The sequence below is a fragment of the Ziziphus jujuba genome, chromosome 1 (genome assembly GCF_031755915.1).
Source record: "Ziziphus jujuba cultivar Dongzao chromosome 1, ASM3175591v1".
Lineage (NCBI taxonomy): Eukaryota > Viridiplantae > Streptophyta > Magnoliopsida > Rosales > Rhamnaceae > Ziziphus > Ziziphus jujuba.
Genome location: NC_083379.1, coordinates 11,061,891 through 11,133,979, shown reverse-complemented (window position 1 = coordinate 11,133,979; position 72,089 = coordinate 11,061,891). Strand labels below are relative to the sequence as shown.

The window sequence follows — 72,089 nt, the reverse complement described above, 5'->3', positions numbered from 1 at the left end:
TTCATATGCATACTTCTTCCTAAAGAACTCCATGTCATCTTGTGTGAATGTCATTGGTAATCTAGCATGTAAAAACTCGATGGTCTTGAGTGTAAACATGCCACAGTCACCACTACAAAAAAAACAATTATTATAACATATATTAGTATTATTAGAACCATATTCAATAGTTAATATTTATTCAACAAACATGTACGTATTAAGGGGTTTTACCCGTTACTTTGCTGAGGGGTATTTTGTGCAAATTCACACGTAAACTCATCAACGGAGTTTACAAGATCCGGCCGTTGCTCATAAAAGGATGCAGACTGCAGTAAATATGGTAACATTATGCATAATTTATGGAAATAAATTTCTCCCCTGTTTCGGTTACCAGCCTTATCTGAGTCATATACAGTCATACGATGCTCTTTTAAGTCCACGTGCCCTACCAGCCAATGTATGTTGCGCTTGTTTAGTGGAATCAACAACTGTCAATACATTACAGGATTTCAGTAAGCACAACAAATAAATGAAGGCACATGAATAAATGAATAGTTAACATTACACAATATGGACATGTATGTTTTACATGATTTACGCATTTCCAAGGCTTCGACTCCTTCATTCGAATCCCCAGCACATATTCTTGCATTGCGTATGAGAATTGGAACTTAGATGGATTGGCGAGGAACTTTCCATAACACTGCTCAATGTATACCTATAATAAAATAAATTATTAGTTACCCAAAATCACAATAGCCACATATAGGACATCTGACCTTTACTTACCCAAAATCCTCCATCTATCACCTCAAAACTAGGATAAAAAACATCAGGAAATCGATTGGCACGTACACAAAATAAGTAAGGTAGGACTTTTGTATGCTGCACTGAAAGATGAGTTAATTTTAAATTACATCCATGCAGTTGAACAACTGTCAATGGAATTTATCAAATTATAAAATAAAAATCTTGATCGAAAATACTTACATCGTGATTCAGCCACTTCTCACTGGTTATAAGCAACTAGAAAAAGTCTTTACCCGCAGTCAAAATGTCCATATCAACCATTGCTGCCCAACCGAACTTCAAAAATTGGTCAAAAATTTTTACAAGTTGCGTGGGTACTGGTTTGTACGGGTCGAACTTCAAAGTAGAAGATGCACTGGGTAAAGTGCGTTGTAGTTTTTTCCGCAAGCCGCCAACACTATAAGGAGTTGTAATAGCTGCTGCCGCCTTCCTATCCCGCCTCCCAATATCTATACTTTGCTTTGCAGTTGCTACTTTTCTTGCACATCTCCCGGCAGGAAACTTTGATGGAGACACTTTCTCGATAATCGTAACACTTGGTCCTGCATCGTTTACAACAGATGGACGTGACTGTCTATCAACGGGGGTCGCATCGGGACCAAACTCTTCTTTATTTTCATCCTCTTCAACGTCCACTTCCATCCCATCTCCCAACCTGTCAGCACCAACTCCCACTCCTTGGTGCTTCATTAACTTATCAAGCTTGGTCTCCAAACATGCAAACTCTCTGAGCATGGCGATTCTTAAATCCTTAATGTCTTACCGTACATTAGCCACTTCCCCTTCAAGGATAGTTAATCTCTCTCTCAAAGGTACCTAAAAGAAACTATAATGATTAGTACTTGCAATAATAAAAAAGATAAACGTTTATACAATTTATTCAAACCTCATCATGGGATGGAGTCGTTGGAGGTTGGGATGGAGTCGATGGTTTAATACGAACATGAGCAGCATTTCCTGCAGTCGATGATGAGGGCTGGTCTATCGGCTTATGTCCCATTCACTGCCTCCCTCCTTTACCCATAATTTCCACAGACGCCACTTTTCGTTTCTTACTTCTTCCACTTCTTGTAAGTGGAAAACCTTCATCTTTTTCATCATGACTTGCCTGTGGTGGCTTGTCTCGGACAGCAGGTGCAACATTGTATGGGTACTGTCATGATGTACATCCCATGCCAATTTGTTGATATATGCATGCTCAAATTCAGTTACATTCATTAAGCCATGAACAGGATACTGCAAAATACAAAAGGGATTATCATTAAGTGATTAGTAAGTAATACTAATATTCCTACAAATATTGCAAAAGTGTATAAATAATATTACTATGTTGGAATGTATATTTATATATATATATATATATATATTTGTACATATAAATGGAAGAACTCATATACTTACATCACGATGATCGAAGAGTTCAGTGGCCTTCTCAAATCTTGGCACTTGTGAAATATGCCAATTAAGAATTCGAGGGAATGCCATGTCCGGCAACTTCTTTCCGAATGCTTGACCTAACGAAGGAATTGTCTCAAAACCCCAAATCTGTCAAAGAATTAATTAATAATGAATAAGTAAAGAAATACACATCATAAATACAAGTGTAACAAACTTTAAATAATAGTGTACCAAGCTTACCATGAAAGCCAAAGGAAACCCACGAAGACTATAACTCTTTGACTTGTTTAAAGCCATGGAATCTCAATGCTCAAAAGCACTCTTCAATGATCTAATGGTGGTAGTATATGATAAAGTACCCCATGGATAGTTATTGAAGTACTCTAAATCATCCACCATCTCCAAGTGATTATGAGGTACGGTGGCCATGCTTTCTTTGCCTAGAAGAATCGTCTCTAGGAAATATAATAAAGCCAACTTCAATCTATCATCGTCGGCTTCATCATCGTCTTGACACTGTGCGGTCATGAAAGCTTCGGTTATCTCTGAGTTAGTGACCTTTCGCTTTCTGCCAAAATACGTGTCACTAATACGAGTAGAGATGTTAACTCGCCTATTGGGTTCGTAACCAAACCGTAGATCTGTAATTATGGTGAAGTCTCTTTGTGTAAATCTAGCACCACGCCCTCCAAAATTGAATACCATAGAATCCTAGTCGTCGCAAACACACTACCTATACAGTATGCTGTTGACGATGTGGCCACTAAATTGTATCTCGTTGGCCTTCAAAAGGTGACCAAAACAGCTATCCTCAAACTTCTTTATTTGGGCTGGAGTCAGCTTGAACTTAATATCCGACACGGCTTTCCAGAAGTTTGATCTACAATTAATCTTTGCCCTCGATATCTCTGAATCCCAAATCCTTCGTTTGTAATCTGAATCCATTTATCTGCAAATCAAATACAACAAAGCATAACAGATGGAGGAAATGTTTTTTCCAACACGAGGAAAGCCTGGAGGAAAATGTTTTCCGCCGAGAGGAAAAATTTTCCCCCTGGAGGAAAACATTTTCCGCCTGGAGTAAATAATTTTCCGCCTCAAGGAAAAAATTTCCTCCAGGAGGAAAAAAAGAGGAAATATTTTCCTCCGGGTGGAAAATTTTCCAGAACCTAAATGACATACACCTAACGGGATTTGTGCAACAATATAATGAAAATGGCTAAAGAATCTTTTTGAACCAGCGCATATGTGGATTGAAAAGCTACAATATCTTCTATATAGTATTGTACATTATACATTAGTAGTGTACATTATACATTGCTTCCTAAGGATAACCTACAGATATATTATGGTTTCACATTCAAACCTCCCATTAAATTCAAACAAAAACACAACTTCACAATAGTTTTAATTTCACATTTCACATTCTAACCATGCAACACAAACATTTCCTTCACACCAAATAACACAATATTATAAGCATAGCGCATAATTACAAAGGTTCAAAATTGAGCAATTTATAAAGAGATGACTTATCATCTCTAAAATAATCCATCATGGAAATTATTAACAATTCTGAATAACCATTCAATACAGCACAAATAAAGGTTCTCAAATTAGTTCATTACATTCAAGCGAAATTAGTTTACAACATTTTTTTATTTTGTTCAGAGAAGCAACTTACATTAATGGGGGACAAATTGCCACCAATGCTTCTCTATCTATTTATATATCTCTCTTTCATTCTCTTTCTCTATCTTAGTAAGTGTGTGTGTAATTTTCTCAGCATACACTTGTAACTCTAACGATGGCAACTTTTGTGCTTCAATTTTCTGCTTATTCCATCACCTGCTCCTCCAATGCTGAAAAATATAGAAAATCAATATTAGTAAGGATCCCAGCAAATCTTTCCTTTGACAACTACTAAATATGAAAGGGAAATTCCAGCACCTGAAGACCAATTACAACAACCTCTATATAAGATCAACAGGGGTAGAAAAATAAATGTAGTACACAATTCATACATATTTCCAGTTGAAAAAATGCATATGTGAAAAGGAAATTTTATGGTCACTTTTTCAGTGTAATGAGAATAATCGGCTCAACTTTTACCACTAAAGAGACAACATCGAAGAGCAACTTATTCCTTTCATTGTTTATCATTACATATCTATCCTTAGTTAATAGGAGCGTGGAGTAGAGACTCCATCATGAGAGTGGTTATGTTTTTGGAGTGCAACCAAACAATAATAATAACTAGAAGAAAGAGGCAAGATAAGTGCATATCATCTTTGACAAGTCAAGAAAAATATGGAGATCACTAGTTTTCATTGCGGGTTAGGACTGTGGCCTAGTGGGGGACTACTTCTCTTATGGGTTTGGGAAGTTTCCCATTTCAAGAAATTGGACAGAGACCTAAAGAAAAATCTTGTCTGTTTGATCTTAAGGCTTTATGTAAATTTCTCATAAAAAAAGCTCTACTTATTCTTACATAAGTGAATCTAAAATTTCAACTTTTTTTCCTAAGATTAATAAGCTTCAACTTATTTTGTAATTTCACTAACATAGTTACCATTTAATTGAAATTCAAATTTCTTTCTCTGAATTTTCTATCCAAATTCAATCTAAAAAAGATTCAAATTCCACAATCCAGCAATTCCAACATAAATCAATCTACATAAAAACCTTATTCCCAAAATCATTTCTTGCAGCAATTTCAAAACGAGAAACCATGTTGAGTTCAACCTGAAGACAGAGTTTTCTTCTCCAACAATTATATAGCAAATATCAAGTTGTTTCCATTCAATCCCAAAAAAATTTTAGATAAATATATCAAAGAATTACTATATTGACTCTAAAGAATACAAACTTCATATAGAGCTGTGAGGAAACTCATGTTTCAATCAAAGACAATGAAAACACAAAAAATAATGATTCATATGAACCAAAAAAGTAGGAAAAGCATATAGAACAGAATGAAAAAAATAAAAATAATAAAACCTGTACCATTTGCTGTCTCGAGAAGCACAAAAACCATTTAAATAGCTACCAATACAACCGAAAATACCCAGAAAGCAGCATTGAATCACTTAAGCTGATGAAAGAAACTCGACCTAGAACACAACTTGTCGACACAAGTGGGTTATTGATAATTTCCTAACGGTTCCTTAGACTTTCTTTCAATTTTCATTATTATTATTATTTTTCATGGCAAAGAATGGAAATTTTGAAAGTAACATAGAACCCAACAATGATATGCTAGAATATGATAGAAAAAATAAAATAAAATAAATAGAGGCAAGACAGCTTGAATAGATTAAATTAATTCATCACATCCACCATTTGCCTAGTTTCATAACCACAATAACCTACCATAAGACCTCTGCCCTTTGAATTGAATTTAACTCTACTTTAATTGAGAAAGGAAATTTTAGTGCCAAGAAAATCCACAACACAGAGCTGTTCCTAATTTGTATTTATTGATTTTTTTTTTCCCCTAAAGAGGAGTAACAACAATGACTTTTTTCATATTTAAAAAAAAAAAAAAAAGAGTATGACTTTTTTAACCATGCAGTAATCAAACTTAGCATATTACATGTGTAAGATGTGCATAGAAGAGGCCACAAAATATTGCTTACCTAGCTAATGATAAGATGGAGCTTGGAGGCTCAAATAGATAAATGTCTCCTTGTATATTCTTTCTTTGATTTCTATTCAAATGAACCAGAGCATATGCGAAATTTGGAAATTTTGCACCAACAGAAATAAAGCACAAGAACTACTAACAACTAAATAACTACAAAAATATACAAAGAATAAAAAAATAAATTAAGGACAAAATCATTGCATAAAATTCCTGAATTTTCTCACTTTTTATATATTTCAAGAGGCAATATAAAAGACTCTGATAGCTATAAGGAATTTATTTATTCCTTTTAAGGACATATACAGCAAGCTAGCTCAAGTATATCCTGTAAATCTAATCAAACTAATACTACTGCTACATATTTTCTGAGCTCTGCCTAGTCAATGGCCAGTCAAAAGTGCGTGTTCTAAATACATTTCTTTTAACAAGATTAGCAAAAGTCACACATGAACAGAGAGGAAAAACTAAACAACAAGGAAAGCCTATTGAAAAAACATAATTTCATCAAATAGAATCGAAACCCTATTGAAAAGGAAAGCAGAGAGAGAGAGAGAGAGAGAGAGAGAGACAGATGTACGTTTACCTTAAAGACCGACGGTGGCAAGAACACTGATGGTGGCCAAAAATGTTTGGTTGTCCCAAGAGGTATCAAAGCCAGTGAAGGGTGTAAAATGGGGTGGATAAAAAGCCTTGTATGCTGTATGTACGACTTTGGGTCTTCTAACCGTAGCAGATCTGTAGGACAGAGGCAAATTTGAAAGCAATCTATCAAAAACGCCGGTGAGGATGATTTTTCTGATGAATGAGATGGTGTTTTTTGGAAGGAAAGTGGAAGGGAAAGTCCGAGGTTTCTTTCAAATGGGAAAGGGAAAGGGAAAGGGAAAGAAAAGACAAAAAAACAGAAGAAATAAAAAACCTACGTTTTGGTAGTGAAAAAACATAAAAAAGATTTAAAAAATTTAAAAATAAAAAAGGATATTTTGGTATGAATGGGTTAAATGGTGGCTATTTTACTATTTTTCAAAAATGGAGTTGTACGGTGGCTATTTTTCGAAAAAACCCTAAAAAAAACCTTTTGCATAATTTTCAATTTTATTAAGGGTATTTTTGTCCCAAGGTGGCTACTTTTTTTTTTTTTTTTAAATTTGCTATTCTTCAAAAATCATGTTACGGGGTAGCTATTTTCCGAAATAACCCTTTTTTCAACCGCTAATAATTGTATTATTTGGGCTGTTCCTACATGCCAGCTCTCTTTGTAGGACATAAAATAATACATTTATTCAACCATCAAATAAAGTTGATAGTACAATTGATATTGATGCATGCTTCCATTGTTATTCTCTAATTATAACCCAATTAACGATTGATATAGAACATGCTTTGCTTGATAATAAAAACGGTTGGAGGATAGTGATCACAACGCGAAATAAGGAGGTTGGAGATTTCTGCAAAATTTCATCTTTTGTCTATGTCTATGACCTTAAGCCTTTAAATCCAGAAAAAGCTCGGGAACTCTTCTTCAAAAAGGCTTTTCAGTTTGAAAGCAGGGCACTTTGTTCCCCTGAATTAAAGGATTTGTCTCATCAAATTGTTGAAAGATGTGATGGACTACCACTTGCAATTGTTGTCATAGGTGGACTTCTATCCACAAAAGACAAGATAGTTGAGGAATGGAAGAAACTGTGCGATTACCTCAATTCAGAATTGGAGAATAATAAGTATCTAGCAAGCATACCAAAGATCTTTTCCCTCAGTTATTATGATCTGCCTTGCTACCTTAAATGTTGTATCTTGTACTTTGGCATGTACCCTGAGGATTATACTATTAATAATTCAAAGTTAGTTCGACTATGGATTGCTGAAGGTTTTGTGAAGCCAAAGAATGATAAAACATTGGAAGCAATTGCACAAGAATGCTTGACTGAGCTAATAGATAGAAGTCTAGTTCAGGCATCAAACATTAAAAGCTGGACAAGACAAGGTGGAGCTTGTCACGTCCACGATCTTCTATATGATTTTATTCGGAAAAAATAGAAGATTTAAGTTTCTGTCAAGTTTTGTCAAGAAATGAGTCATCTTTTAGAGAAGGAGTGGCTGCTCGGCGCTTATCAATTTTCAATGGTTCATGCAAGATTTTTCACAATATTAACCACAGGTCTCGGGTCCGCAGCATTTTGAACTTCAATATGAATGGTGAAATAATATTGGCCAAGTCTACTTGGAGAACATTCACAAAGAATTTCAGACTTGTAAGAGTGCTAAATTTTGAAAATGGTATGTTGGATTATATACACAAAGATATTGGAGACTTATACCATCTAAGATATTTAAATATTCGTAACACGAACATAAAGATGCTACCAAGGTCCATAGGAAAATTGGTAAATCTTGAGACCTTGGATGCAAGGGGCTCATTTATAGTTGAGATACCAGTTGAGATTAAAAGGCTTTGTAAGCTGTGATATTTGTCAGTATACGATTACAGTGATTACATGTTGGACAACGCACAATTTAATTCATCTCAACTAAAAGGAATAAAAGTGCATGAGGGGATTGGGTGTTTAGAAGCCTTGCAAAAGTTAACATACGTGGATGTGAGTAAAATGGGGGTTGAAGTAATAAAAGAGTTGGGAAAGTTGACACAGCTGAGGTCGTTGGGCATCAACATGCTCAGAAGTGAAGATGGAAGGACTCTATTTTGGGGGTATTGAGAAGATGATCCACCTGAAATCTCTAGGTGTATTTGCAAATAGTGGAGATGACACCTTGGATTCTGAATGCCTCTCATCCTTACCACAATCTCTTCAGCGTCTCTAATTAACCGCTCCTTTAAAGAAGTTGTCAGAATCGATAACAAGACTTCAACATCTAGAACGATTAATACTCGGTTGGTCAAAATTACAAGAGGATCCAGTGAAAACCCTTCAAAATCTGCATAACTTGATAAGTCTGAGGATAGCATATGATGCATATAATGGTGAGGAGATGCACTTTGAGAAGGGAGTGTTTCCAAAATTGAAGTATTTTGGGATCATGCATTTGAGTGGATTGAAATCAATAGTGATAGAGGAAGGAGCATTGTCTAATCTTCAAGACCTTTGGATTGGTTCCTGCCCAAAACTACTGAAGGAGCCCCCTGGCATCCGGCATTTGAAACAACTTGAATCTGTTTCGTTTCACAGTATACCCATCGAATTCCAGCGAAGTCTGAAGCCAGGAGGAGACCACCACCATATTGTTGAACATGTACCTCGTGTCTTAATCCGTTACAAGCGAGATGATGAAGGACAAAGTTTTGTAAGCTCACAATTGTTTTGACTTAATTTGTCACTCCGAATGTCCATGTAATTTATTTAGTACTCTTAATTTCTAATTTTATCAAATTCAATTGTTTTATAGATTGTTTTATACTTATAGTCCATTACTACATGTGCTTTTTGTTTTTGAAAATTTTAAATACTACCAATGATTTGGTGCATAGTTCATTTACAAGTTGTTTATTTTATTATTTTATTTTTATTTTTATTTTTATCTAATAAAAATAAAGGCTTAAACCCTCTCCTTCAATGACTTCCTTTTCTTTATTTATCTTTTTTTGGTGATTTTTTTTTTTTCATTGCTAGAGACTTTATGGCAAAAAGTTGGCAAAATTATTATATATGTGTAATTAATTAGTAATAGCATGAAATTTATTATTATACTTTTTTTTTTCAGTTTTTAAGTCATAGATATATATATATTTTCGATTCCTAGCAATAAATATATATAGTTTCTTACTGATACCGTATGAAATGGTTTTGCGATTAGGTAAAATAATTTAGCACTCAAGCAGTTTTGTATTGCTATCTCGCTGGATGCAAGCGTCGCACTAAAGCTCTCATTTTACTGTTCCACTTAATTTTATTTTTTTTAGTTTTTTATTTTTTAGGTCATTATTTGTTGTGGTTTAATTGTTTGGCTTTGTTTGGCAACACATGAAACAGTTCAAGATTTTTGACTTCTTGTCTATTCAGAATCTGTAATATCCAATAACTTATGAGGTTTCTGAATATTATGTTGTATGCATATTTGAACAGGGATTTGTTTTATTTCATAGGAAAATCCGGAAAATTTTTCATACTTAATTAAACTCTTGAAAGATGCATTCTTCGATTACAAATGGAAATTAAATGATAGTCAATAAAAATTGATATGCGATCCTGTTTTTTGAAGCTGATCTCAATGACTAAAAAATGCAAATCATATTTTGATATATGTGTATGTATAATAAGGATACAGTAAGAACCACATCATTAAAAAATGAAATTTTCTCCCGTGCTTTATATTGTCTTTTAATGTTTTAAAAGAACAAAATGAGTACTTAATTTTGTAACACTTTGCCAATAGGAGGTCAGCTACCGTTGGAGCATGCTTAATTATAAAGTTCTTTTAAATCATAAAATCAGCTTAACTATAAAAATTTTTTAAATAATAAAGTCAGTCATTTTGAAAATGTCTTAACATTATAAAAGTGATTATCATTATATTTGAATCATCTCTCATTCCGCACTTGGACGATATAGAATTATACACAAGGTAACTTACCAATACATTTTGTACCCACTCACATTAAACAATTCTCTAACCAAAAGTTTCATATGTAGTTGGGGACTATCCTTTGCATAAAAATGGATTCTCGTAAATAAAGTTTGCGTTTCAGACCCAATGAGTCTATTGGATTCTTTTAAATTGAGTATCAACAAGCATCAACATAAATCCAATCAAATAAAAATCCATGAGACAAATAAAACAAATTACGATAAATTATAAGCACAAAGGAATAATGATTACCAAATTAATTAAAGGTCCAAAAATCAACAATTATCAATCGAAAAAGCAAAAAACAAAACATTTGATGAAAAAAAAAAAAAGTAAAACCTAATAAAATAAAACCTCCTTATAATAATCACTATAATGGAATAACCTTCATCTAGTAAAATATATATATATATATATATATATATGTAGTCTCAATTTGAACCAATTATAAATAAGCATAAACTACACATTGTAATAAGTTTTTAAAGTTTTGTGTTAAAGAATTTTGTTTCCACGTAATAATAATTATTTATATATTATAATAAATATATAGTACATTATGTTAAATATTTAACTTAACATAAAATATTTATTTAAGATTGTTTGAAATATTAATTTATTTTTTAATGTTGTTACAATATCTACGAACCATTTAACATATACCTCTTGTCTTAATCCGTTACAAGCGCGATGATGAAGGACAAAGTTTTGCAAGCTCACGATTGTTTTGACTTTATCACTCCAAGTGTCCAGGCAATTCATTTACTACTCTAACTTAATTTATAATTTTAACTAATTCAGTTGTTTTATACATATAGTCCAATACTACCTGTGCCTTTATTTATTATTATTATTTTTAAATATTACCAATGATTTGGTGCATAGTTCATTGACAGGTTGTTTGTTTTATTATTTTTTAATATTAGAGATATACAATTTGATTATTACTTTTTAAATTTTGGGTAAGGATTCGAATTGATAAGATGGACAATCCTAAAATTGATCAATTACAAGAAATTAAGAGAATAATAACTATGATCACTTAGGAAATTAACCTATAATTAATATATATATATATATATATATATAGATCAATTACAAGAAATTAAGAGAATAATAACTATGATCACTTAGGAAATTAACCTATAATTAATTAATATATAAATATATATATTAATGGCTCGTTTATACTTGGACTGGAGCAATATTATTAGTTATTAGTTTCATAAATATGTAAAAAAATTTCCAACCTTTGGTTATGTGCACAAAAGCAATAGAAATATGTGAAGTTGACTAAGTTGGTATATGCTCTTCACCGATATTTATATCATTAAATACTTAAAAGACAATCAAAAAGTTAAAAAAAAATCTTAAAAAAAAAATCACTAAAGTTAATTTGATAAAATAATCTATCAAACATTAATTAAATTTTTGAATTTTTTTATAAAAAAAATAAAAAATTTTCATATATATTTCTAAAATTTTCGTGAAAATTTTAGAAATTTACATAGAAAGTTCCAAAATTTCAATGGATATTATGGATTTTTTAACCAAATTATTAATAATTTAATGTGGATAATTTGACGGAAATTTTCGTGAAAGTTTTGATGAAATTTTAGAAATTTTGATGGATACAATAGAAATTCTATCCATTTCTATTTGTAATCAAAATTTTATTTCGACTCTTCAAAAAACATGAAACTTTCAAAGAAATTTTGGAGAAAATTTCAATATTTAAAACCTTGATACCACCTATTAGACAACATAAGAATATAATGAACACACAATTACATGTACCAAAATAATATGTATAACAAGGTCAAAATTCCCGTGCAACCAAAGCAAAATTACAAGTAATTAATTAAGGCTTCGCTGGACAAGCAACCAGAATTAAGTGGGAAAAGTTGAACATTAGTCTGTTCCTCTCTTTAAGTGAAATTTGTAGCTCAGCATAAAGAGGATGAACAGGGGAAAGCTACGTGGAATTTGCATTTTGATCCAAGAAAAAGGGAACTGGAGGAACAAAAATAAAAATGCAAATTAAAAAGATAAAATAAGAGTGGGGGAGAGAGAGAGAGAGAAAGAAATTGAAAGATAAGAAGAAGGAAAAAAAAATTGAAACTTATAACTGATGCAATAAAAAAAAAAAAAAGAATAAACAAAGATTGAAAAAGAAAAAATAATAAAGATTGAAAAAAAAAAAGATTAAAAAAGAAAGAAAGCGAAAAGGAAGATAAAAAAAAATTAAAAAAAAAGGGTAGAATAAGAAAATGGAAGAGAAAAAGAAGAAAAAAGGAAGATAAAAAATTTAGACACTGTTGAAAAAAAGGAAGAAAGAAAGATTAAAAAAAAAGAAATAAAAAAATTTGGAAAAAAGAAATCAAATGAAACGAAGGTTTAAAAAAATAAAATAGGATTTGGTGAAATAACTTTATCCCATTATTTTACATGGAATAATTTTGTTCCATAAAAAAAAGGATTATTTGAAAATTTGAAAATCTTTTAATTCTACCAACTACTAGTTTAAATATAAAATTGAAACTATTTAATTTCAATTTCAATTTAAATTTGACAACTGTTAATTCAAATATGGAATTAAAATTATTTAATCCCAATTCTAATTTCAATTTTACCTATCAAATAGGCTTTGCATACTATTATTTTAATATCACAGAATGTTTAATAAATTGGAACACGTTAATCAAGATGTACTCTCTGATATTGGATTCGCTAATTAATGCAATAAATGTTCATTATAAAAACCAAGTGAAGGGCGTTATTAGCTTGTTCCATTTTCATGATGCAATTTTTTGTTTATTTGTTTCTTTTTATCGTTTCACACACACACACACACACACGAGATATACCTCAAATATACCTCAAACACATATATATAAATTTTATAATGTGAAAATTTTACGATGTGAATGATCCGCACCATGTTATAAAATTGACTGTTTCAAATATGATCGTTTTTTAAAAAATTATCTTCAATAAAATGACGATTTCTTCAAAATTTTTTGTTTTTATGAAGAGCTACATGATAAAAACGTACAGATATACGCATCATAAACGAACTCTATATATATACATATATGAGATAACTATTATGTGTATGATAATCTTGTAAATTTAGTTTTTTAAAAATTAAAAATTTTATATTTTTAGATGATATTGTTATTATTAAAAAAAACAATAATAAATAAATTTACTATAATATTATTATTTAAATAAATGGTAAAATTTTGTTTTTAATTTCAATAGGAAGTTAGTGTTTTTTTCCCAATAAAACTCTTTTTTTTTTTTTTTTTAAGTCAGAGACCCACATGACTAATACTATTTAATTCTCATTATTTTAATTTGGTGCCATATGACCAGGGGTTTACAATAGTATTTCTTATTGAAAATTTTATATCAATGTCAAATTTTAAAAACCTGAACCCCAAAATAACTTTACGGAAATGCTCTAAGTATATCTCTTGCTTCATGCGATATTTATTATGGACAAATTACTGAACAAAAGTAGTCATTGCTAAACAATAATGAGTGGTCGGTAGCTCTTATAAAAAAATATATATATATGAGTGGTCGGTAGCCAAAGAAAAAGAACATTGAATAATCTTGCACCATATGGTTGATAAATAAGAAAAAAGAGTAAAGCTGCCTTTAGAAGACATTGCATATTTCTCCTGAGTAGTAAGAAGTAAGGGTGGGTTCGGTGCAGATTGGTTCGGTTTTATGAGTTTTTTTAAACCTAACCGACCAATTCGGTTTGGGTTGGATACATAACCGAACCGAACCGAACCCCATATGCAACCCGAAACCGATCGAACCGACCATACTTGATCGGTTTGGGTTGGGTTCGCAGTCTGGGCCGGTTTAGGCTTCGTGTTGGGCCTCGGCCCAAATTGTATGTATATTTCGAATTTGGTATTCTTTGGACCAAAATTGTATAAAAATTTTTTTAGGGCTTTTTAATCATCAATCTATATTTTAAATTAGGTATTCTTTTCAAATTATTCTTTAAATTAAATAATTTTAACATACATCCATCCACCTAAACAAAAATACCAAATAAGTTAATTATTAAGCATCAAACATATTAAATAATACAACACAAAATCATACAACTATAATACAAATCTACAACTACCACCACCTAATTATACACCATACATCAACAAATAAGTTATATAACAAGTCTACAACCATTATTAGCTACAAAATAAAATACAACCCATATTTGAAATCTTAAATTTTAAAATGAACTTATAATTAAATAAACTAATAATCTATAAAAATGAAAATTATTTTAAATATTGTTTTCTTCCACATTCTCCATTGCATGAAAAGCCACTAGAGCAACCACAAGCTCAATCTCACAATATGCCATGCAAAGCTCACTACCTCAATAAACCAAATTCCATTCATCCTTCAACAAACATTAAAATTATAAATAAACATTAAACATTAAGCATTAAATGTAAAGAATTAGCAATCAATAAACATTAATTGTATTACTAAAATGTTATCTAACTTAAAAGATAATTGATGATTTGGAATTAACAACAAGCTTACCAAGTAATCATAGATCAATTAGGTGGAGGTAAACTTTGTTTTGTAACCCAAGATGCTCCTAAACAAATTAAAATATGATATTAAATTAATTAGTAAGCTAAAAGAAGTTGTAAATATTACTAAAAAATTTTAAAAGCTCTAAAATAGATAATAAAAATAAAATTACAAATAATAATAATAATAAAATTCTTACCCGATTCAATAGAATCATAATATGCGACATCTTGTATTGGTACTTCAACTCTATAATCATACGTCATAGGCTTTGATTGCAACCAATTTTGAGAACAAATCAAAGCCTCCACCATTATTGGATCCAATGAACTTCGGAATGCATCAAGAATACGTCCTCCGGTACTAAAAGCAGATTCGGATGCTACTGTAGAAACTGGAATGGCGTATACATCTCTTTCAATTTGAGATAAAATTCGATATTTTGTCCAATTATTTTTCCACCAAGCCAAAATATCAAATTTCTCACTCTCCACATCCTCACATGGATCAAACAAAAATTTATCAACCTCATTCTTTATTTCCAATACATTTTTCTCCATTTTTCTTTTTTTAAATTGTGATTCTTTCAAACGTCGACGATCATCTATGCTTCCATCATCCAATGAATCCATCATCATCTCACTTTGTTGTGCTTGCATTGATTGACTATCATTTGAATTTGATACTTTAGAACTCTCATTCATAGAATCAATTTCCTTATAGAAGTTGTAAAGGTTAACTAAAGTATCTTTTACATCCCTAGTCAAAGATTCAACCATACCACTTTCATAAGCATCCTCAAAAAGATATGATACATATTCTAGCTTATATCGTGGATCAAGCACAACGGCAATAAGCAACAACTTGTTGACATTTCCAAGTGAACCCCAATATTTGTCAAATTTTATCAACATTTTCTTTGCCATATCGGCCATCAAATGATTTTGACTATTACTCCATTCAACAAGTGCATTATACATCAAATTCAATTCATGAAAACATATATTAGAAGTAACAGTCAAAGAGGCACTAAATTTTAAGGCAACTTCATAAAATGTAGCAAGAAATTTCACAAAAACCCTTGCACTATCCCAATCTTTAATTAGAGGTGGTCCGGCTCTCTTCCTTCCTACTTCATCCTCCTCAAAATATCCAAGATAATGTCTATCAGCATCTATCATCCTATCAAAACCTTTTTGATACTTCAAAGCCGAGTTCAACATCAAATAGGTGGAATTCCACCTAGTAGACACATCCAAAACCACGGTTTCTTTAAATTCAATTTTTTCCTTCTCTACACATTCTTTAAATTTGTTTAACCTTGAAGGAGATGATTGAACATATCTAATAGCATTACGAATTCCAGCAATACTATCATGGATTTCCCTTAATCCAAATGTCACAATTAAATTTACAATATGCGCAGCACAACGAACATGCAAAAACTCACCATCCAAAACATTTCCTTTCCAATAATTTAATTTTCTTTTCAAAAAATTAATAGCCACATCATTTGAAGAAGCATTATCAACCGTTATTGTGAAAACCCTTTCAATACCCCATTCAATCAAACAATTTTCTATAACCTTACCAATTGTCTCACCCTTATGATTTTGCACAATACAAAAATTTATAATTCTCTTATGCAACTTCCAATCATCATCAATGAAATGAGCGGTAAGAGTCATGTAATTGTTATTTTGAATGGAAGTCCATGTGTCCATCGTAAGACAAACCCTTTGCTTCCTCAATGAAAACACACTCTTCAAAAAAATTTTCTCATCTAAGTCCAACTGAAACACATCTCTAGAAATTGTTCTACGAGATGGCGGTTTAAACTTAAGGTTCAAAGCATTACAAAACTTTCTAAACCCTTCCCCTTCAACGTGGCTAAATGGTAACTCGTCTATGATGATCATTTCTGCACATGCAAGCCTACATGCCTCTTTACTAAATGTTGTACTCATAGAGACCAAATTGCTACTACCACTTTCAAATGAAAGAACTTGTTGCTTTTTATCCTCCATCCTACTAGGGTATTTTTTACATTGGTTCATCAAATGGTTTCGCAATGTACTAGTTCCACACCTCTTGGTATTACATGCATAATCTACCCCACAATGTTTATATTTGCACCTAGGATTATTTGGATCATTATCTGGAATTTTTTCAAAATATTTCCAAATCCAAGATGGAGCCCTAGAAGGTTTTCTCTTTTGCATTTTATAAGGTTTATCCAACTGTGAAGGTTGAGATTCAGCTTTATCTGATTTATTTAAATACTCTTCCAATTCATTAATATCATACAAATCATTGTGGTCCTCATCCATCTAGAACCTATTAAAAACAAAATAAACATATTGAAAAAAATATATACAAAAAAAACAGCAGCATAATCAAATTTCATGCACCAATCCACATATAAATTATGAAAATGTCACACATAGATTTTCATAACAACTTCACAGCAATCAAGTCACACATCACTTCACAATCTCCAAACTTCACAGCAAACAATTTCATAGCCTAGGCTTCACTACACTTTCCAAAAGAAATTTTTGACCTTCCCACATGCAAAAATAATGAGAAAAAGGCTAAGTAACTTACCTCCTAATAATAGACAATCACACAATTGTTCGTGATTTTGGAATTAAACGAAGAAAAGGAATGCTATTCGATTTATGCAAGTCACGGTAGGCTGTTTGATTTTATCTATAAAACAGGGGAAAAAAAATATATTAGACCACAAAGCAAAAAAAAAAAAAAAAAATTGCAATACTAATTAGAAAAAACAGAAAAAAAAAAAAGTTTGCTATACACTTCTTCCATCCAAACTCCTGGTGTTAAGATTGATTAGAAAAAACAGAATTCCATAGTTTCCATGTATAATATGTTATGTATTTAAAATAGCATAGATTCTTTAAGTAATGGGAAACAACCACCAAAGGAAATTAAAAGAGAATAGATTCCAGAGAATTAGAAGCTTATCAAACCTGCCACATCTGTTCTACCATTTGGAGAGGAATTAGATTCACTGCCCAAATTAATGCTGAGAGTTTGAGAAGCCTGTCCAACAGGTGATTTAGGCAAGCTGTTTGGTCCTTGTTTTACTTTTGTGAATGAGTTGTCAAAAACAGGTTCGATCTCCACTACATTTGCAATTACTCCTGGAAGCTTCTCTAATAATCGTGATTGCTCTGAAGGTGACTGAAGAAGTAGCTTTCTTCCAACATATTCAGCGACTGTGAACAAAATTTGCAGGTTAAGGTTCATATTCATATATATCAAGACAAAAAGTTTTAGTTATGCATAAATAATTTTGAGTGACTTGAGGAAAAGAACCTCATATATATAAATATATAAATAAATATATATATATATATATATATATATATATGCAGCTTGTACTTTAAGTTTGACTTTGCAGGTATAAGCACATAAAAAATTTTATGAGATTAGATAGTTTGGACTATTTGCAGCATCGCACACTGACAAAAGAGTATGCCCCAGATAAAGAAATAGCATACGATCACATAAATATCATATTACTCTTAACAAAAAAGAGAAAAGGATATTCTCTCCGCCATCCTTTTTCATTTGCTGGTTCAATTTGTTTCTGTAGAAGTGTAATTTCTTTTGCAATCTACTAAGGACATATTTGTCCAAACAATGGAACAAGGATCAGACAACCAAATTCAAATGCTAATGAGAAAATGAATATTCTAAAAATCTGAATATGGATTATAATGTAGAGTTCATAATAGTGTGGCAGATACCATATGAATGCAAACTCACTTTTATAAATCACCAGCAACACTCAAAATTATGAAGGTAAATTGGAAAAGAAACTTATAAAATTATGCATAACATTATGTGTCCATAAGAAACATATTAAAGCATGTTTTGACATGATGTAACAATATCTCTGTATGAACCACAAAGCAATACTATGAAGTACTTTAGTCACTCCATAGTAATACTTCGTGGTAAACAACTTTGTGATGCCACTTATCTATAGAAAAAAATATATATATGGTATAATTTCTTGTATTCATCTTGAGAATCTTGATATACCATCTAAAATCAAAAAATTTAAGTCAATAGAATTTCGCTTTCACAGAAAAATTATGAATTTACCATCCAAAAGCAATTTAAGAAATTACCTAATAAAAGTCTTCCTTGCCTAGAAGGCAGCCAAAGTCTTATAATCAAAGTGTTCAAACATTGATTATTTACAGATAAAGACAAGATCAAAGTGTTCAAACATTGATTCTTTATAGATAAAGACAAGACATATCACAACATTATTTTAAGAGGTTAAGAAAGCCTATACATGCTTTGTTATATCCTCGTGTAGACTTCTGGCCTTCTCTTCAAGCTCCACCTAACAAACAAGGTATTCTCTTGTTATAAAATTAAAATATATTTTTTGTTTTATTTTAATTGCAAATTTAACGCATAAAATCTTTAAAATTATTATCATATGAATTGTGCCTTAAGTTGATCAACCTATCAAATTCCATGGTTAGTCACCTCAGAATTCAACCAAAAAGGAAATAGATTAAAATTTAAATACCACAGTTTTCTTATTTTTGGAGATACTTTTGTTAAATCATCATCCCCTGAAGTAGTTAAGCATTTTTAACTGAAAATAGTCAATAAAAATAAAGAAAGACTAGTATAAATTGCAGAAGAAACAATGAGATGCAAATGAGTAAACTAATGTTGTTGATAAGAAATGTTGTTGATAAGAAATGTTGTTGATAATCTCCTAGTCCACCCTAAATCCTAATAAATGTTGTATAACTCGGATTAATCAGTAAGACATACTCTTTAAATAGAACTGCTGAACATATAACCATACTGCATACATATGAAAGCCCACCCCTATGTAAAATGCCATAAAACACTCCTAATTCACAGAAAGCTAAAATCATGAAAGAAAAACACTATCAAGAAGACATATATGGTTAGCTTTCTTTTTTCACAACATAGATATGTAAGTGCTCTGTTCGATAAGTAAATATATATTAAGCTACATGGGATGGTGGTTTGAACCGAGGTCATGACGAGCTTGGAATCAAGCTAGAAAACATATATCCTTCCAGGTAACATACACATATAAAAAATGAAGACTTTTAGTTGTTATGTATGTATATACGTGCCTAATAATTTGGAATTCTATATAAAGTTGCAAACAAACCGAACTAGGTTTTCCTATTCAAATTCCCAAACTTTACTCTCTCTCTCTCTCTCTTTGTGGCTGTACGCGGATTGGACTTTATATATTTATTTATTTATTTTTGGAGAACTTTAACCCCCTTTATAACATATATCATCATGAACTGCTAGGCACGAACCCTTCACCAATATCCGAACCGTCGGAATCAAACCCCGGTTGCCGGAATCGAAAATGTAAGTATGACAAATGCATCCAGGGAGGAAAAAAAATAAAAATCAATTCAAATTGAATAGATGCAGAGCTTGAGTTACCTGCAGGTGGTGGCGAATGGCGATCGGCGAGGAAGCGATGAGTGGACTGGGTCCGGTGCGGTTGTTCAAGTGGTGGCGTTGCTTGGGAGTTCAATCGTGAGGTGGCTGCTGCCTGCTAGGGTTTCAATTTTGTTTTATGAGATTGTGCTGTCACTGTTGTGTATTGTGTTTTATGAGATGAGGAATCCAACGGTGGTAATTAGATTGTGAGAGATCAAGGGCTTACAAAATTTCATAGAAATAATTTAATAAAAATAATTTTTGTAAAATGGCTAAGTGGGTATGAATCGGTTCGGTTCAAGTTGGGTGGGTTAAAATTCCTTCCAACCCGTAACTCGAACCGAAAATGTAAAATTTTTCTATGTATAATCCGACCCAAACCGATTAAACAATAAAAACCAACCCAAACCGAACCAAATATTTCGGTTTGGTCGGTTCAGAACGAATTTTTCCCACTCCTAGTAAGAAGACAATAGGTTTCAAATGGCGGAGACGGTAGTGGGCATTTCCATCAACCACCTTGTCCCATCGCTTACCAAAGAAGCAAACTTATTGAGAGGCATTCGTTCTCAAGTTTTGGACATAAAAAATGAACTAGAAGCCATTCAGTGTTTACTCAAAGATGCAGATATGAAGGCAGATCTAGAATCCTCCCAAGGAGAAACAGATAGAGCTTGAGGTGTTAAATTATGGGTGAAGGAACTAAGGGAAGTGGCATTCCAGATCGAAGATATCGTTGGCAAATACATGATGCACTTGGAGCGACATCCTAGTGGTACTAGTCATGGCTTCATTACTTCCCTTTGTAAAATTGGTCGCTTCATCATCAAACTCAAAGCACGCCGCCATATTTCATCTTGCATACAAGAGATCAAAGCAGTGGTTGTTGAAATCAAGGAAAGATGTGCAAGGTATGGCTTTGTTTCAATTAATGAGCAACCACATACGAAAGCTAATCGTCTTCAATATGTTTCAGGGTACGATCCTCGAAAAGGTTCCATGTATCTTGAGGATGACGATGTTGTGGGGATTGAGTCTCCTAGAGATGAACTGGTTGCTTGGTTGTTAAATAATGATCATCAACCTCAACGAGCTGTGATTTCAGTGGGTGGGGATGGGGGGACTGGGCAAGACAACTCTTGCCAGAAAGGTCTATGATCTTGTCAAAAATGATTTTGATTGCCATGCTTGGATAAGAGTGTCTCATTCATACCACAATAAAGAGCTACAAAAGAATGTCCTAATAGTTCTGCAAGGTAAATAAAGAACCACTTCCTCAGGGAATTAATTCAATGGATGAAGATGCACTGACGGTGAAAGTAAGAGAATATTTGGAGCAAAAGGGGTACGTTGTTTTTTTTGATGATATTTGGAAAACAGAATTTTGGGGGATATAGAACATGCTTTGCTTGATAATAAAAATGGTGGGAGAATAATGATCAAAACACGAAGCAGAGAGGTTGCTAATTTTTGTAAAATATCATCGTTTGTCTATGTCCACGAGCTTAAGCATTTGGATGCTATAAATGCTTGGAAACTCTTTTGCAAAAGGACTTTTCAATTTGAAGTTGGTGGACGTTGTCCTTCCAACTTGGAGTATCTCTCTCATAAAATTGTTGAAAGATGTGGAGGACCACCCCTTGCAATTTTAGCCATAGGTGGTCTTCTATCCATAAAAGACAAGACAATTAATGAAGGGAAGAAACTGCACAATAGCCTCTATTTGCATTTGGAGAATAATCACTATCTTGCAAGCATAACAAAAATCTTGTCCCTAAGTTATTATGATCCGGCTTACTATCTCAAATGTTGTTTTTCGTACTTTGGCATCTATCCAGAGGATTATTTTATACCCAAATTAAAGTTAATTCGGTAATGGATTGCTGAAGGTTCTGTGAAAACAAGAAATGATAACTACACATTGGAAGCAATTGCAGAAGAATACTTGACTGAGCTAATCAATACAAGTCTAGTTCAGATATTAAACACCAAATTTTGTACAAACAAAGGTTAAACTTGTCATGTCCATGATCTTTTATATGAAGTCATTCGAACAAAAATGAAGGATTTAAGTTTCAGTCACGTGTTGTCTCAAAATGAATCAACTTTTAGAGGAGGACTAGTTAGTCGAAACATATCAATTGTCAATGGTTCATGTAATGTTCTTCACAATGTTAACCAAAGCTTTCAGGTTCGCAGCATTTTGAGCTTCAACAATAATGATGAAATATTGGCCAAGTCTATCTGGAGTACGTTATTAAAGAATTTCAAACTTCTAAAAGTGCTAGATTTCGGAAATGGTATATTGGATTATATTCATAAAGATATTGGAAAGTTATACCATTTAAGCTACTTGAATATTAGTAACACGAAAGTAAATATGTTACCAAGGTCCATAGGAAAACTGGTAAATCTTGAGATCTTAAATGCAAGGGGCTCATTTGTAGTTGAGATACCAACTGAGATTAAAAGGCTTAGTAAGTTGCGACATTTGTCGGTTTACAATAACAGTGAGTACAATATTGGCGATGCACAATTTAATGTTATGGTTCTATGACCACTTTAGAGAAGAAATATGAGAAGACAAATAAAAATAATTCTATTACTCTCTTGGAAATAGAATACAAAACATAAACTTCTCTCTCTCTCGAATTCTCACGTGGAATCTCTCTCTATTTACTATCAAACTCTCTCCTGGAGTTTCAACTCTTCTCTCAAGCTCTCTCTGGAGACTTAAACACTCTCTCTTGGAGTTTACTCTCAATACTCTTCATTTGGGATGATATTGAGCTTGCTCGACTTGGCTTGGATATGCATGCAACGGGCCTATTTATAACCTTACTAAGTCGATTGCATGGCCACCATTTTCAACTTCTTCTGACAGGTGCCTACAATTGTTGAGTAAATTATTTTTCGGTGTTAATTGCAGCAACCATTGTCAACAATGGTGGCTGAGCAGTCTTCACACTGTCGATGCAGTGGTGCGGCTGGACTTCACAATTCTCCCCCTCAAGCCGCATTTGATAAACTGATGGTCATCTGCCATCCATTTCGACTATGTCTCTGCACAGCTTCAGCTTCTCTTGAGCAACAACTTTTGTTAGCATATATGCTGGATTCTCCTTTGTATGGATCTTTATCAGTTTCAGCAACTGTTGTTCTATTACCTCGCGTATCCAATGATAGCGGATGTCAATGTGCTTTGTACGGGAATGATACATTGAGTTCTTGCTCAAATCTATGGCACTTTGGTTATCACAATGTATCTTGTAATCTTCTTGCTTGACGCCCAGTTCTGTGAGAAAACGCTTTAACCACAACATTTTCTTACCCGCTTCCGTTGCGGCAATGTACTCCATTTCAGTAGTGGATAAAGCAACACACTTCTGCAATCTTGACTGCCATGACACAGCTCCTCCCGCAAAAGTGTAAAGATAACATGATGTAGACTTTTTATTATCAGGGTCTCCGACCATATCTGCATCTGTATAGCCTTTTAAGATTGGATCACCTCCCCCGTAGCACAAACACAGCTTCGATGTACCTTTAAGATAACTGAAAATCCATTTGACTGCTTCCCAGTGTTTTTTTTCTAGGATTTGAAAGAAATCTGGTCACAACACCTACTGCGTGAGCAATGTCTGGTCTGGTACACATCATTGCATACATCAAACTTCTTACCGCTGAAGAATATGGTACTGAAGCCATCTCCTCTATCTCTTATTTAGATGAGGGGCATAATCTCTTATTCAACTTGAAATGATTTGCAAGTGGAATGCTGACTGGTTTGGCTTTATCCATGTTGAATCTCTTTATCACCCGTTCAACATACTTCTCTTGAGATAGCCATAATCTTCTATTCGTCCTGTCTTGGATTATTTGCATTCCCAAAATTTGTTGAGCTGGTCCTAAGTCTTTCATATCAAAGGACTTAGACAATTCTTTCTTCATTTGACTAATCTTCATTGCATCTTGTCCAATGATCAACATGTCGTCCACATATAGCAAAAGTGCAATGAAGTTTCCACCTAAAAATTTTTGAATATAAACACACTGGTGTGCTGCAGTCCTTTTATAGCCTTGACTAACCATAAACGAGTCAAACTTCTTGTACCATTGTCTTGGTGCTTGCTTGAGGCCATATAAGCTCTTCTTTAGCTTGCATACGAGGTTTTCTTTCCCTGAAACCTCAAATCCTTCTGGCTGCTTCATGTAGATTTCTTCATGTAAATTACCGTGCAGAAATGTTGTCTTCTCATTTATCTGTTCAAGCTCTAGGTTTAGACTTACTACTAAACCAAAAATGACTCGAATTGAAGTCATTTTTACTACTGGTGAGAAAATCTCATCAAAGTCAATTCCTTTCTTCTGAAGAAATCCTTTGACCACCAATCGGGCTTTGTGTTTTACCATCCTTCCGCTGCAATCTTTCTTGAGCTTGAACGCCCATTTATTCTTTAGTGCCTTCTTTCCTGTTGAAAGCTAAACCAACTCATAAGTATGATTTTTCTGCAAGGATTCCATATCATCTTGCATTGCTTGCAGCCACTTTTCCTTATCTTGATGAGAAACAGCTTCCTGGAAGCTCTCTGGCTCCCCCTCTTCAGTAAGCAAAATGCACTCAGATTCTGGAAATCTCTTTAATGGAATTCGGCCTCGCTCAGATATCTGAACTTGTAAACCACTGATTTCAGGAGGTGTACCATCATCTGACCGTTGTGATGGCCCTGCAGCTGCTTGAGAGGATTGAGTCTCCCCCTGCTTAATATCACCTTCTTCCTCCTGGCCTGTTTCTGGTATATCTTCATGCATTTCATTATCCTCTGTGGCTATTTGTGCTGGTGCTGGATTAGGACCAAAATTCTCAGCACTAGAACTACAATTAGGAGACATTCTAGGCTTTTCAATATCTTCCATTGTCTGGTTTTCATGGAATATTACATCCCTGCTTCTAATAACCTTCTTTGTTTTCGGATCCTATAACCTGTATCCGAATTCTTTATCTCTATATCCTATAAAGATGCATGGAGTAAATCTTGCATTGAGCTTCTATCTGAGCTCCTTGGATACATAAGCTAAACTGCCGAACACTCTTAAATGAGAGTATGAGGAATCTTATTCGACCACACTTTCTTCGAAATTTCAAAATTCAATGGTACTGACGGTGATCTATTGATTAAATAGCAGGCCGCACGAACAGTTTCTCCCTAGAATGGCTTTGGCAGCTTAGCCATACTGATCATACTTCTGACATTTTCCATAATGGTTCGGTTCATTCTTTCGGCTATTCCATTATGTTGTGGGGTGCGAGGGACCGTCTTCTCATGTTGAATGCTGTGTCTTCTGCAGTAGGCATCAAACTCCTTGGAAGTATACTCTCCTCCATTATCTGAGCAGAGACATTTCAGCTTCTTTCCTGTTTCATGCTTTACCATGGTATGAAACAGTTTGAAGTAATCTAATACCTGGTCCTTTGTCTTTAAGAAATATACCCACACCTTCCGAGAAGCATCATCAATGAAAGTCAGGAAATACTTGTTGCCACCTAATGATTCCACCTCCATGGGACCACAAATATCAGAGTGCACCTGATTGAACAATTCTGATATTCTCGATGCAGAGGAACTGAAAGAGACTCTACGTTGCTTACCAAACAAGCAGTGACTACAAGGATCTAGCGTAGCATCCTTGCAAACAGTGATAAGCTTCTTCTTGGCCAAAGTAGATAATCCTTTTTCACTTATGTGACCAAGTCTCTGGTGCCACAGATTTTGAGATGCCTCTCCTTCTGCAATATTGAGGCTATCTGCACATATCTTCACATGAGTCTTGTACAACGTTCCACAAATATGTCCTCGGGTGACAACTATGGCACCTTTCATTATTTTCCATCTGCCTTTGCTGAAATGGTTGTCATAGCCTTGCTTGTCTAAGGTTGCTCCCAAAAGTAGATTAAGCCGAAGATCTGGAACATGACGGGCATCATTCAAAGTGATTATACAACCAACATTTGTTTTTACCTGAATATCACCAGTTCCCACAATCTTTGCAAAACTTGAATTTTCCATCTTTATCGTACCAAAGTCTCCTGCTTTATACGTTTTAAAGAAATATCTGTGTGGAGTGACATGGTAGGATGCTGCAGTATCGACTATTCACTCAATATCTTGGGTTGATATATGAAGGCATGTCTCTTCTTCGGTGGAGCAAAGTGCCAGTTTTCATGTAACAGTGACTAGTGTCTCTCCATCCTTCTTCGGCTGATTACCTTGGAGTCTCTGCTCTTTCAACAACTTTCTATAGTTCTTCTTCATGTGACCCTCCAGGCCACAATGATAGCACTTATATGATGATTTTCTGCAATCTGTAGATCTGTCTCTGCTCTTGCTCCTGCCTCTCCCCCTATCTCGACCACCTTTTTGCTGTCTTCCTCTCTCTGTGATGAGGGCACGTGACTGATCTACGCCAATGTCTTTTCTCCTGGCCTCTTCATTAAATAGGGCATCCCTAACCATAGACATAGTAAGTTTGCCATTAAGGGCCAAATTGCTGAGAAAGACTATGAATGTCTTCCATCTATCTGGAAGAGAGCTTAGACTTAGGAAGGCCTGATCCTCATCCTTTAGTTGGTAATCCACAGCAGATAGTTGATTTACCAAGCTCTGGAACTCACATATATGCTCGGCTACAGAAATTCCACTCTGTAATTTTAGATTTACCAATCGCTTAAGCAACAGGACTTTGTTCCGAGCAGATTTGGCCTGGTACATGTTCTCCAATTTTTTCCAGAGGGTATATGCATCCATTTCCTTTGCTACATGATGGAAGACACTGTGGTCGATCCATTGCCTGATCTGACCGATTGTTTTCTTGTTTAATTTCTTCCATTCTGCTTCTTTGCTGGGATCGAAATTTTCTCCTTTAGCTTCTGTAGGATCAAATAGATCCTTGCAATTAAGGAGATCTTCCATCCGAGGTGTCCAAAGTGTATAATTTATGGCAGTGAGCTTAACCATAGCTCATGAAGATGATTCTTCCATTGACATTATGGCTTGACAAAAAATGGAGCCGAATTTGGCAAAACGGAGTTAATCGTTGCGTCCGGAACTGCCGAAAATGATGGACTCGACTATTCCGAGGTCTAAATATAATTACCATAATTTTTAGGGTAAAAATGTAATTTTCTAAAAATTACGGGTCAACCTGTAAATACAAAACTACAGGGGTTAATCTGTAATTTCCAACATTCAGGGGTTGTTCCATAATTTTAGAAACTTCTGATGATATGGCAGATTGTGTTGACGTGTCAACACATGGCAGACGATGTGGCAATAGCATGGCTGACGACGTGTCGGGTCGGGTGGCCGATGACGTGGCTGTGTGCGATGGCGTGTCTGCTGACATGGTCGTCTTCAACCTCCAGATGGTGCATGCAGCGTGTGAGGTGCATGATCTGCTGCAGAAAATTTCAGGCGGCACGTGAGAGCGCGTTAGGATCGTCATTTCTCTCCGAAGAACTTGGTTGTTCTCATTTCATCGAGTAAGTTCACCTGGTATTGTCAAATTATTGATTTTAGCAACTTTTCGAAACACCAACTTGAAGAACAGAGGCTCTGTTTCTTCAAATTTTGAACCCAAGCTCTTGACCTGGAGCTCTGATACCATTTGTTGTGGTTCTCTGACCATTTTAGAAAAGAAATATGAGAAGAAAAATAAAAATAATTCTATTACTCTCTTAGAAATAGAATACAAAACACAAACTTCTCTCTCTCTCTCGGATTCTCACGTGGAATCTCTCTCTATTTACTATCAAACTCTCTCCTGGAGTTTCAACTCTTCTCTCAAGCTCTCTTTAGAGATTTAAACACTCTCTCTCAGAGTTTACTCTCAATACTCCTCACTTGGGATGATATTGAGCTTGCTTGACTTGGCTTGGATATGCATGCAACGGGCCTATTTATAACCTTACTAAGCCGGTTGCATGGCCACCATTTTCAACTTCTTCTGACAGGTGCCTACAATTGTTGAGCAAATTATTTTTTGGTGTTAATTGCAGCAACCATTGTCAACAATGGTGGCTAAGCAGTCTTCACACTGTCAGTGCAGTGGTGCAGCTGGACTTCACATTTAATCCATCTCAAATAAAAGGAATAAAAGGAACGTGAGGGGATTGGGTGTTTAGAAGCCTTGCAAAGGTTATCATGTGTGGAGGTGAGTGAAACGAAGTTGATGTAATAGAAGAGTTAGGAAAGTTGACATAGTTGAGGTCGTTGGACATCAATAAGCTGAGAAGTGAAGATGGAAGGATTCTATTTGGTGGTATTGAGAAGATGACCCACCTGAAATATCTGTATGTGAGTAAATGAGTGAAGATAACACCTCATTTGATTCTGAATGGCTGTCATCCTTACGACAAGCTCTTGAGACTGTGCGCTTAACAGCTCCCTTAAGGAAGTTGCGAGAATCGATAACCAGACTTCAATATCTAGATCGATAAGAAATTGGTTGGTCAAAATTAGAAGGGGATCGAGTGAAAACGCTTAAAAATCTGCATAACTTGGTGTATATGAGGATAATGTACGATGCATATAATGGTGAGGAGATGAAGTTTGAGAAGGGAGTGTTTCCAAAATTGAAGTATCTTGATATCATGCATTTAAGTGGATTGAAATCATCATTGATAGAGGAAGGAGCATTGTCTAATCTTCAAGACCTTTCAATTGGTCCCTGCCCAAAGCTACTGAAGGTGCCCACTGGCATCCGGCATTTGAAACAACTTGAATCTGTTTTGTTTCACAGTATACCCATTGAATTCCAGTAAAGTCTGAAGCCAGAGGAGACCACCTCGTGTCTTAATCCGTTACAAGTGCGATGATGATGATGATGGACAAAGTTTTGAAACCTCACAATTGTTTTGACTACTTTATCACTGGAAACGCCAAATATCCATCCAAGTTGTTAACTTACTACTTCTACTTTTTAACAAATTCGACTGTTCTATATATAGTCCACTACTACCTCTGCTTTATAATTATTATTTTTCAATACCAACCAAATGATTTGGTTCTTAATTAATTTACAATTTGTTTGTTTTATAATTGTTATTTTTTCTAATATTAGAGATACACAACTTGATTTTTGCATTTTAATTTTTGGTTAAGGATTCAAATTGATAAAATGGACTATCTCCAAAATCGATTACTTACAAGATACTAAGAGAATAATAACAATGATCATTTAGGAAATCGACCTCGTATATATTATTTTTTTTTCTTTTTTTAGAAAACATATGTATATATATATATATTAGTTCTTTTAATATATATATATATATATATAAATTATTTTCTCGCCTATAATTGGGCTGGAACTTTATTCTAGATTATTAGTTTCATAAATATTGTAACTGCAAAATTTTAGGACCTCTGGCTACATGCACAAGAGCAATATCTATTTATCTATCTATCTATCTATATATATATATATATATATTTTAATCGTTACAACATATTTTAGTCTATAAAAGAATGAGATATGTTTTAAACCCGTATATATGAGAGGAATCTAGATCCTCTATCCCTAAATCTCTTTCCCTTTTCCTATTCATCCAACATAAAAATGCCACTTCATTTAAAATAAATTCTCAAATTTTGCCTAAGTTGCATCCGTCCGCTCCTTGGCTTTTATTTTATTTTAAACCCTAAAATGCTCTTTCCTTTTACATTTGCTTGTGGAGCCGCCCTATAATGCTCTTTCCTTTTACATTTGCTTGTGGAGCCGCCCTATACTTGTAGTTCTTCCTATCTAACAGATAGGTTTGAAGAGGAAATTTATTTGCTATGTGGCTGATTTGAATTTACTTCAATTTAAACAAGTTTTTTATGGTATTGAGATTTGGGCATGGTTAGATTGAAAGTAAAAACCAACTATTTGAACTACAAAGTGAATTTTTTATTGAATTAGATCTATGAATTGAGAATTTCATAGAAAAATGGTTCTAATTGCTTGGATATTAAAGTTTTTGACCCACTTTAAATTAAGTCTTTTGTCGTATACCTTTGGAAGGAACATGAAAATTGCAAGTTTTGACTCAACTTAAAAATTGGGAAAAAAAAAAAGCAAAAAAAAATGGGCTTTTCAGATTAAAAGAAAACAATGGAGAATATTGATTACTAAATGGTGAGCAACTCTCAATTTTTTTATGGAACTTGACCATTCACAGACTTCCAGTAGTGGTGCTTGTGGGCTTAATAGAATTTGCATATTAAATACAGAAAGACAATGAAGTTTGTAAATGCCTAGGAATTGCTTGATACAAGTGACATAGAAAAGATGCTAATTGAATTTTTACTCATATATCGAAAAGATACAAGATTAGAGTGGCCAAAACATGAGGATGGATTGATCTTTTTCTTCAATGAAATTCATTAATTATTGACTTAAAAATAACAAAAATAAAAATACAAAGAGGGAACGGAGTAGAAAGTAATGTGCGTTCCTCCATACTTTTTTTAATGACATGTCAAAATGTTATTGGAGAGACAGGAAAGGGGATAGGGATTCAAAGACTAGAGGATCCAGATCCGCATGAGAGGTCAGCCTCACTTGACTATTTTATACATATTTGCATATACTCTACAAATGGGCTTCTCAAATAAAATATATAAATTGAGTTATATGAGTGAAAATGTTAAGAAATTACAAATAAAAAAGGAAAAAATGCATATAGTTTTTTTTTTTCAATAATAAAAATGTATATATATTTCATTTATAACAAACGAAAAATGTTAATTATTATCATTGATAAATGATTATCGATAAAATCAACATGATAAATAATAATTTAAATAGTTATATTTTTAAAGTTTTAATAAAAAATATTAGAATTAAATGTTCAAATTTCAATTTACCATATAAATTGACATCGTCACCATTATAATAAATAACAAAACTTATAATAAATAAATAAATAAATAGATCATATATATATATATATAAGAAACTTATTATAGTCAAAGATTAATTAATAAATAGATAAATCATATATATAAAAGAAACTTATTATAGTCAAAGATCAATTTGGTCTTGATGTAACTCATTATTTATACATATATAATATTGCATAGCTATATATATATATATATATATATATATATGGGATATTTTTATAAACACCGCTTAACATTTAGTATAATTCTATGTTAGACCTGTGGTTAGCGCCCAAAAAATACGAGAACATAAGAGGATCACATGTCAGCATCCATGATGGAGAATAGATGAGAAACAGTTAATGTTTTAGAGGAGTGAAGAGTAAGAGCCATACACCTTGTTTCCCTTTCTTCTTCTTTAAGCCATAATTTAGACATCCATATGAAAATCATTTCAATCCTTATAGACCTACTGAAAGTTTGAGCTTAACAGTGGTGGCAGGAAAAGTTTGATGATCAGCTTTTTGCTTTGGCTGTCGACTGTGCTAAATATTATCATCACAGCTTAGGTAATATTTATTATAAAGACAATGATTAACTATATTTCTTAAATGTTATTATGAGTCAAACTCTGGAGGTTATTTTTTTTAAAGATAAAAAAAGAAATTTTTTTTCTCTTAACACCTAACACCTATCAAGCTGTGATTTTTATTCTATATATTTTAATATATTTTAAAAATTACCAATTTAAATGAATCTTCAAATAAAAAAATATTTACTATAATTTAAAGAAAAAAATGTTTTGTATTCTTACCCAAGAATGTCCCCTCTTATGAAACGAAATATCATGTAATTTAACCAAAAATCCCCAACAACATGGATTTTAATAACACATTGCAAGGGCAAGGTTTACAAATAAAGTTAAATAACCTATACAAGAAAAATCACCTTCTCCTTAGTGACCAAACAAAAGCACATACCAAACAAAAGCACATATGTATACAGATGGCTCATCTCATCCAGCTATAATATGGGTCAGGCAACCAATTATTGTACATATTTATACTCAAAACTTTGAATATGACCCAAAAAAAAAAAAAAAAAAGCCTTGTGTTTTGGATACAGGGTTGGATTACAAGAACTTTAGTGGTCGTTATGTACCTTTTGCTCAAGCTTAAATGTGAAAAAAAAAAAAAAACTATATTACATAAGTAACTATGCTAATTATTATTATTATTATTATTATTTTTTCATACTGCATGTGAGAGAATTACATGTAAAACCACACTATAGAAGAGACAGGAAAGGAAGAATGAGGGAAAAATAAATAAATAAACAAATAAATAATACCTGGTATGTTAGAAAAAAATCTAAGTTTGAGGGAAAAAAAAAAGAATCTGTTTACTCAAAATTAAAAATAAAATAAAAGCCATAATGGATATGATCAAAACATTGCATATATAAAAGAGAAAGGGAAGGAAGAGAAAAACTAAAAAAATAAAAAATACCTATCTCAGTTTCAGAAGAGATTTTTGGTGTGATTTTGCAAATATTATTATAGAGAATTTAAGGAGCATTGTTTAGAATTATGAAAAGATGATGGTTGTCAAGTATGAGAACTATTGCCACACAAGTCAAATAACAATATAGACAAGTCATATCGTGGGATTCGAAAATCTGCAATCAAATTTATGTTCACTATTTTATCCTTAGTATGCCATACAGCGACGTTTTATGAGTTTAATTAAAAAAAAAAAAAAAATAGAAACACCCAAACTAAAGCCAAAAAACGCAGAGGAGGCAGCCGTTTTTGAACTGGTGAAATGGGCCAAAACTCCGTAATATTTCCAACTTCTAGTATAGAGTAAGGATGGGGAAATGAGAAGAGGTGGAGAATTTGGTCATGTTTGACTGTTCATTATTGTTCAAGAACGGCCCTCTGCCCTGCTTCTTTACTCTTTGTTTTTCATTTTAGTTTCCCCATTCATAAATACCCTTTTTCTTGTATATCATTTTATTTCTTTTTATTTAGATATTTTCTTTATTAATTTGGAAATACTTTGGGGCTATTAACGTCTTTTCGGCTATCACCTTTTATTTTACATTGCTTTCTGTACGGTGGCCCTGCTCTTGCATTTTGTTTTTTTTTTTTTTTTTTTTTGGGTAAATACTGAACTTTCATTGCTAAAAAACAAAACGCACAAAAAGCCTCCAAGCAAAGGAGGAATTACAAAAGAACACTGCTGCCAAGCATATCAGAAGCTTGGATGTCCAACAGATCACCAGAAAGGGAATCTAATTACATCCAAGATCAGCCCTGTTCTTGCATTTGATGCACTCGAACCGCGGAGACAACCATGGACCCACATTTTCTTCATTGGACCCCATCCTATCCAATATATATATATATATATATACACCAGCGAATTTAAGAATTTTTTAATTGTACCCTCTGCAACCTAACTAAAGCTTTTAAACACTCGAGCAATTAAAATTAAAATATTTATAATTTAATAATTTTTAAATAATTTATCTATTTATATATTTATATATATAAATAAAATAATATCAGCTTAGTATTATTAAAAAATTATTACTAGTTATCATATCTTAATATTCCCCATAAAAATTGATTGCACAAGAAATGGTCATGTCAGCTGATGTGAAAAAAACATTTCAGTACGTTAAATGTATGCAACTTTTGAAATAGAATAAGTTTTTTTAATTTTTTTTTGGTTGCTATACCCCCACGCACCCCCACCCCCCAAAGATTCGAACCCAGCTCTCACAGTCTGGGCTGTGGTGCTCTGTTAACCGATTTTTTTTCAGAAATAGAATTTCACACCCTATAATAAGAAAAGTATATTATTAGGTAGCCTGGTCCGATTAATAAAATCCAAGGCCTGGGCAATAAAAAAAATTAGTATTTGTTATTTTAAGAAAGTCACCCAATTTTGTGAAACAAAGCTTTAAAGTTCATAAGAAAGAGTGGCAGAGGGGCAGCATTGTAAGTATCTTCAGCGTCATACTATATTCAGGGACAAATATTTTTATGAACAAAAATAATTCTTGCTTTATTACCCAAAAAAAAAAATAATAATAATAAATAAATAAACAAAGTAAGCAAGTAGTAGTCCTTGCAGTTTCACCGACAGACAAAAAGGTGGTTCTTGCTGGACAATAAGGATTGGTGCGGCAAAAGAAAATGAGCACTGATACAGCGTTTATTATTATTATTATAATATTTTTCTTACTTTTGGTAAATTTGAATACGACATGATTGATGAAGAAGAAAAAGAGTAAAGCTGTGTTGGGAAGACATTGCATATTTCTCATCGTGAGTGGTAAGAAGATAAAGCTTGGAATGGCGGAGACGGCAGTAGGCATTGCTATCGATCACCTCGTCCGATTGCTGACCCAAGAAGCAAACTTGTCGAGAGGCGTTCGCTCTAAAGTTTCGGGAATGAAAAATGAACTGGAAGCCATTCAGTGTTTCCTCAAAGACGCAGATATGAAGGCAGATCTGGAAGCCCAAGGATCAGAAGCAAGTGGTAGAGCTGCAGGTGTTAGATTATGGGTGAAGGAACTAAGGGAAGTGGCCTTCCACATCGAAGATATCATTGACGAATACGCATTCCACTTGGAGCGACATCCCGGCCGTACTGATCATGATTGCTTCATTGCTTCCCTTGGCAAAGTTGGTCGCTCCATCATCAAACTAAAAGCACGCCACCATATTGCATCTGGCATACAAGAGATCCGAAAAGCAGTTGTTGAAATCAAGGAAAGAAGTCAAAGGTATGGCTTTGATTCAATTGATTCAACATATGATCGTCGATATGTTTCAGGGTACGATCCTCGAAAAGGTTCCATGTATCTTGAGGATGATGATGTTGTGGGGATTGAGTTTCCAAGAGATGAATTGGTTGGTTGGTTGTTAAATAAGGATTTACAACCTCGACGAGCTGTGATTTCAGTGGTAGGGATGGGGGGACTAGGCAAGACAACTCTTGCCAGAAAGGTCTATGATTTAGTCAGAAATCGTTTTGATTGCCATGCCTGGATAACAGTTTCTCAATCATACCGGAAGGAGGAGCTACTAAAGAACGTCATAAAGCAGTTCTGCAAGGGAAACGACCGACCTGCTCCTGAGGGAATCGATTCAATGGATGAAGACGCACTGACAGAGCAAGTAAGGGTATATTTGGAGCAAAAGAGGTACGTTGTTTTTTTCGATGATGTTTGGAAAAGAGATTTTTGGCGGGATATAGAACATGCTTTGCTTGATAATAAAATTGGTGGGAGGATAGTGATTACGACGCGAAGCAAGCAGGTTGGGGAATTTTGCAAACTTTCTTCTGTTGTATATGTCCATGAACTTAAGCCTTTAAATCCAGAAAAGGCTCGAGAACTCTTTTGCAAGAAGGCTTTTCAATTTGAAGTCATGGGACTTTGTACCCCTGAATTGAAGGATTTGTCTCATCAAATTGTTGAAAGATGTGGAGGACTACCACTTGCAGTTGTAGCCGTAGGTGGACTTCTATCCACAAAAGACAAGACAATCTATGAGTGGAAGAATTTACGCGACAGTCTCAGTTCCGAGTTGGAGAGTAATCTCCATCTCACAAGCATACAAGAAATCTTATCCCTCAGTTATTATGATCTGCCTTACCGCCTTAAATGTTGTTTCTTGTACTTCGGCATGTACCCAGAGGATTATTCTATTCGGCAATCTAGGTTAATTCGACAATGGATTTCTGAAGGTTTTGTGAAACCAAGGAAGGATAAAACACTGGAAGAAGTAGCACAAGAATACTTGACTGAGCTAATAGATAGAAGTCTAGTTCAGAAGTCACACCCTCGTTTTCGGCCCGAATATTCTAAACATTGTCATGTCCATGATCTTCTACATGAAGTTATTCGGACAAAAATGATGGAGTTGAGTTTCTGTCACGTTTTGTCTGAAAAGGGATCAACTTTTAGTGGAGGACTAGCTACTCGACGCATATCTATTGTCAATGGTTCATGCAATGTTCTTCACAATGTTAACCAAAGCTTTCAGGTTCGTAGCATTTTGAACTTAAATAGTAGTGATAAAATATTGACCAAGTCTATTTGGAGAACATTCACGAAGAATTGCAAGCTTGTAAAAGTGCTAGATTTTCAAGATTGTATATTGGATTATATTCACAAGGATATTGGAAATTTATACCATTTAAGATACTTGAATATTAGTAACACGAAAGTAAAGATGCTCCCAAGGTCCATAGGAAAACTGATAAATCTTGAGACCTTGGATGTATGTGGCTCATTTGTAGTTGAGATACCGGCTGAGATTAAAAGGCTTAGTAAGCTGCGGTGGCTGTCAGGTTATAATGAGATTGAGTTCAATTCAGACAACCCACACTTAAATCCATGTCAAAGTAAAGGAATAAAAGTGCATGAGGGGATTGGGTGTTTAGAAGCCTTGCAAACGTTAGGACATGTGGATGCGAGTGAAACAGGGGTTAAGGTAATAAAAGAGTTTGGAAAATTAACACAGTTGAGGGGTTTGGGCATCTGTAACCTGAGAAGTGAAGATGGAAGGATTCTATTTGGGTGTATCGAGAAGAAGATGACCCACCTAAAAAATCTGTGTGTAACTACAATGAGTGAAGATGATACCTCGTTTGATTCTGAATGGCTGTCATCCTTACCACAAACTCTTGAGACTCTGCAATTAAAAGCTCCCGTAAGGAAGTTGCCAGAATCGATAACCAGGCTTCAATATCTAGAACAATTAAATATTAAATGGTCAAAATTAGAAGAGGATCCGGTGAAAACCCTTAAAAATCTGCATAACTTGGTGTGCATGGGGATAACGTACGATGCCTATACTGGTGAGGAGATGCAGTTTGAGAAGGGAGTGTTTCCAAAATTGAAGTGTCTTCATATCTCGCATTTGAGTGTATTGAAATCATTAGTCAATAGAGGAAGGAGCATTGTCTTGTCTTCAAAAGCTTTTGATTGGTCCCTGCCCAAAACTACTGAAGGTGCCCATTGGCATCCAGCATTTGAAACAACTTGATTTTGTTTTGTTTCACAGTATACCCATTGAATTCCAGCAAAGTCTGAAGCCAGGAGGAGACCACCACTATACTGTTCAACATGTACCTGGTGTCTTCATCCGTTACAAGCGCGATGGTGATGATGGACAAAGTTTTGAAACCTCACAATTGTTTTGACTGCTTTATCACTGGAAATGCCAAATGTCCATCCAGGTAATTAATTTACTACTTACTTTTTAACAAATTCAACTGTTCTATATATAGTCCACTATTATGTCGGCTTCTTTTTCTTCTATTTTTTTTTTAAATGCCACTAAATGTTTGTTATATAGTTCATTTACAAGTTGTTTGTTTTATTATTTTTTTAATATTAGAGATATACAATGATCTTTACGTTATAGTTTTTGGTTAAGGTTTCCAATTGATAAAACAGACCATCTCCAAAATCGATTAATTACAAGATATTAAGAGAATAATATCAATGGTTGCTTAGGAAATTAACGTCATATACATTATTTCTCTCCTTTGTCCCCCCCCCCCCCCCCCCCCCCCCCCCCCTCTCTTTAGAAAAATATATTTATAATATATATATATGTATATATATATATGTATATTTTCTCGCTTGTAATTGTGCTGGAGCTTTATTGTTAGTTTATAGTTTCATAAATATTGTAACTGTAAAATTTTCCAGCCTCTGGCTACTAACACAATAGCCATACATATAAACATTTTTTTTTTATCGTTACAGTAATTTTTAATCTATAAGAGAAGGGGCAATGTCTTAAACCGACAACTCTATGGGTATTGGCCTGGAGGGCATTACCGATTAAGCCACAGCCTCAGTTAACTGTGTTATACATACTTACATGTACGCTACACCTGGGCTTTTCAAATAAAATATATAAACTGATTTATATGATTGAAAATACTAGGAAATTACAAATAAAAAAGGTAAAATTCATATATATATATATATATATATATTTTGTTTTTCCTTTTTTTGGTAATTAAAATGCATATATATAGTTTCATTCATAACAAATAGATAAATCAGATATATATATATATATAAGAAACTTCAAGAAACTTATTATAGTCAAAGATCAATTTTCCCTTAATGAAACTCATTATTTATACATATATAATACTGTGTGTGTATATATATGTATGTATTATCACTTCAAGTTCTAATTATTTTTATTTTTATTTGTATCCAACAAACCTAATTTACGAGAGGCTTAAATCTGCTCCTTCAATAGCCTTTTTCATTTTTTTCATTTTTTATTTTTAATTCAGACAAGTGAGGTAGCGAATTGGAGTTACCAATCCACCTCTCCTCTATGTGTAGAAAAATTATTGTAATGCTGACACAAAAAAAAAAAAAAAAAAAAAAAAATTACTTCTTTTTCTTTATTTATCTTTCTTTTTTTCGGTGAAAAGTTCTTTTTCTTTATTTGTTGCTGGAGTTTTGGCAAAAATATTTTATATCTACACATATATTATGTTTAATTAATTAGTAATTGTAACAGCCCAGACCACCCGCGCGTCTGATTGTCCTCTTTGGGCATGAAAAATCCTCTTACAATCTAGCCGTCAAGGTTTTGTCAAAACGCGTCTGATATATTATTGTAAATATTTATACTCAAAACTTTGAATATGACCCACAAAAAAAAAAAAAAAGCCTTGTGTTTTGGATACAGGGTTGGATTACAAGAACTTTAGTGGTCGTTATGTACCTTTTGCTCAAGCTTAAATGTGAAAAAAAAAAAAAAAAAAACTATATTACATAAGTAACTATGCTAATTATTATTATTATTATTTTTTTTTTTTCATACTGCATGTGAGAGAATTACATGTAAAACCACACTCTAGAAGAGACAGGAAAGGAAGAATGAGGGAAAAATAAATAAATAAATAAATAAACAAATAAATAATACCTGGTATGTTAGAAAAAAATCTAAGTTTGAGGGAAAAAAAAAGAATCTGTTTACTCAAAATTAAAAATAAAATAAAAGCCATAATGGATATGATCAAAACATTGCATATATAAAAGAGAAAGGGAAGGAAGAGAAAAACTAAAAAAATAAAAAATACCTATCTCAGTTTCAGAAGAGATTTTTGGTGTGATTTTGCAAATATTATTATAGAGAATTTAAGGAGCATTGTTTAGAATTATGAAAAGATGATGGTTGTCAAGTATGAGAACTATTGCCACACAAGTCAAATAACAATATAGAGAAGTCATATCGTGGGATTCGAAAATCTGGAATCAAATTTATGTTCACTATTTTATCCTTAGTATGCCATACAGCGACGTTTTATGAGTTTAATTAAAAAAAAAAAAAAAAATTAGAAACACCCAAACTAAAGCCAAAAAACGCAGAGGAGGCAGCCGTTTTTGAACTGGTGAAATGGGCCAAAACTCCGTAATATTTCCAACTTCTAGTATAGAGTAAGGATGGGGAAATGAGAAGAGGTGGAGAATTTGGTCATGTTTGACTGTTCATTATTGTTCAAGAACGGCCCTCTGCCCTGCTTCTTTACTCTTTGTTTTTCATTTTAGTTTCCCCATTCATAAATACCCTTTTTCTTGTATATCATTTTATTTCTTTTTATTTAGATATTTTCTTTATTAATTTGGAAATACTTTGGGGCTATTAACGTCTTTTCGGCTATCACCTTTTATTTTACGTTGCTTTCTGTACGGTGGCCCTTTTTTTTTTTTTTTGTTGGGTAAATACTGAACTTTCATTGCGAAAAAGCAAAACGCACAAAAAGCCTCCAAGCAAAGGAGGAATTACAAAAGAACACTGCTGCCGAGCATATCAGAAGCTTGGATGTCCAACAGATCACCAGAAAGGGAATCTAAATTACATCCAAGATCAGCCCTGTTCTTGCATTTGATGCACTCGAACCGCGGAGACAACCATGGACCCACATTTTCTTCATTGGACCCCATCCTACCCAATATATATATATACACCAGCGAATTTAAGAATTTTTTAATTGAACCCTTTGCAACTTAACTAAAGTTAAACGCTCGAGCACTCATTTTGGACTAAGCCAGGTGCATGCACTTGGCCATACCCAGCTGTTAGAGATGGTATTGTATCATGTTTAAATAATGGCTCAACAGAGAATCTGTAACATCTCTCCATTATTTAATCAAACTTAACGGGAAATGGAACCCCGTCATGGATGTTAAAATATAAAGTAATTAAAATTTTTAATTAAAATTTTAATATTTATAATTTAATAATTTTTAAATAATTTATCTTTATATATATATAGATATATATAAATAAAATAATATCAGCTTAATATTATTAAAAAATGATTACTAGTTATCATATCTATAATATCCCCAATAAAAATTGATTGCACAAGAAATGGTCATGTCAGCTGATGTGAAAAAAAAATCTCAGTACGTTAAATGTATGCAACTTTTGAAATAGAATATTTTTTTTTTAATTTTTTGCTATGCCCCCACGCACCCCCTGCCCCCCAAATATTCGAACCCAGCTCTCACAGTCTGGGCTGTGGTGCTCTGTTAACCGAGTTTTTTTAAGAAATAGAATTTCACACCCTATAATAAGAAAAGTATATTATTAGGTAGCCTGGTCCGATTAATAAAATCCAAGGGCTGGGCAATATAAAAAATTAGTATTTGTTATTTTAAGAAAGTCGCCCAATTTTGTGAAACAAAGCTTTAAAGTTCATAAGAAAGAGTGGCAGAGGGGCAGCATTGTAAGTATCTTCAGCGTCATACTATATTCAGGGACAAATATTTTTATGAACAAAAATAATCCTTGCTTTATTACCCAAAAAAATAACAATAATAAATAAATAAACAAAGTAAGCAAGAAGTAGTCCTTGCAGTTTCACCGAAAGACAAAAAAGTGGTTCTTGCTGGACAATAAGGATGGATGGGGAAAAAGAAAATGAACATTGATACAGCATTTATTATTATTATTATATTATTTTTCTTTCTTTTGGTAAATTTGAATACGGCATGGTTGATAAAGAAGAAAAAGAGTAAAGCTGTGTTGGGAAGACATTGCATATTTCTCATCGTGAGTGGTAAGAAGATAAAGCTTGGAATGGCGGAGACGGCAGTAGGCATTGCTATCGATCACCTCGTCCGATTGCTGACCCAAGAAGCAAACTTGTCGAGAGGCGTTCGCTCTAAAGTTTCGGGAATAAAAAATGAACTGGAAGCCATTCAGTGTTTCCTCAAAGACGCAGATATGAAGGCAGATCTGGAAGCCCAAGGATCAGAAGCAAGTGGTAGAGCTGCAGGTGTTAGATTATGGGTGAAGGAACTAAGGGAAGTGGCGTTCCACATCGAAGATATCATTGACGAATACGCATTCCACTTGGAGCGACATCTCGGCCGTACTGATCATGATTGCTTCATTGCTTCCCTTGGCAAAGTTGGTCGCTCCATCATCAAACTAAAAGCACGCCACCATATTGCATCTCGCATACAAGAGATCCGAAAAGCAGTTGTTGAAATCAAGGAAAGAAGTCAAAGGTATGGCTTTGATTCAATTGATTCAACATATGATCGTCGATATGTTTCAGGGTACGATCCTCGAAAAGGTTCCATGTATCTTGAGAATGATGATGTTGTGGGGATTGAGTCTTCTAGGGATGAATTGGTTGGTTGGTTGTTAAATAAGGATCAACAACCTCGACGAGCTGTGATTTCAGTGGTAGGGATGGGGGGACTAGGAAAGACAACTCTTGCCAGAAAGGTCTATGATTTAGTCAGAAATGATTTTGATTGTCATGCCTGGATAACAGTTTCGCAATCATACCGGAAGGAGGAGCTACTAAAGAACGTCATAAAGCAGTTCTTTAGGGGAAACAACCGACCTGCTCCTGAGGGAATCGATTCAATGGATGAACAGAGCAAGTAAGAGAATATTTGCAGCAAAAGAGGTACATTGTTTTTTTCGATGATGTTTGGAAAAAAGAATTTTGGGGGGATATACAACATGTTTTGCTTGATAATAAAATTGGTGGGAGGATAGTGATTACGACGCGAAGCAAGGAGGTTGGGGAGTTTTGCAAAATTTCATCTGTTGTCTATGTCCATGAGCTTAAGCCTTTAAATCCAGAAAAGGCTCGAGAATTCTTCTTCAAAAAGGCTTTTCAATCTGAAGTCATGGGACTTTGTCCCCCTGACTTGGAGGATTTGTCTCATCAAATTGTTGAAAGATGTGGAGGACTACCACTTGCAATTGTAGCCGTAGGTAGACTTCTATCCACAAAAGACAAGACAATATATGAGTGGAAGAAATTACACGATGGTCTCAGTTCCGAGTTGGAGAGTAATCTCCATCTTACGAGCATACCAAAAATCTTATCCCTCAGTTATTATGATCTGCCTTACTACCTTAAATGTTGTTTCTTGTACTTCGACATTTACCCAGAGGATTATTGGATCGCGCCATCTAGGTTAATTCCAAAATGGATTGCTGAAGGTTTTGTGAAACCAAGTAAGGCTAAACCAAGTTTTAGTGGAGGACTAGTTACTCGACGCATATCAATTGTCAATGGTTCATGCAATGTTCTTCACAATGTTAACCAAAGCTTTCAGGTCCGTAGCTTTTTGAACTTCAATAGTAGTGATAAAATATTGACCAAGTCTATTTGGAGAACGTTGACGAAGAATTTCAACCTTTTAAAAGTGCTAGATTTTGAAAATAGTATATTGGATTATATTCAAGACGATATTGGAAGTTTATACCATTTAAGATATTTGGATATTAGAAACACGAAAGTAAAGATGCTTCCAAGGTCCATAGGAAAACTGGTAAATCTTGAGACCTTGGATTCAGGGGGCTCATTTGTGGTTGAGATACCGGCTGAGATTAAAAGGCTTGGTAAGTTGCTGTTTCTGTTTGGCTGTGGTCAGTATGAGTACAACTTGGACGACCCACACTTTCATCCATCTCAGGTAAAAGGAATAAAAGTGCATGAGGGGATAGGGTGCTTAGAAGCCTTGCAATCGTTAGCACATGTGGATGCGAGTGAAACAGGGGTTGAGGTATTAAAAGAGTTTGGAAAGTTGACACAGTTGAGTTATTTGGGCATCCAGAAGCTGAGAAGTGAAGATGGAAGGATTCTACTTGGGGCTATCGAGAAGATGGCCCACCTGAAATATCTGCGTGTAAGTACAATGGATGAAGATGATGCCTCATTTGATTCTGAATGGCTGTCATCCTTACCACAATCTCTTGAGATTCTCTGCTTAACAGCTCCCATAAGGAAGTTGCCAGAATCGATAACCAGACTTCAATATCTAGAACGATTAGAAATTGGTGGGTCAAAATTAGAAGACGATCCGGTGAAAACCCTTAAAAATCTGCATAACTTGGTGGCGATGTGGATAGTGTACGATGCATGTAATGGTAAGGAGATGCAGTTTGAGAAGGGAGTGTTTCCAAGATTGAAGGAGCTTCGTATCATGCATTTGAGTGGATTGAAATCAATAGTGATAGAGGAAGGAGCATTGTCTAATCTTCAAGACCTTTTGATTGCTTTATCACTGGAAACGCCAAATATCCATCCGGGTAATTAATTTACTACTACTACTTTTTAACAAATTCAACTATTCTATATATATAGTCCACAAATTCTTCTTTTTTCTTCTTTTTTTTTTTTTTTTTTTTTTGAAATACTACTAAATATTTGTTGCATAATTCATTTACAAGTTGTTTGTTTTATTAACTTTTTAACATTAGAGATATACAACTTGATCTTTACGTTTTAATTTTTGGTTAAGAATTCGAATTGATAAAATGGACTATCTCCAAAATCGATTAATTATAAGATATTAAGAGAATAATATCAATGATCACCTAGGAAATCCCCCTCATATACATTATTTCTCGTTCCTTTTTTTTTCTTTTTTTGTCCTCAGAAAAACATACACACACACACACACACACATATATATATAATTTCCTCGCTTATAACTGGGCTGAAGCTTTATTGTTAGTTTATAGTTTCATAAATATTTTAACTGTAAAATTTTCCAACCTCTGGCTACTTACACAATAGCAATACATATTTTTTCACCATTACAATAATTTCTAATCTATACGAAAAATGATAATGTCTTAAACCTACAACTTTATGGGTATAGGCACAAGGGGTATTACCAGTAAGCCAACCTCATTTAACTATATTATACATATTTACATGTGCTCTACACATGGGATTTTCAAATAAAATATATAAATTGAGTTGTATGAGTGAAAATACTAAGAAATTACAAATAAAAAAGGTAAAATGCATATAGTTTTTTTTTCTTTTTTTGGTAATAAAAATTCATATATATAAGTTTCATTCATAACAAATAGATAAATCATATATATATATATATATAAGAAAGTTCCAAGATAACAAATAGATAAATCATATATAAATAAGAAACTTCAAGAAACTTATTATAGTAAAAGATCAATTTTGCGTTAATGAAACTCATTATTTATACATCTATAATACTGTATAGATATATATATATATATATATATATATGTATGTATGTATGTATTATCATTTCAAGTTCTAATTATTTTTATTTTTATTTGAATCCAACATAATTTACGAACGGCTTAAATCTGCTCCTTTAATTGGTTTTTTTTTTTTTTTTCTTTTTGTTCTTCCAAGACAAGTGAGGTGGTGAATGCGAGTTGTCAATCCCTCTCTTCTTTATATTTAGAAAAATTATTGCAATGCTGACCCAAAAAAAAAAAAAAAATTACTTCTTTTTTTTATTTATCTTTTTTTTTTTTTTTGGGGGGGTGAAAACTTGTTTTTCTCTATTTGTTGCTGGAGTCTTGAGAAAAAAAAAATTGGCAAAAATATTATATATCTACATGTATATATTATGTTTAATTAATTAGTAATAATATAAAATTTATTATTCTACTTTAAAAAAAAAAAAAAACTTGAGGCATCTATATAGTATACTTTCAATTCCTGGCGGTTAATATATATAATTTCTTATATATTGATACAGTATGTTTTGGTTTTGTGATGAGGTAAACTAATTGAGCACTCAAGCAGTTTGTTTTTTCTTTTGGGTAATATTGCACTGCTATGTTGATGCAAGTGTCACTTCAGAGCTCTCATTTTACCTGTTCCACTAAGTTTTAATTTTTTTTTTTCCTTAAATTGTTTGGCTTTGTCTAGCAATGTATGAGACAGTTCAGGATTTCTAATTTCTTGACCATTCAGAATTTGTAATATCCAATAACTTCAGAGTATTTCGAATATCATGTTGTATGCATATTTGAACAGGACTTTACTGTATTTCGTGGAAAAGTTCTGATCATTTTTTCATACTTAATTAAACACTTGAAAAATCTTTTACATTATTTGATTACAAATGGAAATTAGCATTGAAATTAAACGACGATCAATAAAAAATGATATGAAATCTCTTGCATCTAAAAAAATCCAAATAAAATTTTGGTTATTGTTATATGTAAAGGATTGTGTTTTGAAATCATTTACTCGAAAAATTACAATGGGCATTTCTAAATATATTAGAATTAAGAAAATTTTATCCTTTTTGGCGCAAAAATATGACATATATATATATATATATATGTGTGTGTGTGTGTGTGTGTGTGTGTGTGTGTGTGTGTGTGTGTGTGCGCGGGGGGGGGGGGGGGGGGGGAATTCAAATTCAGTTGTGCATTCCCAAAACTTATTATATAAATACACACACGTATAAAAATTAGGCCACTGAATTGAAATGAAGGAAATAAGAATTATAGTAACCATAATGTATAAATATGGGTTGCTGTATTATTTTTGGTAAAATTATATCTACAATATGATACACTAAAAAATCATACATATATATGTATATATATATATATATATATATGTATTGTAAAGTCTTGGAATGCTGAGAGAGTGAAAAGTTCCAACATCATCTCCTGCTATTTTTGTGGTGTGTGCTCAAAGATTGATTCTAGACTCTCAGGTATGGTTTTGTGTTGCCGGTGAGCTCAATTGTACAAACATAAACTCACCAAGTAACCATGTAAAAAAGTATATTAAAACACACAAAAGAGACTGTTTTAAAAAAAACACAAAACAAATAACAGATCCGAAATTCTGCAATTTCTATCTCTCTAGTTCTTGTTCACAAAGAGCACAACTTGATATGATTTTGAGCCATTGACCCACACACTAGAGATGAAACATATGAGAACAGGGCAACTGTCTCACTTCTTCCTTTTCTCTGTACTTGGCTATGCAAATACAGCATTCCTGCCAATTATGACACAACAGAAGAAAATAGTGAGTACACAAGAACATCTACTAAATATTGCATGTGGTTGATCAAATTTAACTTGAAAATCTTATCTTTTTAAACAGTGATGAGACAAGAAGAGAGATATAGAGAATCTAAATTCAAGAAGTTACTACAATATGAAATGCCAAACCAATGTATATATCGACTAGCTTAGCTATTCCAAATAATGAAGAGTGACTTACTGGATCTTCATTGGCAGGGCCTAAAATGTGAAGTTCAGCCGCACCACTGCACCGACAGTGTGAAGACTACTCAGCCATCATTGTTGACAATGGTTGCTGCAATTAACACCAAAAAATAATTTGCTCAACAATTGTGGGCACCTGTCAGAAGAAGTTGAAAATGGTGGCCATGTAACCGACTTAGTAAGGTTATAAATAGGCTCGTTGCATGCGTATTCAAGCCAAGTTGAGCAAGCTCAATATCATCCCAAGTGAGGAATATTAAGAGTAAACTCCGAGAGAGAGTGTTTAAGTCTCCAGAGAAAGCTTGAGAGAAGAGTTGAAACTCCAGGAGAGAGTTTGATAATAAATAGAGAGAGATTCCACGTGAGAATTAGAGAGAGAGAGAGAGAGAGAGAGAGAAATTTGTGTTTTGTATTTTATTTCCAAGAAAGTAATAGAATTCTTTTTATTTTTTTTCTCATATTTCTTCTCTAAAGTGGTCAGAGAACTACAACAAGTGGTATCAGAGCTCCAGGTCAAAAGCTTGGGTTCAAAATTTGAAAAAATAGAGCCTCTGTTCTTCAAGTTGGTGTTTCGAAAAGTTGCTCAAATCAATAATTTGACAATACCAGGTGAAATTAATCGACGAGATGAGAACAACCAAGTTCGTCGGAGAGAAACGATGATCCTAACGCGCCTTCACGCACCGCCTGAAATTTTCTGCAGCAGAACACGAGCCTCACGCGCTGCATGTGCCGTCTGGAGGTTGAAGACGACCACGTCAGCAGACAAATCATCGCACGCAGCCACATCATCTACCACGCGACCCAACACATCGTCAGCCACGCAATGGCCACATCATCTACCATGTGTTGACACGTTAACACAATCTGCCGCATCATCAGAAGTTTCTAAAATTACAAAACAACCCCTAAATTGTTAGAAATTACAGATTAACCCCTATAGTTTCTGTATTTACAGATTGACCTAGAATATTTGAGAAATTACATTTTACCCCAAAAATTTTGGTAACTATATTTTGACACCGGAAGAGTCAAGTCCACCATTTTCGGCCTTTCCGGACGCAACTGGTAACTCTGTTTTGCCAAATTCGACTCAATTTTTTGCCAAGCCATAATGTTAATGGAAGAATCATCTTTGAGAGCTATGGTTAAACTCACTACCATAAATTATACACTTTAGAGACCTCGGATGGAAACTCTCCTCAATTGTAAGGATCTGTTTGATCCTATAGAAGCTAAATGAGAAAATTCCGATCCCAGCAAAGAAGAAGAATGGAAGAAATTAAACAAGAAAACAATCGGTCAGATCAGGCAATGGATCGACTACAGTGTCTTCCATCATGTAGCGAAGGAAACGGATGCATATGTCCTCTGGACAAAATTGAAAGACATGTACCAGGCCAAGACTGCTTGGAACAAAGCCCTGTTGCTTAAACGATTGGTAAATCTAAAATTACAGAGTAGAACTTCTGTAGCCGAACATACTAGTGAGTTCCAAAGCTTGGTAAATCAACTATCTGCTGTGGATTACCAACTAGGGGATAAGGATCAGGCCCTCCTACTTCTAAGCTCTCTTCCATACAGTTGGGAGACATTGGTAGTCTCTTTCAGTGATTCGGTCCCGAATAGCAAACTTACTATGTCTATGGTTAAGGATGCCCTATTTAATGAAGAAGCCAGGAGAAAGGACATTGGCATGGATCAGTCACATGCGCTCGTCACAGAGAGAGGAAGACAGCAAAGAGGTGGTCGAGATAGGGGGATAGACAGGAGCAAAAGCAGAAGCAGATCTACAGACAACTAAAAATCATCATATAAGTGCTATTATTGTGGCCTGAAGGATCACATGAAGAAGAACTGCAGGAAGTTGTTGAGAGAACAGAGATTCCAAGGTAATCAGTCGAAGAAGGATGGATACACACTAGTCACTGTTACAGGAAAAGTGGCACTCTGCTCCACTGAAAAAGAGACATGCCTTCGTATATCAACCTAAGACGTTGAGTGGGTAATCGATACTGCAACATCCTACCATGTCACTTCACACAGAGATTTCTTCAAGACGTACAAAACAGGAGACTTTGGTACGGTAAAGATGGAAAATTTTAGTTTCACAAAGATTATAGGAACTAGTGATATTCAGATAAAAACGAATGTTGGTTGTACAATTACTTTGAAGGATGTCCGTCATGTTCCAGATCTTCGGCTTAATCTACTTTCGAGAGTAGCCTTAAACAAGCAAGGCTATGACAACTACTTCAGCAAAGGCACATGGAAAATGACGAAAGGTCCCATAGTTGTCGTCAGAGGACATATTTGTAGAACGTTGTACAAGATGTGAAAATATGTGCAGATAGCCTTAATATTACAGAAGGAGAGGTATCTCAAAATCTGTGGCACCAGAGACTTGGTCACATGAGTGAAAAAGAATTGTCTACTTTGGTCAAGAAGAAGCTTATCACTGTTTGCAAGGATGCTATGCTAAATCTTTGTAGTCACCGCTTGTTTGGTAAGTAACATAGACGCTCTTTCAGTTCCTCTGCATCGAAAAAATCAGAATTGCTCAGTCTGGTGCACTCTAATGTTTATGGTCCCATGGAGGTGGAATCATCAGGTGGCAACAAGTATTTCCTGACTTTCATTGACGATGCTTCTCAGAAGGTGTGGGTATATTTCTTAAAGACAAAGGACCAGGTATTAGATTGCTTCAAACTGTTTCATACCATGGTAGAATGTGAAACAGGAAAGAAGCTGAAATATCTCCGCTCAGATAATGGAGAATATACTTCCAAGAAATTCGATGCCTACTGCAGAACACATGGCATTCGATATGAAAAGACGATCCCTCGCATCCCACAACATAATAGAATAGCCAAAAAAATAAACCGAACCATTATGGAATAGGTCAGAAGTATGATCAGTATGGCTAAACTGCCAAAGCCATTCTGGGGAGAAAATGTTTGTGCCGCCTACTATTTAATCAACAAATCATCGTTAGTACCGTTGAATTTTGAAATTCCGAAGAAAGTGTGGTCAGATAAAATTCTCTCCTACTCTCATTTAAGAGTGTTCGGTTGTTTAACTTATATACATGTATCTAAGAAGCTTAGATAGAAGCTTGATACAAGATCTACTCCATGCATCTTTATAGGATATGGAGATGAAAAATTTGGATACAGGTTATGGGATCCGAAAACAAAGAAGTTTATTAAAAGTAGGGATGTAGCATTCCATGAAAACCAGACAATGGAAGACATTGAAAACCCAGAATATCTCCTAATTGTAGTTCTAGTACCGAGAATTTTGGTCCTATTCCAGCACCAACACAAATAGCCACAGAGAATAATAAGGTGTATGAAGATATACCAGAAGCAGACGAGGAGGAAGAAGAGGATATTGAACAGGGAGAGACTCAATCCTCTCAAGCAGCTGCAGGGCCATAACAGCGATCAAATGATGGTATACCTCCTGAAACCAGTGGTTTACAAGTTCGGAATCTGAACGAGGCCAAATTCTATCAAAGAGATTTCCAGAATCTAAGTATATTTTGCTTACTGAAAAAGAAGAGCCAGAGAATTTCAAGATAGCTGCTCATCAAGACAAGGAAAAATGGCTACAAGCAATGCAAAATGAGATGGAATCCTTACAGAAAAATCATACTTATGAGTTGGTTGAGCTTCCAACAGAAAAGAAGGCACTAAAAAATAAATGGGTGTTCAAGCTCAAGAAAAATGGCAGCGAAAGGGTGGTAAAACACAAAACGCGATTGGTAGTCAAAGGATTTCTTCAGAAAAAAATAATTGACTTTGATGAAATTTTTTCACCAATGGTAAAAATGACTTCAATTCGAATCATTTTCGATTTACTAGCAAGTTTAAACCTAGAGCTTGAACAGATGGATGTGAAGACAGCATTTTTTCACGGTGATTTATATGAGAAAATCTACAAAAAGCAGCCAGAATGATTTAAGATTTAAGAGAAAGAAAACCTCGTATGCAAGCTGAAGAAGAGTTTGTATGGCCACAAACAAGCATCAAGACAATGGTACAAGAAGTTTAACTCGTTTATAGTAAGTCAAGACTATAAAAGGACTACAGCAGACCAGTGTGTTTATATGCAAAAATTTTCAGATGGAAACTTCATTGCATTTTTGCTATATGTGGATGACATGTTGATCGTTGGACAAGATGCAATGAAGATTAGTCAGCTGAAAAAAGAATTATCTAAATCCTTTGATATAAAAGACTTAGGACCAGCTTAACAAATTTTGGAAATGCAAATAATCCGAGACAGAAAGAATAGAAGGTTATGGTTATCTCAAGAGAAGTATGTAGAATAGGTGATAAAGAGATTCAACATGGATAAAACCAAGCCGATCAACATTACACTTGCAAATCATTTCAAGTTGAGTAAGAGATTGCGCCCTTCATCCAAAGAAGAGATAGAGGAGATGGCTTCAATACTATATTCTTCAGCGATAGGAAATGATGTATGCAATGGTGTGTACTAGACCAGACATTGCTCACGCAGTATGTGTTGTGAGCAGATTTTTTTCAAATCCTAGAAAGAAACACTGGAAAGCAGTCAAATAGATTCTTAGATATCTTAAAGGCACATTAAAGCTGTGTTTGTATTACATGGGAGGTGATCCAATCTTAGAAGGCTATACAGAGGTAGATATGGCCGAAGACCCTGATAATAGAGAGTCTGCATCAGGTTATCTCTACACTTTTACGGAAGAAGCTATGTCATGGCAGTCAAGATTGCAAAAGTGTTGCTTTATCCACTACTGAAGTAGAATACATTGCCACAGCAGAAGCGGATAAAAAAATGTTGTGGTTAAAGTGTTTTCTCACAGAACTGGGCATCAAATAAGAAGACTACAAAATACATTGTGATAACCAAAATACCATAGATTTGAGCAAGAACTCAATGTATCATTCCTGTACAAAGCACATTGACATCCGCTATCATTGGATACGCAAGATAATAGACAACAGTTGCTGAAACCGATGAAGATCCATACAAAGGAGAATCCAACAGATATGCTAACAAAAATTGTTACTCAAGAGAAGCTGAAGCTATACAAAAATATGACTGGAATGGATGGCAGATGACCATCAGTTTTTAAATGCGGCTGGAAGAGGAGAATTGTGAAGTTCAACCGCACCACTGCACCGACAGTATGAAGACTGTTCAGCCATCATTGTTGACAATGGTTGCTGCAATTAACACCGAAAAATAATTTGCTCAACAATTGTGGACACCTGTCAAAAGAAATTGAAGATGATGGCCATGCAACTGACTTAGTAAGGTTATAAATAAGCCCGTTGCATGCATTTCCAAGCCAAGTCGAGCAAACTCAATATCATCCCAAGTGAGGAATATTGAGAGTAAACTCTAAGAGAGAGTGTTTAAGTCTTCAGAGAGAGCTTGAGAGAAGAGTTGAAATTCCAGGAGAGAGTTTGATAGTAAATGGAGAAAGATTCCACGTGGGAATTAGAGAGAGAGAGAGAGAGAGAGAGAGAGAGAAGTTTATGTTTTGTATTCTATTTCCAAAAGAGTAATAGAATTCTTTTTATTTCTCTTCTCATATTTCTTCTCTAAAGTGATCAGAGAACCACAACATAAAATGCAGTTAATATCATTTCAATGTCCTAACTTGATGTCAATTGCTTTATATTTCCAACTAAGTAGGTGAGAAATTTGATCAGCAGATGCTCCTGTGTCATCGGACCTATGTTCAAGTTGTATCCCAGAAGCTACTGATTAATGGCAGACAACAACACAGTAGAAGAACACAGTAGAAAGCAAAGGAGTAGCAGATAGCATTCCAAGCAAGCAGGGAGATGCAGATCTGCATATAACAATGAAAATTTTCAAACTAGCGTGTTCATTCTTCATTGATATATATATTTTAAATCACTTTTTTTGGTTCAAGAGAAACTTGAAGCACCTAAGATTACGTTCATGATATGTGAGAAGATTCATTTTCACTGTAACCCCAAGATTTTATTTGGAAGCAACTATAATGAACAAATCTAAATATTTCCAAAGATAAAAGCCTGAAACTAGGAAAGAGAAAATAACATAGTAATAATATAGACATGTCATGTCTATCAAATTTTCTTTTCTAATTTACCAGATTCATTTTTACAAACTCAGAATGCATATATGGTGAAAAACTATCATAAATAACCAACTAGCTCAAATTCATTCCAAGTTACCTCCTCAAAGAGTCTCATAAACTCCTTCACGCATTGTCCACATTCTCCCATTCTTCAAGCCTTTCCTCTGCATCCAGGTCATCACCTAGAGCAACAAAATTAACTCAGTTTTAGAATTTTTACGTGCTGAAACAGTAAAAGGAAAAGTGTGATAGAAGAGCTCATCTTAACTGAGAATGCATTTTCAGTATCATATCATAACAGAACTTACCATTAAGTTCCACTAAATGCATACCTTAATGACCATCTAGATTACACTAATTCTTTAAAAGGGTATAAATCCATATGCCTAGGAACTTATGTATTCACATAGATAGACATGTTTGATATAATATGAGATAGCATCCGGCAAAATGATTTACCATATTTAACTTTAAACTACTGTCAAAAACCATAAACAGCTGTAACAACCAGCAGACATAACAATATTTTGCTTTGCATACTCAAAATTTAAACCACTTTAATCTAATATAAGACCACAATCTAGACTTTTGGGGATATATATATATATATATATAAAGCGCTATAGAATTCACAGATTGAAACAAAAAGTGATGCAATCAATATAAAACACAATTAAAACTTTGCAGGTAAAAGAAAAATTCACAGTTGTTTGTGCATTGTTACACATTTTAAAACCCATAAAAAGGACAGATGCAAACTAATAATTAAATAAAATGGACCACATATCACAAAGTCAAAGGCAGCTCCCTGCAACTAAGATAAAGTTAACTTTATCGCAAATACTATTCTGGCAGCAAAGACATCATCACAGCTGCCTTAAAAAATTAGTTGTAAAGTGAGGAAACAAGCATTTTACTTGATCTCGTATTCAGTTCCTGTTTAATCATACAGGTGAGCATACAAGAAGCATTTTACTTAATCATGTAATAATTAAAGGATGTTAAAAGGAAACTACAACTTCAAAATCTAGATAATCCAACTCAACTACACCACTTTATTTTGAAACACACAAACATGTCCAATCTTAGTGTGAGGTTGTACTCACTCTTTGACTACCTCCTACACCTCTTCCTCTCGTCCAAGAAGGAAGCTCCTCATCAGTGCCGCGCTGTCCCCTTCCGTAGTGGTAAGTTGCCGCGAACTGTGTCACTCTACACCGATCAGACCACAGCAAACGTCTCTCCGCTCGATCGTCGTTTTGAGTGTGACTCTTGAAGAAACGTTGGATGCCGAATTTGGGAGAGGTTGTGAGTGGTTGCTCTGGTTCGATTTCCACCACTGACACAGACTAAAATTGAACGGAGCGTGGGCTAACTAGCGGAAAATTTGGGTAGGGATTTTGGATTTAGAGCGAAAGTGATTTGGGGAAAGAGACTCCAAAAAATGAATTTAGGAAACAACGATTAAAACGCAGCGTTTCGAGTGAAAAGTTTTTATAGGGTATGTTAAAACGCGGTGTTATTGGATAAAAAAGTAAAAACAACATTGTGACAATTTTCTTTGTAACGGTAACAGTTTGGCCGGTCAACTCACCCATTTTGAGTGACAATTTTTAAAAATTCGTCATAATTTTGGGGGAAAAAAAAAAAAAAGTGAAGAAAGGGAAATTTGGCGTCCTAATTTTTATTTGACTCGATCATACACCTTTTTCGCTGCAAATATTCTCTTACTTTAGAGAAGAAGAAAAGGAAATGGAGGAAACGAGGGAATTGTTTGCTGCCTATTATACCTCTGCTTTCAAAGCGGTCATGTGCACTTCACATGCCATCTAACAGGAGAAAGAAATGAAATTATGGACAGATATTGCAGCCGCCAAATTTCGTTAAAATTCTTGGGACAGAGATGGTAAATATAAAATACAAGGTGTAATTTGTAAATTTGTGTAAATCTGTACCAAAAACCCTTATTTAAATTTTAATCTGCATGAACTCTCTAAATTGTAATGAATTTAATATTATCAATAATATATAGATATATAGAGAAGTTCATCCAGATTAAGATTCAAATAAAAAAGCATATTATCAATAATTTTACTATTAATTTATAAATACTATAGGATTGTGTTTTGAAATTGTGTAAATAAAAAATTAATGGGCATTTCTAAATATGCAACTCAATAAAGACGAGATAATACGCTTGTTCGGAATCAAGAAAATTTTATCCTTTTTGGTGAAAAAAATAATTTTAAAATATGCATACAGGAAAATTAAAAAAGTACCACTATCAATATATCATTCATGTGTTAGACATAACTAAATATATTTATTAAATTCACTTTCTAATAGCTTAAATTGTTAGAATCTATAGTAATTTAGCATAGTTTCAAGTTTAAAATCTCAAATATCTAGATTAAAGTTACATTACCAACTATTTAAAGATTAAAGACCAACATGGCCTACATGAGTAAGAATTTTAGACATAGTTAGCTAGCTCTACTTGTTAAATCATTCATTTGTTTGATTGGATCTTCCCCTCAAAATATTTACTTCAATTAACATTAATAGCTTGAAACAAAAAATAAATAAATAACAATAATAGCTAATTTTGATACATTTTTGTAGTTGACAAATTTGGTTTGATTACCACGCTTTGCAACTTATCGCCTGTTCTTAGGTGTTATAAGAATTATGAAAGGAATTTTATATAGCATGCATGTGACCGCTAAGAAATATCATTATATATTATTTGAAATAAAATTGATACGGAAAATTCGAATAAAAAAAAAAACCAAAAAAAAAAAACAAATTCTCCAGTTCTATATCTCTAGTTCTCGTTTACAAAGAGGACAACATGACATAATTTCTGGGCCACTGATCCACACATTTGAGGTGAAACATGCATAGGAACAACATGGCAAGTGTCTATTTCACTTATTCCTCATTTTAACTGTACTTGGCCAGGCAAATACAGCATTCCTGCCAATTATGAGATAACAAGAGAATACAATGTTTACACAACTACATGTACCAAATAATATGTATGGCTGACCAAATTAGAGCAGGAAAAAAAAAAAATTCATGTTTAGATTGAAGGTGCAAGATTGAATGTTTAGCCAGGTCAAAATTCCCATGCAACCAAAGCTACATAACAAATAAATTAATCAAGGCTCGACTAAATAAGCAACCAGAATAAAGTAGGAAAAGTTGAACACTAGTCAATTCTCTCTTTAAGTGAAATCTGTAGCTCATCAAACAGGGGATGAACAGGGGAAAATCTACATGCAATTTGCATTTTGATCCAATAAAACTAATAAACAAACAGACAAAATTAACACAAACTTGCTCTGGCGTATGGTAGTGGGGCAGCATTGTTATATGCAGGTATTTACATGTCCATCTATTAATCAATCAACACAGCAGTGAAGAAATGGGAAGATTTTCTCCAAGTTCTGCTCAAATACGGATTTAGTGTTTCAGTTTAATAGGACAGTTGAAGAGTTCCTCGCTTCAGGGGAAGCAGAAAAAGTCTCATACTTCTCTCTTAAGGAAAGGTGGAAAGCTCCTCCAGAGGACTGGAGGAAGATCAATGCGGACGCGGCCTTCATTAATGGCCAAGCAGGAATTACTTTCATTGCCAGGGATAGTAAAGGAAATCTTCTTTCTCTCGCCTCAAATCTGGTTACCCATAATTCTCCTATGGAAGCTGAACTCAAAGCAATTGTCTGGGCGGCAACCCTAGCAGCAGAGCAGAATTGGGATAAGGTTTGCTGGTCTTCTGACTCTTCTTTAGTTGTCAAGGGCATCATTGAGCAGGAGGAGCCTTTTGCATGGTCTACCAGAAATGATTTCCTTCTTCTTGAATACTTTTTTGCCAATTTCAATTGGTCTATTTCCTGGAACTCAAGATCGTCTAACAATGCCGCAGACTTGATTGCTAAAAAAGCTTTACATGACAACTTGTTTTTTGACTGTATTGATAGTTTTGTCTCTCCTGCAAGAGACCTTTTGGATATTTTGGTCACCGACATGCTCGGAGATGGCCTCTCTTTGTAATTCCTCCTCTTTTGGAGGCTTTTTGTGCCTGTGGCAATGAAATCTCTTTTCATAAAAAAAAAAAAAAAAAAAAAAAAACAAAGTAGTGAAGAAAATTCCTGTCAAAAAATAGTGACTGCTGAAGAACAAAGAGTGGTGGGTAAGCAAAAGAAAGCCCTCTATTCCAATTTCCTGCCAAATGAATACATTTAAGAATTGGTTCACAAGCTCCAACACAAACAAGTAAATATCATATTTATCCAACACCTCCTGGCATATTGTAGTCCAGTATCTGCAGCAGAGAACAATAAAGCAAAATAACAGAGATATTACTATGTCTCTAACCGTACAATACTTCAGATATTACCATGTTTCCTATAGTACTTTTACAAACATGTCAAAGAACAATCCTATGTGAGCCACCCCAGTAAGACATTTGGAATGTGAATTCGTTTGGCGCCCCATGAAGGACAGGACCAGGTTAGATTGTATCACTTCGAATCCTTGCCTGAAAAATTAAAAAGTGCGCCACAAGAAGCATAGAACCATGTTAGTTTATATTAATTCGAATCGTTGCCTAAAAAATTAAAAAGTGCACCACAAGAAGAATAAGACCATGTTAGTTTATATCAATCGAATCCTTGCCCAAGAATTAAAAAGTAAAAATCAAATTGTATATCTCTAATACTAAAAAATAAGAAGAAAAACAACTTGTAAGAAGTATGCACCAAATCATAGATAGTATTTAAAAAATAAAAATTAAAGATTAAAAAACAAAAAAGCATAGGTAGTGGTGGACTATATAAAATATAAAACAATTGAATATGTTAAAATTAGAAAGTTAAGCTACAGTAGTAAATTTATTACCTGTAGTGATACAGTCAAAACAATGGTGCAGTTTCAAAACTTTGTTCATCACCATGGCACCTGTGACGGATGAAGACATGAGGTACATGTTGAAGGATGTGGTGGTGGTGTCCTCCTGGCTTCAGACTTTGCTGGAATTCAATAGATATACTGTGAAACCAAACATGTTTAAGTTGTTTCAAATGCTGGATGCCAGTGGGCACCGAATTCAGTTTCAGGCAGGGTCCAAGCCAAAGCAGTTCAAGATTAGGTAATGCTCCTTCTTCTATAACTAATGATTCCAATCCATTCAAATGTATGATAAAAATTTTCTTCAATTTTGGAAAAACCCCTTTCTCAAACTGTATTTGCTCAATATACGCATCATACCCTATCCAGAGAATCGACAGGTTGTGCAGATTTTTAAGAGTTTTCAGAGGATCTTCTTCGAATTTTGACCATCCAATAGCTAATCTTTGCAGATTTTGAAGTCTTGTTATTGATTCTGGCAACTTCTTCCTTAAAGGCGCCGCTAGAGTGAGACACTCGAGAGATTGCGGTAAGGATGAGATCAGGATTTCAGAATCAAAGGTTTCATCTTCACTGATTGCAGTGAAAATCAGAGTTTTCAGGTGGCTCATCTTCTGAATACCCTCAAATAGTATCCTTCCATCTTCACTTCTAACCTTACTGATGCCCAACTTCCTCAACTGAGTCAACTTTCCCTACTCTTTTATTACATGAACACCCATTTCGCTCACCTCCAGATATGATAACTTTTGCAACGCTTCTAAACACCCAATTCCCTCTTGCACCTTTAGTCCTTTCGTTTTAGATGGATTAAATTGTGTGTCGATATCGTAACTTCTATTGTAGACTAAAAGATTTCGCAACTTTCTAAGCCTTTTAATCTCAGCTGGCAACTCAACCACAAATGTGCCCCGTACATCCAAAGTTTCAAGATTTACCAATTTCCCTATGGACCTTGGGAGCATCTTTACATTTGTGTTTCGAAGACTTAAATATCTTAAGTGGAATAACTTTCCAATATTTTTATGGACATGATCTAAGATACCATCTTCAAAATCTACTACTTTTAGAAGTTTGAAATTCTTTTTGTGCGAGCTCAAAATAGAATTGCCCAATCTTTCATCACTATTATTGAAGTTCAAAATGCTACGAACTTGAGAATCTTGATAAGAACTGTGAAGAACATTGGATGAACCATTGACAATTGATATGCGCCGAGTAACAAGTCCTCCTTTAAAAGTTGATTCATTTCCGTACAAAATGTGACAAAAACTTAAATCTTCTATTTTTTTCCGAATGACTTCATGTAGAAGATCATGGACATGGCAAACTCCACCCTTTTTTATTCCGATATCAGTGTTTGAAGTCCGAACTTGAACTAGACTTCTATCAATTAGCTCAGTCAAGTATTCTTGTGCTACTTCTTCCAATGTCTTATCCTTTTTTGGTTTCACAAAACTTTCAGCAATCCATTGCCGAATCAACCTTGATTTCTTAATTAAATAATCCTCTGGGTACATGCCAAAGTACAAGAAACAACATTTGAGGTGGTAAGGCAGATCATAATAACTGAGGGATAAGATTTTTGTTATGCTTGTAAGATCTTGATTATTCTCCAACTCTGAGCCGAGGTTATCGTGCAATTTCTTCCATTCATCTATTGTCTTGTGTTTCGTAGATAGAAGGCCAGCTATAGCTACAATTGCAAGGGGTAATCCTCCACATCTTTCAACAATTTTATGAGACAAATACTCCAAGTTGGAGGGACAACATCCACCAACTTCATATTGAAAAGCCCTTTTGCGAAAGAGTTCCAAAGCATTTTCTGGATCCAAAGGCTTAAGCTCGTGGACATGGACAAACGATGAAATTTTACAAAAATTAACAACCTCGTTGCTTCGTGTTGTGATCACTATTCTCCCACCATTTTTATTATCAAGCAGAGCATGTTCTATATCTCCCCAGAATTCTTTTTTCCAAACATCATCGAAAAAAACAACATACCTTTTTTGCTGCAAATATTCTCTTACTTTATTCGTCAATATCTGCTCGTTCATTGAACCAATTCCCTGAGGAAGAGGTTCTTTGTTTACATCACAGAACTGTGTTATGACGTTCTTTAGTAGTTCCTCCTCCTGGTATGAGTGAGACACTGTTATCCAAGCATAACAATCAAAATCATTCTTGACTCGATCATACACCTTTCTAGCAAGAGTTGTCTTGCCCACTCCCCCCATCCCTACCACTGAAATCACAGCTCGTCGGGGTTGTTGGTCATTATTTAACAACCAACCAACCAATTCATCTCTCGGAGATTCAATCCCCACAACATCATCTTCCTCGAGATAAATGGATCCTTTTCGAGGGTCGTACCCTGAAATATATTGAGAAGGATTACCATTGGTTGTTCCCTGCGGCTGAGCAATGGAATCAAAGCCATACCTTTTACTTCTTTCACTGATTTCAACAACTGCTTTTTTGATCTCTTGTATGCGAGATGCAATATGGTAGCGTGGTTTCAGTTTGACGATGGAGCGACCAATTTGACCAAGGGAACCAATGAAGCCATGACCATGGCCGGGATATCGCTCCAAGTGAAACTGGTATTCGTCAATGACATCTTTAATCTGGAACGCCACTTCTCTTAGTTCCTTCACCCATAATGTAACACCTGCAAATCTACTTGTGCTTCCTTCTTCTTCTAGATCTGCCATCATATCTACATCCTTGAGGAAACACTGGATGGCCTCTAGTTCACGTTTGATGCTCGACACTTGTGAACGAACACCTCTCAGCAAGCTTGCTTCATTGGTCAGCAATTGGACAAGGTGGTCGATAGCCAAACCTACTGCCGTCTCTGCCATTCGAAATCCCCTTTTTACATGGGAGCTAGAGGGTGCAGGGAACAGCTAAAACAATACAATTATAAAAAAGTAGATATAACCTACTTCAATTACAAAATAATAAACATTTTGTGATTGAATCTATTTAAATATTTGTCCAAATCCAAATAGATTTAAAATCTTAATTATATATTACTTTCATCTTTAAATATTATAATATTTATTTTTATCCATACAATGTATAAATATAAGGCTTTTTTAAAAAACTTTCTAAAAGATCATCCATTTCAATACTATTCTTGCTGTTTCATGCTTAATTTTATTTTTTTTTTCAAATTCAAAAGCCAATTGTTCGGAAAAAATTTCGGCATTTTGAAAATAATTATAGTTATATTTAAATCATTCTCTATTCTCAACTTATAATATAGACTATAGGAAAATGAGAAGAAGTGGAAAATTTGGTCATGTTTGGCCGTTTATTATGATTCAAGAACGAACCCCTCCCCTGCTTTTTGCTCTTTGTTTTTCATTTTAGTCTCCAAATTCATAAATAACGTTTTTCATGTGTATCATTTCATTTCTTTGTATTTAGATATTTTCTTTATTAATTTGGAAAAACTTAGGGGCTATTAACGTCTTTTCTGCTACGACCTTTTATTTTCCTATTCTTTTTGTACGGTGACCCCCTTGGTATTCGGACTGCGATGTCAGAGCCATGGACTTACCCTTACACACACGCGAAAGTTAAGAATGTTTTAATTATATCCTTTGCAAACTGATTAAAACTATTGAACACTCATTTTACACTAAGACATGTGCATGCATGTGGCCATACCCAGTTTTTTATAAATGATATATTTAGAGATGGTATTTTATCAAGTAGGTTTAAATGATGTCTCAACAGAGAATCCGTAACATCTGTCCATTAATTATCAAATTTAACGGGAAAGGATGTAGACTTGATTAAATGGACCTGATTATGATTATGGGTGTTTAATAGAAATTGATTGCAAAAAAAATGGTTATGGCTGTGTTTGTCTTCCATCATCTATCATATCAACTTATGGAAAAAAACTTGTACATCAAAACATATACAACATTGTAAAACTTTGCATAGGATGTGAATTTCACACCATATATAAGAAAAAAATATATTATCCGATATATTAAAGCTTCTGTTCGATTGATTAATGAAATCCAAGCCTCGGCAATAAAATAAAATTAGTATTTGTTATTTTATGAAAGTCACCAAAATTTGTACAACAATGTTTTAAAGTTCATAAAAGTGTGGTAGAGGGGCAGCATTGTAAGTATCTTTAGCGTCAAGAAAAGAAAAAAAGAAAAGAAACAATAAAAAAAACAAAAGTAAGTAGTGGTTCTTATTGTTCCACCGAAAAACAAAAAAGTGGTCCTTGCTGAACAATAATGAGTGGTGGGGCAAAAGCAAAAGAACATAGAATACAGCGTTTATTATTATTATTATTTTTCTTTCTTTTGGTAAAGTTGAATACGCCGCTGTGATGATTTAATCCTCAAATTTATCTTATATTGCTGCTGTAATGTGCTGTAGAAACTGGTGCAAAATCTGGTGCAGAATCTGTTTTGAGTGTTTTGAAGCTTCAGGATGTCAAAACAGTGCACTTTATTATTTTGAAAGTAAAGAATGGCAAAATAGTTACTTTGCCTCACATCTTAAGTAGAGTGATGTCGTTTTGAGCAACACTTGTTATATTTATATAGCTTCCTTCTTCATAACGTGACAGAGAGAGTAAAAAAACATAAAATTTCCAGAAAATTACAGAAGGTGGGAAAGCTCCAAGACTCTTTTTCATTCCTTCGTGTTCTTCTTTATGTAACTGATATTCTTTGTGAGTTCTTTGTGAGTTTGGTAAAGAACATAGAGTGTAAAGGGTGTAAAAGGGGCTTTGGGTTGTGAATATCTAAGTGTTTCCATAGTTTGAGTTCTGTAATTGTTTCCTAGATAGTAGCTGTTCAATAAAATACCATTAGCTCTCACTGGAGCAACGAGGACGTAGGCAATCTTGGCCGAACCTCGCTAAATCTTGTTGTTGTTTGTGTGACTTAGTTTTTCCAGTTTTGCTTTCTGATTTTCCAACAGTGGTATCAGAGCAATTGGGTCTTCGCAATTTTTTCGGTGAGTTGGGTATTCTTCTTTTAAATTCTTAGTGAATTGAGTTTTTCTTTCAATTCTTGGTGAGTTGGGTTTTTTCAATTCTTGGTGAGTTGGGCATTTTTCAATTCTTGGTGAATTGGGTATTTCTTTAATTTTTGGTTCCCGGTGAGTTCGTAACTAACAATCTTGGAAGAGAAATTTTGGTTCTGGCTAATCCCAGGGATGTCTACGAAAGTGGAGATTGAGGTTTTCAATGGCAAAGGAGACTTCTTGCTCTGACACAAGAAGATGAGGGCTGTCCTGGTCCAAATGAAGGTGGCAAAGGCAATCAATGGATCATATGCAGCAGATGTCACCGAAGAAAAGAAGCTTGAAATTGATGAAATTGCATTGAGTACTATCATCCTTCATCTTTCTGACAATGTGTTGAGGCAGGTAGATGATGTGAGTATTACTTCAAAGATGTGGCAGAAATTGGAACAGCTTTACTTGGTGAGATCTTTACCTGATAGAATTCTATTATTAGAACAATTTTTAGGTTTCAAAATGGATACCACTAAGGACTTAGATGCTAACCTTGATTCTTTTAATCGCTTAATACAGAGTCTTGCAAACTGTAATGTTTTTTTTTTTAATGATGAACATCATGCTGTGATATTATTAAACTCCTTGCCTGAGACTTATAGAGAAGTGAAGAATGCCATTAAGTATGGCAGAGACTCTTTGTCCTTAGAAACAGTAGTGAGTGCCCTCAGGTCCCGAGATTTAGAATTGAAATCTGAATCCAATGGGGAAGATCTTACAGTGAGAGGTAGAAACACCACACGAACTTGGGGTCATGGTGACCATAGGAGCAAATCTAGAGAGAGTTTTAGATCTTAGTCTAGGACTCCAGGCAGAAAGTGTTACTACTGCAAGAGAGGGGGCCATTTCATTAAGAATTGTTTTAAGAAAAAGAAAGATGAAAAAGAGAAAGGCTAAGTAACTAGTGATTTGGCAGTGGCTTACAATGGTTTGGAGCCTGCAGAGGTCTTGGTTGTGTTTTCCAGCCAAGACAAATCTGAATGGGTGTTAGATTCAGGTTGTTCCTTTCATATGTGTCCTGATTTAAGTTGTTTCCATTCTTATTCTAAGTGTGAGGGTGGTCAAGTCCTTTTAGGAAACAACCGGTCATGTCAAGTAGTTGGCTTTGGAAATGTACAACTACAGCTATTAGATGGTACTGTTAAGACCCTTACTTCAGTAAGACATTTCCTTGATTTGAAGAGAAACTTAATTTCCCTTGGCATATTAGATGAGTCGGGTTTATCGTGTAAAACTGAAAATGGTACTATGAAAGTGACTAAGGGCTCTCTTATTGTAATGAAAGGTGTAAAAAAGAATGGCTTGTATGTTTTGCTTGGTAAAACAATAGTTAATTCTAGTAATGCTTCAGTTAGTTCACAAGTTATGGACAAGACTATTTTATGACACAAAAGGTTAGGTCACATAAGTGAAAAAGGCCTATATTATTTGAATAAACAAAATGTGTTTGACAAGGACATATTCAGCAATTTGGAGTCATGTGAAACCTGTATTTTGGGAAAACAACATAGACTTAGTTTTAATTTGAGTACACATAGAGCTAGATCTATATTGAAGTATATTCATGCTGATTTGTGAGGTCCTGCTAAGGTGCAAACACAAAGTGGAAATAGGTATTTTTTGTCTATAATTGATGATTTTTCTAGAAAAGTTTGGGTTTATTTGTTGAAAATGAAAGATGAAGTTTTTACTAAGTTTAAAGAATGGAAATTACTTGTTGAAAACCAAACCAGTAAATCTGTTAAAACTTTGAGAACAGACAATGGTCTTGAGTTTTGTAATAAAGAATTTTATATTTTTTGTAAGTCTCATGGTATACTAAGACATAGAACTGTTAAGTACACACCATAGCAAAATGGTGTGGCTGAAAGGATGAATAGGACTTTGCTTGATAAGGTGAGATGTATGCTTGTTTCTTCTGGTTTGCCTAAATTGTTTTGGGGTGAGGCTATTATGACAGCTATGCATTTGATAAATTTGTCATCATCTACTGTTTTGAACTTTAAGACCCCTGAGCATGTGTGGCTTGGTAAGAAACCGGATTACAGCAAGCTAAGAGTCTTTGGCTGCACTGCTTATGTCCATCAATCTAAAGGTAAATTAGAGCCTAGGAGCATAAAATGTGTTTTCTTAGGTTATCCTTTAGGTGTTAAGGGCTATAGACTTTGGGATAAAGGAAGTCAAGGTTATAAAGTCATTATAAGTAGAGATGTTATTTTTGATGAAATTATATGCCATGTAAAGTTACTAACAGTGCAGGTAATGAGACTAGTAACCAGCTGGAAACTAGGTGTTTTGATTTATTTCCTGAGATGGAAAAGCAAGATGATGGAAATCTAAGTGATAAGGCATCACTTGAGGCTGCTGTTGAATATGGAGGAGTTGATGAACCTGAAAAGCATACCCCTGCCCAATCAGATGTGGATTCAGAAGATGATCAAGCAAACCAGCAATCCTCAAATTCAAGACACATAAATATTATAACATCCCACATCGGTTGGAGAGGGGCACGAAGCGGTCTTTATAAGGTTGTGGATACCTCTCCCTTCAAGACACGTTTTAAACCCGTGAGGGGCTAGGTAGCTGGGGCTAGGAGGGCCTTGGGCCTGAACCTGGTGAACCCAAAGCGGACAATATCTTTATGCGGGTGGTACTGGGCTGTTACAGTGGTATCAGAGCTGGACCCGGATCGGTGTGCCAGTGAGGACGCTGGGCCCCAAAGGGGGAGGATTGTAACATCCCACATTGGTTGGAGAGGGGCACGAAGTGGTCTTTATAAGCCTGTGGATACCTCTCCCTTCGAGACGTGTTCTTGGGAGGGACAGTAAAACCGTGAGAGGGGCTACGGCCTGGAATACCCCAAAGTGGACAATATCTTGATTGGGCCTGGGAGGCCCGGGCCAGTGGGACTGGCAGGTTAAAGAGGTGGGACCTCTAACCATTAAGATGCATTCCTGGGAGGGAAAGTAAAACCGTGAGGAGAGCCTTGGGCCTGAACCCGGTGAACCCAAAGCGGACAATATCTTGATGCGGGTGGTACTGGGCTGTTACAGTGGTATCAGAGCCGGACCCGGATCGGTGTGCCAGCAAGGATGCTGGGCCCCAAGGGGGGAGGATTGTAATATCCCACATCGGTTGGAGAGGGGCACGAAGCGGTCTTTATAAGGCTGTGAATACCTCTCCCTTCGAGACGCGTTCCTGGGAGGGAAAGTAAAACCGTGAGGGGGCTACGGCCTAGAATACCCCAAAGCGGACAATATCTTGATTGGGCCCGGGAGGCCCGGGCTAGTGGGACTGGCAGGTTAAGAGGTGGGACCTCTAACCATTAAGACGAGTTTTAAACCCGTGAGGGGCTAGGTAGCTGGGGCTAGGAGGGTCTTGGGCCTGAACCCAGTGAACCTAAAGCGGACAATATTTTGATGCGGGTGGTACTGGGTTGTTACAAATATAGCTTCGCCAGGATACTTGTTAACCAGAGATAGAGCAAAGAGGCAAGTGAAGCCCAATAGGAAGTACAGCTATGCAGATTTTACAGACTATGCCTTAATGGCATTTCAAGATCTTACAGATAATGAGCCAAGAAGTTATTTGGAAGCTGTGAAATCAACGGAAGCTGCAAAATGGAAAGAAGCTATGGTTGAAGAAATGGAATCTTTATGTAAAAATGAGACTTGGGAGTTGGTACCAGCACCTGCAAACCAGAAAATTGTAGATTGCAAATGGATCTACAAAGTCAAGGAAGGAATGTCAAAGTCTGAACCAGTGAGGTTTAAAGCTAGATTAGTGGCTAAGGAGTTCACTCAAGTGGAAGGCATAGATTACAAGGAAATCTTCTCACCGGTGGTTAAATACACAACCATTAGGGTCATGTTGGCCTTGGTGACTCAGTTTGATTGGGAGTTAGAACAGATGGATGTCAAGACCGCGTTTCTTCATGGAGAATTAGAAGAAACAATATACATGAGGCAGGCCGAAAGTTTTGAGATTAAGAAAAAAGGTGGAGATCTTGTGTGTTTGTTTAAGAAATCACTTTATGGTCTTAAGCAATCACCAAGACAGTGGTATAAAAGATTTGATTCTTTTATGGTGGATGCTGGTTTTGTGAGAAGCAATTTTGACAGTTGCTTATATTTTAAGGATCCTATGACCGATAAAGCTGTGTATCTTTTGTTATATGTAGATGATATGCTACTACCAGGTCTGAATGGTAAAGTTATACTCTTTGTGAAGAATTTACTCAAGTCTGAGTTTGATATGAAGGACCTTAGACAAGCCAAGAAGATTTTGTGAATAGACATTGTGAGAAACAGATCAATATATGAGATTAAGTTGTTGCAATCTTCATACATTCAAAAAGTGGTGTCCAGATTTTCAATGGAAGGTGCAAAACCAGCTAATGTTCCACTTGGTGGACATTTCAAGCTGTCTAATGAGCAATGTCCAGCTACAGAGCAAGAGAAGGAAGATATGGTGGTTGTACCATATTTAAATGATGTGGGATCTGTGATGTATGTGATGATCTGCACTAGGCTAGATTTAGCTCATGCCATTAGTGTCTTGAGTAGATACATGGCTAATCCTGGCCAAGATCATTGGGAGGCGATGAAATGGCTTCTACGATATTTGAAGCACTCAGTTAGAGAATGATTGTTTTATAAAGGAAATTCAAGTGAAGTTGAACTAATTGGGTATTTGGATTCTGACTATGCTGGTGATAGGGACAGAAGGAGATCTATGTCTTCTTATGTGTTCACTTTGGGTGGAAATTGTATAAGTTGGAAGTCTCAGCTGCAACCTGTGGTGGCTTTATCGACAACTGAATTTGAGTATATGGCAACAACAAAGGCTGCAAAAGAAGCCATTTGGCTAAAGGGTCTGTTAACAGAACTTAAAGCACTTAATCAAGAGGTCGTTTTATATTCAGACAATCAAAGTGCAATCCACTTGTGTAAAAATCCGATGTTTCATGAAAGATCCAAGCATATTCAGGTGAGGTATCACTTTATCCGAGACATGACAGCTCAATAGGTGATTAAGTTTAAGAAAATCCCTGCTGAGCTCAATCCTTCTGATATGAGTACAAAGGTGCTAACTGTTAGCAAGTTTAATACTTGCAAGAATCTGCTTCAAGTTGGAGCAGGCTGATTTGGTGATGGTTATTTTTTGCTGGGATGGTGATGAGCTTCTGTTGAATTGAATTTGAGGATTAGGTGGAGATATGTGATGATTTAATCCTCAAATTTATCTTATATTGCTGCTGTTATGTGCTATGGAAACTGGTGCAAAATCTGGTGCAGAATCTGTTTTGAGTGTTTTGAAGCTTTAGGAGGTCAAAACAGTGCACTTTATTATTTTGGAAGTAAAGAATGGCAAAATGGTCACTTTGCCTCACTTTTTAAGTAGAGTGATGTCGTGTTGAGCAACACTTGTTATATTTATATAGCTTTCTTCTTCACAACGTGACAGAGAGAGTAAAAAAACACAAAATTTCCAGAAAATTGCAGAAGGTGGGAAAGCTCCAAGACTCTTTTTCATTCCCTTGTGTTTTTCTTTGTGTAACTGATATTCTTTGTGAGTTCTTTGTGAGTTTGGTAAAGAACATAGAGTGTAAAAGGTGTAACAGGGGCTTTGGGTTGTGAATATCTGAGTGTTTCCATAGTTTGAGTTCTGTAATTGTTTCCTAGACAGTTGCTATTCAATAAAATACCAGAAGCTCTCACCGGAGCAACGAGGACCTAGGCAATCTTCGTCGAACCTCGCTAAATCTTGTTGTTGTTTGTGTGACTTAATTTTTCCAGTTTTGCTTTCTGATTTTCCAACAACCGCATGGTTGATAAAGAAGAAAAAAGAGTAAAGCTGCGCTTGGAAGACATTGCATATCTCTCATCCTGAGTATTAAGAAGATAACCTTGGAATGGCGGAGGCGGCAGTAGGCATTGCTATCGATCACCTAGTCTGATTGCTGACCTAAAAAGCAAACTTGTCGAGAGGCGTTCATTCAAAAGTTTTGGGAATAAAAAATGAACTAGAAGCCATTCAGTGTTTCCTCAAAGACGTAGACATGAAGGCAGATGTGGAAGCCTAAGGATCAGAAGCAAGTGGTAGAGCTGCAGGTGTTAGATTATGGGTGAAGGAACTAAGGGAAGTGGCGTTCCACATCGAAGATATCATTGACGAATACGCATACAACTTGGAGCAACATCCCGGCCGTACTGGTCATGATTGCTTTATTGCTTCCCTTGGAAAAGTTGGTCGCTACATGATCAAACTAAAAGCATGCCACCATATTGCATCTCTCATACAAGAGATCCAAAAAGTAGTTGTTGAAATCAATGAAAAAAGTCAAAGGTATGGCTTTGATTCAATTGATTCAACATATGATCGTCGATATGTTTCAGGGTACGATACTCGAAAAGGTTCCATGTATCTTGAGGATGATGATGTTGTGGGGATTGAGTCTCCAAGAGATGAATTGGTTGGTTGGTTGTTAAATAAGGATCAATAACCTTGACGAGCTGTGATTTCAGTTGTAGGGATGGGGGGACTGGGCAAGACAATTCTTGCTAGAAAGGTCTACAATTTAGTCAGAAATGATTTTGATTGTCATGCCTGGATAACAGTTTCTCAATCATACCGGAAGGAGGAGCTACTAAGGAACATCATAAAGCAGTTCTGCAGGGGAAACAACCGACCTGCTCCTGGGGAATCGATTCAATGGATGAAGATACACTGACAGAGCAAGTAAGAGAATATTTGCAGCAAAAGAGGTACGTTGTTTTTTACGATGATGTTTGGAAAAAAGAATTTTGGGGGGATATACAACATGCTTCGCTTGATAATAAAATTGGTGGGAGGATAGTGATTACGACACAAAGCAAGGAGGTTGGGAAGTTTTGCAAAATTTCACCTGCTGTCTATGTCCATGAGCTTAAGCCTTTAAATCCAGAAAAGGCTCGAGAACTCTTCTTCAAGAAGGCTTTTCAATTTGAAGTCATGGGACTTTGTCCCCCTGACCTGGAGGATTTGTCTCATCAAATTGTTGAAAGATGTGGAGGACTACCACTTGCAATTGTAGCCGTAGGTGGACTTCTATCCATAAAAGACAAGACAATCTATGAGTGGAAGAAATTACGTGACAGTCTTAGTTCCAAGTTGGAGAGTAATCTCCATCTTATCAGCATACAAGAAATCTTATCCCTCAGTTATTATGATCTGCCATACCACCTTAAATGTTGTTTTTCTTGTACTTCGGCATGTACACAGAGGATTATTCTATTCTGCAATCTAGGTTAATTTGACAATGGATTGCTGAAGGTTTTGTGAAACCAAGGAAGGATAAAACACTGGAAGAAGTAATAAGAATACTTTACTGAGCTAATAGATAGAAGCATAGTTCAGAAATCACACATTGATTTTCGGACCGAATATTCTAAACATTGTCATGTCCATGATCTTCTACATGAAGTTATTCGAACAAAAATGATGGAGTTAAGTTTCTATCATGTTTTGTCTGAAAAGGAATCAACTTTTAGTGGAAGACTAGTTACTCGACGCATATCAATTGTCAATGGTTCATGCAATGTACTTCACAATGTTAACCAAAGCTTTCAAGTTCGTAGCATTTTGAGCTTAAATCGTAGTGAGAAAATATTGACCAGGTCTATTTGGAGAACATTCACGAAGAATTTCAAGCTTGTAAAAGTGCTAGATTTTGAAGATCGTATATTGGATTATATTCACGAGGATATTGGAAATTTATACAATTTAAGATACTCGAATATTAGTAACACAAAAGTAAAGATGCTCCCAAGGTCCATAGGAAAACTGGTAAATATTGAGACCTTGGATGTACGTGAATCATTTTGTAGTTGAAATACCGACTGAGATTAAAAGGCTTACTAAGCTGCGGTTTCTGTTAGGTATTAATGAGATTGAATACAATCCTGACAACCCACACTTTAATCCATGTCAAATAAAAGGAATAAAAGTGAGAAGCATTGCAAATGTTAGAATATGTGGATGTGAGTGAAACGGGGGCTGAGGTAATAAAAGAGTTTGGAAAGTTGACACAGTTGAGGTCGTTGGGCATCCATAAGCTGAGAAGTGAAGATGGAAGGATTCTATTTGGGGGTATCAAGAAGATGACCCAGCTAAAATCTCTGTGTGTAACTACAATGAGTGAAGATGATACCTCATTTGATCGTGAATGGCTGTCATCCTTATCACAAGCTCTTGAGACTCTGTGGCTAACAGGTCCCTGAAGGAAGTTGCCAGAATCGATAACCAGACTTCAATATCTGGAACAATTAGATATTAGATGGTCAAAATAAGAAGAGGATCCGGTGAAAACCCTTAAAAATCTACATAACTTGTTGTACATGAGGATAATGTACGATGCATATAATGGTGAGGAGATGTAATTTGAGAAGGGAGTGTTTCCAAAACTGAAGTATCTTTATATCATGCATTTGAGTGAATTGAAATCATTAGTGATAGAGGAAGGAGCACTGTCTAATCTTCAATACCTTTGGATTGGTCCCTGCCCAAAACTACTGAAGGTGCCCATTGGCATCCAGCATTTGAAACAACTTGAATTTGTTTTGTTTCACAGTATACCCATTGAATTCCAGCAAAGTCTGAAGCCAGGAGGAGACCACCACCATACTGTTCAACATGTACCTCGTGTCTTAATCCGTTACAAGTGCGATGATGATGACGGAGAAAGTTTTGAAACCTCATGATTGTTTTGACTGCTTTATCACTGGAAACGCCAAATATCCATCCAGGTAATTTATTTACTACTTCTACTTTTTAACAAATTCAACTGTTTGATATATAGTCCACTATTATGTCTGCTTCTTTTTCTTCTATTTTTGTAAAAAAAAATTTTAAATGCCCCTAAATGTTTTGTTGTATAATTCATTTACAAGTTATTTGTTTTATTATTTTTTAATATTAGGGATATACAACTTGATCTTTACGTTATAGTTTTTGGTTAAGGATTCG

At 34.8% G+C, this 72,089-nt stretch overlaps 2 protein-coding genes, 2 long non-coding RNA genes and 1 pseudogene across 5 annotated transcripts; 2 read left to right on the top strand and 3 right to left on the bottom strand.

Moving 5' to 3' along the window:
- Positions 1-14,776: 14,776 nt before the first annotated feature.
- Positions 14,777-15,417, bottom strand: LOC132803504 (uncharacterized). The gene is made up of 3 exons (XR_009638807.1): positions 15,186-15,417; positions 14,993-15,050; positions 14,777-14,846 (listed from the first exon to the last, which is right to left on the bottom strand). It is a non-coding gene; the product is annotated as an uncharacterized LOC132803504 (long non-coding RNA).
- A 19,134-nt stretch (positions 15,418-34,551) lies between these two features.
- On the top strand, positions 34,552-38,426 carry LOC107416621 (disease resistance protein RPM1-like). The gene is made up of 2 exons (XM_060815215.1): positions 34,552-37,667; positions 38,203-38,426. Exon 1 carries the CDS (start codon positions 34,691-34,693, stop codon positions 37,472-37,474), a length of 2,784 nt encoding a protein of 927 aa, XP_060671198.1. The 5' UTR covers positions 34,552-34,690; the 3' UTR covers positions 37,475-37,667; positions 38,203-38,426.
- A 2,918-nt stretch (positions 38,427-41,344) lies between these two features.
- LOC125422996 (disease resistance protein RPM1-like) lies at positions 41,345-44,139 on the top strand (annotated as a pseudogene).
- Positions 44,140-46,231: 2,092 nt separating this feature from the next.
- LOC132799756 (uncharacterized) lies at positions 46,232-54,679 on the bottom strand. 2 transcript variants are annotated; one of them, XR_009634560.1, is made up of 6 exons: positions 54,221-54,679; positions 53,212-53,296; positions 47,980-52,841; positions 47,594-47,875; positions 46,983-47,123; positions 46,232-46,754 (listed from the first exon to the last, which is right to left on the bottom strand). It is a non-coding gene; the product is annotated as an uncharacterized LOC132799756 (long non-coding RNA). The 2 variants fall into 2 exon arrangements; XR_009634561.1 differs by having other exon boundaries at positions 46,983-47,078.
- A 2,628-nt stretch (positions 54,680-57,307) lies between these two features.
- On the bottom strand, positions 57,308-60,932 carry LOC107403736 (disease resistance protein RPM1-like). Its single transcript, XM_016010649.4, has 2 exons — positions 58,014-60,932; positions 57,308-57,654 (listed from the first exon to the last, which is right to left on the bottom strand). Exon 1 carries the CDS (start codon positions 60,884-60,886, stop codon positions 58,718-58,720), a length of 2,169 nt encoding a protein of 722 aa, XP_015866135.3. The 5' UTR covers positions 60,887-60,932; the 3' UTR covers positions 57,308-57,654; positions 58,014-58,717.
- Positions 60,933-72,089: the final 11,157 nt, after the last annotated feature.

Bases quoted from the DNA above. Each gene is read 5' to 3' on its own strand.
- LOC107416621 (XM_060815215.1), top strand. From the start codon at position 34,691: ATGAAGAAGAAAAAGAGTAAAGCTGTGTTGGGAAGACATTGCATATTT.
- LOC107403736 (XM_016010649.4), bottom strand. From the start codon at position 60,886: ATGGCAGAGACGGCAGTAGGTTTGGCTATCGACCACCTTGTCCAATTG.